The 72,089-nt window shown below is 29.5% G+C and overlaps 4 protein-coding genes, 1 long non-coding RNA gene and 1 pseudogene across 5 annotated transcripts; 5 read left to right on the top strand and 1 right to left on the bottom strand.

Annotated features, from left to right (window-relative positions):
- Window positions 1-6,428: 6,428 nt before the first annotated feature.
- On the bottom strand, window positions 6,429-18,505 carry LOC149056796 (uncharacterized; annotated as a pseudogene).
- On the top strand, window positions 12,136-13,199 carry LOC149056797 (uncharacterized). The gene is made up of 2 exons (XR_016191215.1): window positions 12,136-12,295; window positions 12,546-13,199. It is a non-coding gene; the product is annotated as an uncharacterized LOC149056797 (long non-coding RNA).
- Window positions 18,506-47,269: 28,764 nt separating the features above from the next.
- LOC107172093 (uncharacterized) lies at window positions 47,270-47,875 on the top strand. The gene has a single exon (XM_015522368.1). It carries the CDS (start codon window positions 47,270-47,272, stop codon window positions 47,873-47,875), a length of 606 nt encoding a protein of 201 aa, XP_015377854.1.
- A 307-nt stretch (window positions 47,876-48,182) lies between these two features.
- Window positions 48,183-48,662, top strand: LOC149056795 (uncharacterized). Its single transcript, XM_089223181.1, has one exon. It carries the CDS (start codon window positions 48,183-48,185, stop codon window positions 48,660-48,662), a length of 480 nt encoding a protein of 159 aa, XP_089079307.1.
- Window positions 48,663-48,674: 12 nt separating this feature from the next.
- Window positions 48,675-49,259, top strand: LOC107172094 (uncharacterized). Its single transcript, XM_015522369.2, has one exon. The coding sequence runs from the start codon at window positions 48,675-48,677 to the stop codon at window positions 49,257-49,259; it is 585 nt and encodes a 194-aa protein (XP_015377855.2).
- Window positions 49,260-49,314: 55 nt separating this feature from the next.
- Window positions 49,315-49,716, top strand: LOC149056794 (uncharacterized). The gene has a single exon (XM_089223180.1). The coding sequence runs from the start codon at window positions 49,315-49,317 to the stop codon at window positions 49,714-49,716; it is 402 nt and encodes a 133-aa protein (XP_089079306.1).
- Window positions 49,717-72,089: the final 22,373 nt, after the last annotated feature.

The raw sequence follows: 72,089 nt of genomic DNA, 5'->3' as shown, positions 1-72,089 counted from the left end.
ATATTGAACTGTTGATACCACTCTTTCCATTGTTCAGAAATGTTGTCGACAAAAGACATCTCTTTAGGTGGTCTAAACTCCATGATCTTATTAATATTATTACACTTACTGAAACAATTGGTGTCATTTATTATCCTCTTGACTGCGCCATGTTTTATTTGTTTTTATTATTCAGAGGTTATAACCCCCCCCCCCCCAAATGTCTTCCTTCATTACGAGCGTCTGTAGAGGGAGACAACCCACGAATAAATTTCTCATCAATTATTATGTCCTTATTTCTTATCAAATATATTATAAGATTTAAATAATATCATATTATTTTAATTTGATTTTGTTAGTGCTGATAAAGGATGCTGTCCGTTAGCAAATTATTTGATAAAAAATTTGCTAGTGGGCAGCCTGCGCCACAGATATAGATACTAATATACTATCCGTGGCAGCGCCCTTCTCTTTTCTATGACGTATTTCTATGGTCTAGACGCTCTTTTTTTGTTACCGGGTACGGGCACCTACAACCATGGTCTCAATTATAGTGTGATAACTAATAAGGATAACTGATAAGCAATAACGTGTTTTTGAATTGTGTGAATGTGAAATTTTATTAGTATTACAATTAATACAATTTACAATTAATATTAAATTTATTTCATGTTTAAGTTATTGACATTATGAGTGAAAAAAAGAAAAGAATTGCCCATGGTAATATTATGTCATTTTTTAACAAAAAATGTAAAAAAAATGATGAACAACCCTCAACTTCTGTTGATAATAAATTAAAAAATTATAATATAGACCATAAAATATATTAGATGTACAAATATAGGTCATACTATTTTGATACAACGTTTTATCATTTTTTAGCATAGGACTATACTATAGTAAATTATTAATAGAACAACCCCCCCCGAAAAAAAATCCTGTGTGCGCCACTGCGTGACAACACGGCAGATCGCACTGCGTACAACGGGCTGGCAATCACGAAAATGAAAATAATGGAAGTTGTAGCACGCACGGCCACAACCTCTCGACCTTGTGTGTGCCACGAACGACACAACACGGAGCGTGAGCACTATCGGCTCGGACGCTAAATACACGTTGACACGCATCACGGACTACTACACTGGACTGGAAACGAGACGTTTACCGCCGGGCCGCTTAGTGTCCGCAAGAGAGGTGTAGTAAGGGGAAATAGTACATGAGCTAATCTGGCGCCATCTATACTTCAATGATAAACCACTAACCAAATATTGAATTCCCGCCAAATAGACCTACATTTATACATAATATATATTATATTATATTATGAAAATCACTGACTAACATATTATTACACATCGTATATTATGTTACATCCGAACATTTCGAATTCTAAAGATAATGATAATTTATCAGTCATCACCATAAACAAATTATACTGACAAATTACCCTAATTTTTTAAAAATGTTGCCTTATTAATAATTAAGCTTTAAAATGCGTAAGTGTTCAGTTGCTGGGTGTAACAGCCAGAATCGCGATATTAAAGTGACACTTTTCAGTGTCACAAATGATAATAAATCATCTTGGGAAACGGCAATATGTAGTTCAATAAGTAATCAGGTAAAAGACCTGAAGTATGTTGGTTTAGAACATTTTTTACCTGAACATATTTGTACTACATATACTTTATAATACCTAACAGTAATTATTGGTGACAAATATTGTAAATATCGTTCAGAAAAATAAAAAAATATATTAAATGTATTCAATGACGTGTATGAAACTATTATTTTATAATATTAAAAATAAATAATAAATAATAATGCAGTTATTAATTAGTTATATATAAATAATAGTTTAATACGTTTGTCGTATCATTATTTATTTAATCTGTGGTCGTATCATTCTATATTATATATTCGTTTGAAAGTATAGTAAACCTGTGGTAAACCAGGTAGCGCTAGATTAGTTCACGTACTTATTCCTCTCTCTACACCTCTCTCGCGGACACTAAGCGTCCTGTTACCCCGTCACCCGCCTCCCATGACGTTTCCAGTCCAGTGTAGTAGTCCGTGACACGCATATAAGCATTCTGGGGTCTGTTTCAGCACCCGTGTTCATCCACGCACTCCCATTGGTCGATTTCAAATTCCCGCCAAGTTTAGTTACATAGAAAATATGTATAAAGATAGTTTATTAGATATGAGTGATAAGACAAATTATTACACATGATAATAGTACCTAATTTAAATACCCACACATTGACATTGTATTGTATTTGTTTTATATAATAATTTATAAGAAAGTAAAATGTTTGTAATTAGTAGGTATTAATTGCATAGATAGATTTGAACATAACTAATTTTATAATTTTTTTGTTTGGTATATGCTCTTTGTTATTAAGTAATACATTAATACCTACTATTTATTTATTCTACAACGCAAGATTTTATGAATAATTGTATTATTCTTATTTTATATTGCTTCAACTCCTAGTGGTGTGGTATTACTATTTTATTTGGTACCTAGCTATCTGCAATTATGTAGTATGATCATTTTATAGGCTATAGGCATCTTTTAAATGAATTGATCATTGAATAAATTAGTTTTATTATAAACAAGTAACAACTACCTATAATATATTGTATTTTCTATCGTTTTGTTTCCCTTGTTTTTTATTTTTTTTTACATAATATGTTTGATCTATTTTGTGAGTAAGTTATTTACATAATTGGAATAAACACATATTAGGTATGCTGTTTGATCCACAGATAAGCTAACAACAGTTAGTTACCTATCAAAATAAAATAAATAATAAATTAATGCCTATGTCAATTTTTAATAATAATTTATAGTATACATATAATAATATTTTAATAATTAATAATACAGCTTAATGACCTACCCCGTGTGATTTAGCATTTGGTATATTTTTTTCTACATTTTCTGCTAAATTTCTTCTTCTTTATTTCTTGGGGGGATCATTATTTTTTGGACGTCCCACAGACAGTCGTTTACTACCTCTCGTAACTCCAGATCTTCTTCGTGCCAAAGTTGTTGGCTGTACATGAATTGTTGCACGAGATCGATGTCTCAGAGTTATTTTGCTTCCAGCAGTACTTAAAAATGATTCCCACATTGCAGGAGACTTAACTTTTTTTAATCTATCAAAACATTTGCTGAGTACTGAAGTTGAAACTGTATTTTTATATTTATTTAAATTTGTTGTCAATAAACTTTGAATTTCTTTACTATAATCATGAGCAGAGGTATTTTCAAGATCATTGTTACAGTTATTTGTATCAGTTTGACTTATTGAGCAATGAGGTTGATCATTATTTTGATGATGTAAATCTTTTCCTTCTTCCAATGTTGTATCATTATTTTTAATGTTTGATTCTGATGTAAGTGGCATGTAAAATGATTTGTCACGCACATTTTCACCGAATGCTAATTTTGCTAATAAGTAACGTGATTCTGTATTAATAGCTGGTAAACTTGGCATACCTATTCATTTCATGGTGATGGTAAATAGCAGCTTGATGTTTGCAGAATGCTCCTAGTTTCCCTTTAGGGCAAGAGCAAAATCCATTTGTTACATCAACTTCATAAAAAGTATTTTCTGTTTCAGCCTGAACTCTATACATATTATGTTCAGATAATTTGTGTATAGATTCTTTTTGAATATTTGTTGCTCGTTTAAGTTGATCTTCAAATATATGTCGAGCTGTATCGTTTCTCCCATTGACAAAAGTCCTTAAACGCCTCAGATAATATTCTTCTAATTCAGTACAAATGAAATCTACCAGTGCAACTGCATCGTATGCTTTGTTCCTAGAAAGTACAATATCCTTAAAGATACAAGCATTTACTTCTGAAAAATTATTAGTTTGATGCCCATGAACAGAAGCATCTCGAAATACCAAACACCACAATTCTTTTCTTTTCCAATAATTATTAACATATTTAATCCATTTTTCATATTTTAAAGGTAGGTATTACAGTGTTATTAATACAACTGTATTCTGTAGAAATTTGACCGATTGCTGTCATATAAGCTTCTTCAGCACTATGTAAGCTTGTAGCAATCAAAATCCTATGAAATAGTTTAAACAAAATCTTCCTATCATCTTTTAGTACATCATGATTTGTATCCCACAACCATCTCCAGACAGATTGTAGTATGTGAAATCTACATAAATTAATTTTAGATTCAGGCCAAATTGATTGAAGTGCTTGCTTCTCTGCTTCACTATCATCAATAACAAATTGTTTGGGAAACCCTTGATCATTAAAACCATTAGGCATTGACTGCTTTAAAAGGGCAAAAGCTGCTTTATAGTCTTCAGTTGACTGTCCTTTTGTTATAAATATGCCTAAAGGAACTGCTCCAACACCACATGGTGCTAACATGAATGTTACTGAATGACTTTGAATGACACAGGATGAAGTGCTATCTACAAAAGCGATATCTTTTGCAAATGGTAGTTGGTGAGCTCTTTTCATTATTGAGGTGATGACTAAAACAGCAAATGGATTTTCAGAGTACTTAACAATAATTCCGTTACCTTCATAATATTTTTTCTTCTCTTCAAGTTTCTAAAATAAAAATTACTTATTTTAAAATTTGAAAACTTCAGAGGTGCGTATAAATTAATAACATAAAACTATCATATTCATATACATTGTAAAAAATGATGAGCAAATAGTTTATTTATTTATTTAATATAATTATTGCACAAATATCTATGCAGTCAAATTTTGAATAAAGTAAATGTTTATTTTTAATCATAGGTAAAAACAAAAACTACACATACTATATATATTATAATTTTTAAATATAATACCTATATAAATATATGTCTGTTACTTAATGTGTTCACTTTTCATCTTCTTATATTTTAAAATATTCAAATTTATGAAAATAGATTCTACGTTTTATTGATTTCTCTAGGTTGGTACTTACCAATGATATAATATTTATTTATTTATTTTATTTTCTATAATAACTATTTAATACTAACTTGTATATAGACACTTAGGTAAGGACACATTTGATAATTAAATACCTAATTATAATAGTTTATGATATACTGATCTTTTTTTCTTTTATAATCATAATTTTTATATAAAAAGGAAATATTAGAGTTCACAGTAAAAACACTTTTGAATTTTGTGTAATTACCTGTAAAACACTTATATCATTAGAAGATCCCAGATTGTTTTCTTTCCAAACATCATACCAATGGCGAACTGTCCTGTATTTTGGATTGATAGTGGAATTAGCAAATTCATCAGAGTTAATACCATGCTCTAACTCAGGAGTCGGCAAGTACCCACATAACAATTATTAGTGTTTAAACTTATTTAAATATTGGTTTTGAATTAAATTATTAATACTCAAAAGTAAACGTTTAATTTAACTTGGTTTTACATTATTTTATCTATATTTAAAACAGTTACATATTTTAATATTAAATTAACCTTAATTTATGATTGAAACATTAACGTTTATTGTACAACATTTATTTAAGACTATTGTATAGCTAAAATTTTAATATTTAAATTCAGTTAGTATATTAATATAAATAAAATATCGTTTTGTAAGTATTCCATCAATATTATGCTCTTAATATTTATAATACATTAGTTAATAGTTAAAAAAAATAGTATTAAAACCTAAATATTTACTAAACATATATTAATGTTTAAAAATTATATTATACCCACATAACATGTCAACATTGAATAAAAGTTTAATAAAGATACCTTTTTTAATATTGAACATTATTTAATGTTGATTTTAGATGAAATTAGAAGCATATAAGTCTTTACTGAATGCTCTATAAATGTGAAATGAAATCGAATCGTATATTCAAGAAGTGTTAAAACATAAATGCTGATTTAGCGTTAAAAATATAATGTTTATTAAATCTTTAATTAAACAATAATTAATATTTTTAATTATTGCATAAATCTTAATCTACACAAATCAAACCTTTATATAATCTTAAACAAACCCAATATATACTTTGGTACATTTAACAGGATGATGTGAAATAATATAGGATATATATATATTATAGTACCCTCTAGAAATTGGTTTTACTTTAAATTTTAGAATATTCCCCAAATCCTTACATTTTTTTTCTTCATAAATATTGGTCTTATTCATTTCATAACAAAAAAAAAAAAAGACTTGCAATATCTAATAAATTACCTGCAGTTTGAGTTACATCAAATTTGATATATTCCCAGACATCTTAAAACTAAGAGACGAGTGTGTATAAATAACAAATAAATAAACTCATTAGTATCTTCAAGTTTTTTTTTATTATTATTAGGTATGTAATTTGTATATTGTGTACTTTATGTATTAATTATTAACTTTCAATTAAGCAATGAAAAAAAAAATACATTTTTGCGAACATTTCAAAAAATATAATAAAAATTAATCCACAGTCGTAGTATTGGATATTTTTTTTTAAATATTGAATGGAGCCTGAATAAGAGCATTTTTAATATACTTTTCTACGTCATCAATGGCGTTATCGTACTTGAACTTGTTCAATAGCTTTATAGAACCTAAGAACAAAATAGAATAAACAAGATATTATTTAATATTTTTTTTAATAATAATATATAAAAATAATAAGTGTTGATTCATTTTTAATTAGGTATTTCCATTTATTTTATTTAAGGTCTTAAATACTAAAATATGTAATTATATGAGCAACTAAAGCAACTACAGCAGGTACTAGCCTATAATGATACTAGACAATTTTCAATGTGCCACTTCAAAAAAAAAATCATTTTCAATAAGTTTATACAAAATAATTTTCTTATCAATATTTGTAATTACTTGTAAGAGAAGAAATAATTTGGAAAAATGTACACTAAAAGCAATGGTCAATATAAAGTAAAAAGGCTGAAGGTTATTATAAAGTAAGTCTAAAAATATAATATAAAATAAAATGTTGTGAACGTTTATTATAAATTCATTCACTTAATGTACTACAGGAAAATTATTATCTGATTACACATGAGGTAAAAAAATAAGGTATAAAAATTGAATATTGGACTGGTGAAACTGTATATATGTATTCAAAGACATTATACTAAATAATTATACTAGATACATATTTAATGACTTTATGATGTAGAAATCATATCAAAATATTCAAGTTTAGTTCAGAAATTTAAAAGCTCAAATTAAATTATTTAAATATAATCAATAAATACAATTATAGTGTAACTTACCAAATATTAGTTTTGAAATTACTAGGCTAGAAAAACATTTTTTTTTTATTCCCTCGGCCATTAAATGAATATAATTTTAATAGTTCATCAGAGAACAAAAGCTGCATTACTCTTTTTATATATATTTGTACTGTTTTTCCACCAAGTCCAATAAGTTTATTTGTCTATAACAAAAATATATTTAAAACACGACTATAAGAAGAATTGTATAAAAAAAACTCACCAATGATTTATGATATTTTTTATCTGACACCAATTGCTCCTCAATATCATTAAGAGTACTTATGTCTTCAATTGGGAAAAGACAATTTAGGTTGGTGTAGTCTATAACATGACGAAATAACAAGGTATGATCACAACAAACTGAATTTCGTTCAGTCTACGCAGAATAGGGTGGGATTAATCCTCGTCATTTGATTGGCTTATACTTTACGCGCCTTTTATGAGTTTTTGATTGTATAATGCATTGTGTTATATTAATAATAAAATATTAAAATATTTTTTTTTTTTATACATTATACTGTATTTGGTACATTTTCATTTTTTCCTGTTAGTGTGTTTGTTTATAAATTGTTGTTCTTGGCTTTTTCACTATGCCAGTTTGTGCATTTATTGGTTGCTATAGTGGCAGTAAAAAAATAAAAAGTAGCAATACTAAAGTTCACATTTATAGATTTCCTAAAGACTCACATATGAGGGCTCAATGGTTTGAACAAATTCAAAAAGGTTCAAAGGAAACTGTGAATATTAATTTTGAAACAGGTATGTAATAACAATACATATAATTATATAAACAAGCAAACCAATAAAAAAATGAATCTATTAACGCTATAATATTTAAAATACTCTGTAATAAATCAGTAAGACATAATAAGTTAGTTTACTAGTTACTAGTTTATAAATAATAATTCAATGTTTGACGAGTTTAATTTTAGCTGCAGTATGTTCATTACATTTTCCACCTAGTTCATACGAGAACAAAACAAGGGCACAAAACATGTTAAATTACACACCCATCCGTGGCAGAAAACTAAAACCTGATGCAGTACCATTAAGGTTAAAGTCCCATCTATTTCTGATATTGAAGTTGGTTTAATACAAATAAAAAAATGTTATTTGCTTACTATAGTAATCGTGAATGTCTTGAAACAAGTATGCATGGTAAAAATAGTCCAGTTCAACAATCACCAAAAATTTGTACACCGTCTGGATCATTTTTAGTTACAAATCTAGCTGATGAACCAACCAGGTATCAATAAACCAATGTGCTGTTATTTTGTTTAAAAAATTAAACAAATTAATTATTTTCTATTTTTATAATACATTTAAACATTTTTTTTTCAGTATTGAACCAGCAATTAAAGTAAAAAAAGTTGTAAAATTAGTCTTTTTGATAGGTTGGAATCTGATACAAATTTTGGGGCAGAAGTTCTTGCAGAAGAATATAATGATTCTTGTTCGTATCAAAGGTAAATAATTAAATCTTCAAAATATAATAAATGTATTTCTTCTGTGACTATAATAACCAATATTATATTTTATATTTGCTTTTGTGTTTTGCATGACTAGTTGTAATCCATAGTTGATCAGTTACTTAGGAAGATAACCATTTGAAAATCATAAAAGTTAATCTCAATATAAATACTACTTCTTGGTTCGTGCGGGAGTATAGTTTTTATAATAACCTGACGGACCAAGAATTGTATTTAATATTGAAATATAATATGTTTTAGCAATTTTTTTTAAACATTTGTTACAAATGTATAAATCAATAGCATTAATTTATTTATACATCATAACTATTACAAATGTATAAATTATAATTATTACAAATATATAGATTATAATTGTTTTATTTAGCTACTTAAATATTGACAATAAATTATACATTATTACTTTATTACTTAACTAACATGTACTTATGTAAAATATTTTATAAATGTGCAACTCAACTAGTATTGTAAATCATATTTTATTCATGTTTTTCTTTTTTATAACAAACTATATTGTTTATTGGTTTGGTATTATTGTATTTTTTTTTACTACTAGAATTTATTGTTTATTCATTGTTATGCATGATGATCAAATAAATGTTAATTGTTTTTTTATTTATAAATACCTAAGTATTATTTATTTGAGTATAACACCATACTTTTAGATTGAAAAATGATTTTGAAAATTGTAAGAAGGATAAAGAAGTTCTTTTAATTGAAAATACTAAACTTCAAAATATTATAAAAGGGTTAAGTGCTCAAAATGAGTATTATAAAAATTTTGTTGATTTGGAAAATCAGAGATTTGAAACTCGTTTCAATGATTTGTTAAATAAATTATTCAGTCCAACCCAAATCAGTCAAATTCTTCATCCAACTAGAAAAGTATACAAGTGGTTGCCTGAAGATATATCCTCAGCAATCAATTTGCGCAGTATATCCCCTAAAGCTTATCGATATTTAAGAAATAAAAAGCAATATCCATTACCCGGTTAGTTTATATTTAATTTATAAAATGGGAACAGATTTTTTAAGAAAATGAAAATTAATATTCACAAATTAATCTGTTCCCAATAAATAGTAAGATCTACAACATATAAAAAAGAATAATAAATGGATACTATTATAACAACTAAACTATAAAATTTAATTTAAGGTTTATCTACATTAAGAAGATGGGCATCAACTTTTAAAGTTGAACCAGGAATATTGGAAGGTGTACTAACTCTAATGAAAGCCAAAGGTAAACAATACATTTTTTTGACAAACTAAACTCTATAAGTAAAAAAGGTAGTTTAATCAACGTTCTAAATAAATTGTTGTATACTTGTGTTATTTTTCCAAGGAACATTAATGACTAGTAGAGAAAAACTTACTGTAATTTGTTTTGATGAGACTTACGTGTCTAACAGATTATGTTATGACAAAAAGAACGAACAAGTAATTGGTCCACATAAATGTGTACAGACGGTTGTAGTTAGAGGTACCAAATATTATTTAAGTTTAACTGAAAATAATAATTCAACTTACTATTTCTTAATTAATTTTATTATTTAATAAAATGTAATCCAATAACAATTTAGGTCTTACAAGTAATTGGAAACAGCCAATTTTTTACAACTATGATACTAAAATGACTAAAGAATTATTATTTAACATAATTGAAGAGTTACACAAAATTGATTTCAATGTTATTGCTATGGTAAGCGACATGGGTCCTTCCAACATGGGTTTATGGCGAACCTTGAACATTTCAATTGAAAATACAACGTTTGAACATCCATCGACATCCAATAAAATACATGTTTTTGCAGATGTACCTCATCTTTTGAAATTAGCCAGGAATCACCTAATTGACAAGTTGAATATTGAAATAAAAAGAAATTTTAATTATATATTATAATAATAAATATTTTTTTTTTTTTAGTGGTTTTGTACTTCCAAATTCAAATTATGTAGGTAAATCAATTTTACAGACTCTATTAAAAATTGATTCAGGCGACTTAAAGTTAGCATATCGTTTGACCGAGAGACATCTGGACGTACAGGGTTGTGGAAGGATGAATGTTAAACTAGCTTCCCAAGTCTTTTCAGAAACTGTTGCTAAAGCCATAGCTTATTGTGGGGAAAAGAATTATTTAGATAAACTAAATTGGAAAGATGTAAGAAGCTTTTTAATTTATGTGCTATAAATAATAGACCTATGAATATATGTTTACTTGAAAAACAGGCCTCTGAAATGATTCTTCTGTTCAACAATTGGTTTGACATCTTCAACACTCAGCATAAGTTTGATGGCAGTACTCCAAGCTATGGTATAAATGTAGAGCATCAAGATGAACTTCTTGATAAAATGAGTACTTTTATACTGGAAATGCGAATATATGGAAAAAAAACCCTTGTTCCTTTCCAAAAAGGTTGTAATTTTATACTTTGTAATAAAACATGTATTGTTTTAATAATTATTTCTTGATTATTTTATCCTATTATTATAGGAATAGCAGTGTGTAATAAATCTTTAAAATCATTATTAAAATATTTAAAAGATGAACATGGCATGGAGTACATCATTGGTAGAAGGCTAAATCAAGATATAATAGAAAATCTATTTAGTTTTCTGAAAGGCATGACAGGTTCAGCGAGTAATTGTATAACACCTCTAGATTTCAAATACTGGTAAGTACTAAATTATGTATAAGTATATAACTAGTCATTTATAATTTACATAAATAGTCATAAAATAATTAAATATATTAAATAATATTTAAATAATTAAATTAAAAAAATTAAAATGTATAATTGAGGGGCGACATTCCAAAGTGTACTATTGCCAAAAATTGAATATATGTGTTATACATCAAAACATATAGTTTAAATGGCGGGGAATCGTTTGAAACCATCAAATTATGCCTAAACGTACTATTTCCTATCAATAAATTGATTACAAATACTAAGATTGCGTCAAAATGCACTACTGCCGATGGGGAGAATTTATCAGAATGTACTATGTGTACTGAATCTATCAATTTGGCCAAAATGTACTATTGCCCATGGTAATTTAAAAATCAGACCATAGAAATATTTCAAAAAGAACTATTTCCATGATTTTTTTCAAAATGTACTATATCCAGACTACGTCATAACGTACTATTGCCCATGATAAAAAGGAAATTTAGTACATCGGTTATATTCAAGATGCACTATTGCCATGTGTTACAAATGAAAAAGTTATTCCTTATTTAAATGTTGAGTTTATATTTATTCTAACTTCATGTTATCACTATAGCTGTGCGGATTTACATTTTCATATAGTGATTATAATAACCTAAAAGGTAAAACATAATAGAACGTTTCTAACTTCATCATTATACCATCAAATTCGCTCCAAAACTTGGCTGTTATCATTAATGAATACGTGATAGATAATAGTTTAAATTTTATTTTGCTTTTGAGGCTTAAAACAATTATTTTTACATGCCATTGCCTTATAAACACGTCTTCCTTAAACGTAAAGATGACTTCGAAAGGCCGCATAAGAAATTTAATGAAAAATGCAAGAGTAATGGTAAGATATTTAGTATTCATAATTTGTAGTAGTTAGTATGTACCTAAATTTATAATGCTTTAACAATAATAATATGTTTATACCTAAAACTAATATAGCTATAACTTATAAAGTCTTATAAAACTATTACATTTAGTGTATTAGGTATAAACAGTATGCAGTTTTGTATTCATTACTCATTATTATAATGTTAACATGACATTTTGTATGTATGAATTATATTTTATTAAAATTTAAAATGTTATAACAGGATACTACTGAAGACGGTAATACCTCAACAATACCCCATCTACCAGATATTGCTGTTGAAAATAATGTATCAAATAATGATAAGAATATTCATCAATGGCTACAGGAGGTAGATACAATCAAATGTGTACCTAGTATAATAATTAATAATTAATATTCTATAATAAAATTATAATATAAATACTATGTCTTCAAAAAACTAATGAGTTAAATATAAGTAAATAAAGTTTTGTATTCATAACTTATTATAATAAGCATGACATTTTTGTTAAGGTGTATGAATTCAATTTTTTTTTATTTAAAGAAAGTTGTGAATCAAACGTTGAAGATATTATAGATGAATATAATGAAGATCGAGACTGACTAATGATTGTATCATAACATTTTAAATAGGTATGGGTAATATCTAGTTGTTAATAATATTAATAAATTTATTATTTTATTTACTATTCTATTATTATAAATGAGGCAAAATTTATTTTTTTTTTTTTGTATTTTAATAAATTATATTCATTTTATTTGGTTAAAATACCTTAACCCGTACTTAGTATTTTAAATAGGTATAGGGTAATATATATTTGATATTGTTTATTTATTTTATTTTATTTGTTATACTTTATACTACATTACTATTATTAATGAGGCTAAATTGTTTTTATTTTTAACATTTTTAATGTATTGGTTTTATTTTATTTTAAACAGATAAAGATAATATCTAATATTGTTAAATTATTTTATTTGTTTTATTTTAGTAATTTCTCCTTTTACCTTTATTAATGAATTCATAGATTCTGATTCACAAGGAATATTGTAAAAAAAAAAAGTTTGTTTTATTATTAAGGTTATTATTTATTAGTTATTCGGTACCATGCTATCCAAAAGGCAAAAACTGTAAAATATTTGTATTGGCAATATGTTTGAAGACAAACTTTACAACTTAACTGTTTTCATCCATCATACTTTATTCAAAAAAGGCTACTTAATTTTGACCATTGGGTTTTATTTCATAAATACTATTCAACATCTGTAGGAAATTATGGAATAAGTACATTTTGGAAAAACTTGGTTCACTATTCTCTAAATTCTTAAGTAAGTCAAAGTGTACTATTGGATGGAAATAGTACCCTATGGCGCAACCAACATTTAAAATTATCAATTAAAATAATAAAATAATAATTTTAAGGTAATTTTGACTTGAGAAGTATAATAAGTATATTTTTCTGAATTTTTAACATATTTTACCTTTTTTCTACTGTTTAACAACAGTATACAATAGAAAATCGTGATTCCTGAACATTTTGAAAAGTGGCAATAGTACATTATGGAATGTCGCCCCTCAATTGTGAATAAAAAATGTTTAGCCTGAGATGGTACATTCTTGGAAAACATTCAGATTTTGTATTTACTGAGAATACAAACTCACAGCTTGATCTAGAAAACAGATTATTGACTGAAAATGAGTGTTTGACTGGTCAAATGTTGAATTCGAGTACGTTTGAAACAGATGACCCAACAGAAATAACCAACGTACAGTCAAATATTGGTAGTGAATGTACACCAATAATCAGTGAACAGTGCTTTGATCTTCTAAAAGAATTTGAAGTAAATAAAAAATATTTTAGCACATAACTAAATCATACAATCAAACATAGTAAATATTAATAATTAATGTGATTTAGATGGAAGAAAATAAACCTTTTAATGAGCTTGAAGAGGATAGTGCTCAATATGTAGCTGGCTATATTTGTAATCGGTTTGCCAGCAAATATCCAGAGTTGATAAAACAAACAGATGATAGTGATGTTGCAGAAGACTGTTGGACTAATTTCAAATCAAGAGGTGGTTTGAAATTACCATCAAACAATTTGTTGACAGCACTCAAATTTCTTGAAATTGAATTTAAATTAGTTAATGGTGATAATATTACAAAAAGTAAAGGAATAATGAAGAATATGGTTAACAGATTGACACCAACAATTCAATATTTGTCTATTCCACAAGAAGTTATTGACTGTCTAGTGAGAACAAGAACATTCATCAGAATGAATAATCTAAACAAGCAATTAATTTCAGATAAATATCAAAAAAAAAAAGTAGAAACACAAAAAAAAACAAAAATTTATTAAATAGTCATTACATTAATTTAATGTATATTACCTACCTATATTGTATATATCTTCAATTAATAGTTTTTTAATTAAAACATTTAAATTAACATTAAAATAGTATAATAATAATACTAAAAATAATTATTTACTTTACTGTGTTTATGCATAATATAATTATTATTTTTTTTTCAAATGCTAGTTAATAGTTATCATAGAGGGCCAGGGCCACATGTTTTATAAGCGTAATACCAAGGACCAATGAAAAGCCGAGGATAACTCCCACTCCTATTTCTGTTAATAGGGATATGATGCGTATCACAAAATTGTGATCATACCTTGTTATTTCGTCATGGTCTATAATATCATCATCATTTATATTTGTATTTTCTGAACTTCTTGAAGTTTTTTCAATCAACAAATCCATTTTTTCATCCAAATTTCTGATACTGTGTTTTAAAATAATTAAACTATGTAAAACCATGTCTTTGAACCGATCATCTGAAATAATCACAATATTAATGATATTAATCATGGATTAAGTACAATTTATAACTAATGCATTATAAATACATTATTTATTGATTATGAACAGTGATTTGATTAAAATAAAATATTAAAATAGTAAAAGGTGAATTAATTATATTATGTTCCTATATTAAAGGTAGTTAATAAAAGATCTAAACAAACAATAAAAGTTTAATGAAAATAATATGTAATGTAATTGGTTAGCAAGTATAAATATGATAAAATAACATGCATTTTTATTTACCCTTTCTTGACTACATTTTATGTATTTATTATGAGGATATCTCAAAAGTATTTAGTTTCCCAGTTAAGAATTAATTATTTTAATTGTATAATATACAATGGTTATATAACCATAAATAATAATGTATAACTATTATCTTTTGATCCAGATATCAATAAAAACCCCATGGCTGTTAAAAACTGAGTTATATATATATTTATTATTTTTTGTACACATAGTTATTTTCTTGTATATTATGCAGGTATAACAGTTTTATTACAAATGTATAAGAAGTTTTATTTTTAAACTTTTACTTTTTGATTTGTAAAATGATAATTATGAATTTCTAAAATCTTTATTTATCCAGTATTTACAGAATCTACGGTGGAAGTGTGAAACCTCAATAAGTTAACTTGACAATTACTTGAAAAAAATTGTTACATAGAAATACTGTTACAAAGAATGATAATAAATTGCTACCTACATGGCTATATAGTATAATAGTGTTATGTTAACTAGAGATTCTATTGTATGTAAGGTTTAACAAATTATTTGATTAATTAAATTCATATATATAACTTTCTGTATATTTATTAAAATATATATCATAGCTTAAAGCTTAAACATTTGAAATGCTCTCAAATAATAATGTGTCTTAGTTTTAAGACATAAAAACAAAATTGAAATAACAAGTATAATAAAAATATTTAAAAAACAATTAAATCATAATTACCTTTTTTTAAAATTGTGGAATTTGAATTAGTTGAAGACTTTCTATCTGCATTTTTTTTCACTGTTAATAGAATACTGATAAATATTAAAATCAAGATTATATATTTATAAATAATATTAACTAACCAGATGCTTTTGAAGTGCCATTAAAATTTGGAGTAATAGAATTTGAACCATTATGTACATCAGTATGCAAACTTATTTTTTCCAAACTTTTAACTGTTAAAACAAAATATGTTTATCTAGTTATTAAAATAACTACTAATTATTATTTATACTACAATTAACTAACCAGATAATATGTTTGTTGTAGAGCCATTAATTAAATCAGGAGACTTGGAATTTGGATGAAGATGTTCATAAAAATCAGAAAATAAACTTCTTTTTCCTGAACCTTTTACTGTTAACAAAATATAGAGCTGTTAAAATAGTTATTGATTAATTGTTAACACAATTTACTAACCAGATGATACTTTTGGAGAGTTATTATTGACGCCAGCAGAGTTAAAATTCAAATAATTATTTTTATCAGTATCAGAAAATAAACATCTTTTTACTCCTTAAAAATTGAATTTAAATATTATATGATGAAATAGTAAAAATACATTAATGATATACAATATACATACTATTTGATGGAGAGGATCTTGGCAAATTTATATCAGATAAACTTTGGTTATATGGAGATTTTTTTTCTATAATGAAACAAAATAAGTATTTAAATTATTTCTAAATAAAAAACATCACAACTAATTCATAAAAAAACTAAAATTACCAGAAAATAATGTTGTTTCATCTGCTGAGAGTTTCAAATCAATAAATTGTTTTTGTATTGCCCATGTGAATAGTTTCTTCTTTTTCTAAATAAAAATTAGACAAAGGAATCTTTACTGATTTAAGAAATAACAGTTTTAAAAATCTAACTAATTAGTCCTAAGGTACCTAGGTATAGTCAAAAATAAATATTTTATCAAGTAGGTACCTAGGTGTATTTCATATTAAATTTTCACCTGTTATATCAGTAATAGAGGTCTTTAATGGAGACCATCCATTAGGTCGACGTTCAATTCCAACAGTTTGACTTATTGTTTTGTTTTGGATTTGGTTTTTCTTTTTATGTTGGGGTCCCGAGTCTAACAAATAAATTTGTATTTATCATAATTATTCATACAAATATTTATAAAAACAAATAAATCATTTACCTGAATGATAACATGGAATGGCATTTTTGTTCATGTGTGTATCAGATTTTTCACCGTCTAAACAAAATAGATATTTGATAAACTATCATAAAGAAATAAATTAATATCAATAATAAAAAAAAAATGAAATACATAAATAAAACATTGTATTATAAAGATATCAGTATATAAACTAATTCAATAAAATTTTTAAAATATTTATATCTGAAAAATTATACGGTAATCTATGTTATATAAATACGAGTATAAATATTATATCATTAAAACATACCAGATTCCGAGCTTGAATAAGTTTTATATTTTCTTATGATGGTTCTTTTTTTTTTAATTTATCATCTTCCATTGAAGAAAGGTCAGATTTGCATTTAGCAATATTACATTTTTTTTGGGCTTTTTGAAAATTGTCTAAAAATATTTAAAATCAAAAATATATAGGTAATACATCACACAAAAGTACCTAGGTATATAATATATTATATAGTTTATCTCTGGTTGTCAGTGCCGGATTTACCTCTTCACAGTCGACGTGGCCAGGAAAGCGCTAATAAAAGAGTAAAATAATTTTTTGTCTGTTTATAGAGATGAAAAAAAAGAAAAAATTTGCCGCCCCTAAATTTTGCCGCCCTAGGCTATAGCCTAGTTAGCCTAATAGTAAATCCGGCACTGCTGGTTGTGAATAAGCCCTCCTAAATATCTACCAAGATATTAAATACCTATACAATGTAGATACCTATCATTTATTTTTACTGTACTGCACTCAGATCATATACACAATACTATAAATACAAATTTTAATTACCCAATGAAAAGGTTATTTTATTATATAATTTGAAATATACCGATAGAGATGATATTATAATATACATCTAAAAACATAAAATACCTAGGTATATTCATATATTATGTAGGTATAGGTAGAACTAACTATTTTATTATAGGTACAAAATATAAATATTTTAGAATAATGCTTACCGATATTACTAGTCAAACATCGTGCTTCATAATAAGAAAAATCGTGCTTATTTGGACGTGTTTTTAAAATAACAGCTTTTTTTATATCTTTGATATTGGATGTTTTCGGCCAAGCACAACTTCCCTCTTTCCGATACCATAACTCAGGAACGACTTCAACAGTATCGTCTGCGGTAAAATGTACCACACACCACACCATTTTATAATTATAGATGTAACTGATGTAAGGTACAACAGCGGGTAGATACTAAAAAAAAAGTACCTAGTACCAAATACTATAGATTCTATAGTTATTTGCTAGTACATATAAATGACGCACAACGTAAACGTAGACAAGAGACAGCAGACTAGTGCAATGAGACAGTCAGACAGTGAGTACAGAAAAAAAGGTTGTGGTCGTTGAGGAAGTGAATATCAAGAACTATTATAAATACGAAAATACTTATTATGTTATCGGCTTATCGCTATTTAACAATAAGTTGCTACAACCTTCCGTCCATCTCGGGGAAAACCGACAAATTTTAAGCGGGTCGCCAGATATTATATACTATAGTCTATAGGTATTTTATATTGTGATTATATAATAGATATATAAATATGTCCGATCATAATAATAGTAATAATACCACTGAATACCCGTCACGCGATAGCGATCGTTGACGACCAAATTTAAAAAAGATTCCCTTTTCGGCCAAAACAAACATTTATTTTATAATATATGTAAAAAAATAAAATAATTGCTGGTACTTATTTAACATTTTACAAGTTGCATAAAATGTTGTAAAATGATATACAGAAAATGTTTAAAATATATAAGAATATTAATATAATAACATTATTTTTATGTTAATATTTAACAATATGTATAGTATAATAAATTATGCACAATATTAATTTAGAGATGATGTGAGATAATTTTAAATCAGATTAGCTAATGAATTTCTAAGATGTTTTACTATATCGTACTATTTGTATTTGGACTAGTTGTAAAGCAAAATATTTTAAAAATAGTGGCCCGTGATCTAAATATTTTTCAATTTTCAATAGCTATTAGCTAATCTGAATCACGGGGACGTTTCGACTCCGTCAAAAAAACCAGTCCACGGATGTTTGTCCCCGGCAATTATTAAGACAGTGCGTTTCGTCTCGGAAAATAATATGTCTGGTTAGTTTTAAGGAAAAGAAATTACAATTATATTGTACACGGCTTAAATACAATGAGACATAAGTGATGGCGATAATAATATTTTATACTTTTAAAAAAAAAATTAATCAGTTGACCTACTAATAAAAGTATACCTACCTAACTTAACTTAGTATTATAGTAGGTATTTAATTTTAATTTGTTCATTTTTACGAAATTTTGTGTTGATTTAATATAATGTTGTATGTTGTTTATGTATTTGTATATTTTGTAGAAGATATTGTCATTTAAATATTAAATTGTTCATTAAAAAATAATGTAGGTACCAAATAAAATAGTAATACCACACCACTAGGAGTTGAAGCAATATAAAATAAGAATAATACAATTATTCATAAAATCTTGCGTTGTAGAATAAATAAATAGTAGGTATTAATGTATTACTTAATAACAAAGAACATATACCAAACAAAACAATTATAAAATTAGTTATGTTCAAATCTATCTATGCAATTAATACCTACTAATTACAAACATTTTACTTTCTTATAAATTATTATATAAAACAAATACAATACAATGTCAATGTGTGGGTATTTAAATTAGGTACTATTATCATGTGTAATAATTTGTCTTATCACTCATATCTAATAAACTATCTTTATACATATTTTGTATGTAACTAAACTTGGCGGGAATTTGAAATCGACCAATGGGAGTGCGTGGATGAACACGGGTGCTGAAACAGACCCCAGAATGCTTATATGCGGCCGGAGCTTGAATCGCTTAAACTGTCGTACGCGACGAGCTAATGAGCGGCGAGGCTCGGTTGCACGGAACAATAAAAATGGCGTATTGACGGCGGCGACGCACCGGGTCAAGACATGAAAAAGATGCACAACAAAAAACCTTGACGGCTTGAAAACGAGAGAGGATGGTGATGGGTCACGGGACTTGACCACGACGGTTCCGTCCCTTCCTTGAAGTACAAAGTTCACTAGTGCAGAATTCGGCGGCGGGTGCAACTAGGTGACAAACGTTGCGACGTATTCGTGTCGCATGCAACCGCGCCAAATTCAAATGTTGATTATATCCAACAAATAACAATACACAAGTCACAAACTGGATTAGGTATAATATAATAAAATTACATTATAAATTGTCTGTCTCTCCAATTAATATACTTACGAGCCTGCAGATTATCATCAGAATGTATTAATCAATATATATAAATGGGCACGAATAAAAATCATAAATAATTAGGTCTATATACACTTAATTTTTGTTATAATTTAAATTTTTTTATTTTTGTATACTTTATCATCGTGTGTGAATTGTATAATATATGCAGATAAAAAATATAAAGCAATCTATTGATGCCGATAAACGTATTTTAAAAATTGTTCAAAGTTAAAAAAATAGAAGTAAAATATCGTTTTTAAGCGGAATCGCTCAAAATATTTCTCTGCATTAAAATAATATCATTTTTTAGTACTATTATAACACACGATAGTTTTTAGTTAATATAAATTACTTAATAATTTTGACATGAAAAAGCAGAATGTTTTGGGGAGTTCTGGATATCCACCCCCTTAAATTTTACATTTAAAAACATAGGCAATCCGTAGTACAGGCACAGAATAGATGAAATCAGAATTGTCACTTCGGCCGCCCAAATAATAGTCCACCATATTGAATGCAAGCACCAGTTTGACCATAAACTCAATATTGATGTTTTTAAATTTTATGTTCATTATAGCGACACTGTTGTAACGATATTTACCTTTTGAACCGTCTCTTATCCGATTGATTAACTAGTTGCTTGCTACCGTCGTCGTGCGGTCGTGGTGTCGTGTGAAAATCACGTTTTTCTAAAATGTTATTGAAGTTTTAAAGTTTTGTAAACTTGCGCCTTAGGCCTTAGTGTTTATTTGTCAAATTTTAGTTGTTTTGCAATGGAATTTTCTGTAAATCAACGAGCCAAACAGTATTCAAAATGTTGCTTTACTAATTGTAAAAGCCACATTTTGAGTAAGGACTCTTTAAGTTTTTTCACTTTTCCAAAAGAAACTGCTAGGCAAGTAATATTTTTGCTAATTTGCACATACATTTTACTTTTGTTCACATTTTAAATACAGAAATGTATTACCCGTTAATACTTCATTCAGTTCAATTATTTTATAGTTACATACCTATCATTAATACAAATCTTAATAAAAATAATAAATTACACATTTTTAATCACAAACTTTTCAAGTACTAAATTAATTAATTAATTAATTATTGTTAGCATTAATTTAAGTCTAACAATGTATATTATGTATTTCCTTAGGTCTTAATGACATTTATTAAACTGTATTATTACATCCTAATGTCTTATTATTTGTTATTATTAATTATATTTATAATAATATTTTAGATGTGCTGTTTGGATTGAAAATTGCAAAAATCATCAATTGAAAACAATTAAAAACTTGGCTGTTAACACTAAGTATCGTTTTTGTTCATTGCATTTTGAAGCTGACATGTTTTCTAATTTTCAGAAAAATCGTTTGAAATCAGAAGCTATACCAACATTGTTTGATGCCATTGAAGTTGAGTGTGTGGATGAACCAGACAAAAATGATGATCCTGAATGTAGTACTTCAGACTTCATGCCATTGTCATGTTCAACGCCTGGTATGTCTTATACAATATACTTTTAATAATATACCTAATAAACTCTCGCTTGTACTCCATTGCCTCAACAACCTATTCCACAGTAATAGTATTCAACATTTTTTTTAAATCTTTTATTCATTGAATATTTTATCTTTGTTATAAGTTATTGTTTGTATAATGAATATTTGTGTTAGGGATAAGTAACTTGTATGTACTATAAAAAATAATTTTTACAGGTTCCTCTGCTCAATTACCAATGAACTCACCTTGTTTATCTGATGCATCAACTTCAATGGGTATTGAAACAAGTGTTGTGGGTGTACAAACTCCAAATTATTTATCATCTAGAACTCCCAGAAAATTTACTCTTCTGAAAAAACTCAAGGACAGTGAGCGGGCTCAGGCTGAGTTGAAACAAATTATTATAAATTTGAATCGACAACTAGCAAATGAACCTAAATATAAAATGGATATTTGCATGGAGGTATGTAAAGAAGAATTGTCACCTACCTTCTTCGTGATAGTCAAATCTTATATTCAAAACAAGGAAAGAAACTACCTAGGGTTCAGGTATTCTAACGAAGTTAATCAGCTTGCATTAAGTATCTATTTTTTAGGTCCAAGAGTTTACAATTTATTGCGCAATTCTCTATCCCTTCCCACTAGTCGAACATTAAGGAGAGTAACTTCTAAATTTGAAATAAATCCGGGTCTAAATGATTTTCTTTTTAATTTTGTATCATTTAAAATCAGTAATTTTAAACCAAATGCGCTAGATTGCATACTTTGTGCCGATGAAATGGCTTTAAAAACAAACTCATTTTATAATGTTTCAAAAGATAAAATTATAGGTTTTCACGAATCAAATTCGCGTAAAAAGTATGAACCTGCAAAATATGATTTAGTTCTTATGCTTCGAGGAATAAATGAAAAATGGAAGCAACCAATTGCTTATTTTCTGGTATCAAGTAGCTGCACTGGTACTGATCTGAAAGACATAATCATATCAACAATTTATCGCCTCCAAAGTATTAAAGCTTTTGTTACAGATCAGGGTGCAAATTTTGTAACTTTTTCTAAAAGCTTTTATGTTTCTCCTGACAAGCCTTATTTTGAAGTAGATGGAAAACAAATTTTTTACATATTCGACCCACCTCATCTTTTGAAATCTACTCGGAATATGTTTTTTAAACACAACTTTCTAATTGGTGATTCAATAGTAACTAAAGCACATCTTGATTCTTTTTATAATCATGACTCACAAAATAATCTTCGCTTAGCTCCTAAATTAAAACCTGCCCATATTAATCCGGGACCATTCGAAAAAATGAAAGTTTACTTGGCTGCCCAAATTTTCAGTAATAGTGTTGCTTCTGCAATGTCTACAACTTTGGAATCTGGTATTTTGCCACCTACTGCTCAATTTACAATTAATTTCATCAGTGATATGGACAAATTATTTGATGTATTCAATTCTTTTAAAGCTCCCAATCTTAAAGAATTCAATAGACTTTTTAAAAATACTGAATCACAGCTTAATCATTTAAATAAAATGGCTGAAGTTTTTAGGAACATAAAAGTTATAAATAAATTTAATGGATCAAATGTTACTAACAGGATGAATTTTATTAATGGTTGGTTGATTTCAATATCCTCACTAAAAATGCTCTGGTATGCCTTAAATCCAAGCAAAGATCTAAATTATGTGCTTTATACTAGGTGCCTAAATCAGGATTGTTTAGAAAATTTATTTTGTTATTTCCGCCAACAGAATGGAAACAATTTAAATCCTACACCCATTGAATTTTCTAGGTCATTAAAAAAAATTTTTTGTGCTAACTATTTTAAACATTCACCAAATGCAAATTGCATTGAAGACTTAAATTTGATTTTAGGTTCAGAGTTACCACCGCCTGAAAAAATTCTTAACTTTGAAGGAATAGATAAAAATCTTTTTAAATTCAAATGCATTAGTATTGGTACAGTTGATTATAGACAACTTGACATCCCAGAATGTAATGCATTAACATATGTATGTGGTTATTTTATGAGAAAATGCTTAGAAAAACATATTTGTCAAGTTTGTATAGATTATGCGTACTACCAAAAAGATTTAGAATCCTCATTTCTCTTAAGTTTCTTTAAAGCTTATCCTACTGGACACCCCTTTACATTTGGAAATTTGATAATGCCTCATGATGATTTTTACAATTTCATATTCGAATTAGAAAATATATTTATTGAAAACTTCCCTTCTATTTCCTATGAAGATGGTGTAGGTATCAAATTAAAACAACAAATGAATAATGTACCATTTAATCATCCATGTGAATCTTTTAATAAAATCTTTTTGATCAATTTATTTATACGCTTTAGAATTTTTTCAGCAATAAAATTTTTAAACAGAGCTTTAATTTCAGAAAAAAAATTAAAAGATAGGAAACTGACTATTCTAAAACATTTGTCATTTTAAGTGATATTTTTATATTCCTACAAATTTTTTAATACTAACAGGTGATCCATTATTTTTAAATAAAACAGTTCTTTTCAGAACTTTCCGTCATAAAATAAAACAGTTCTTTTCAGAACTTTCCGTCGTTAAATTAAACGGTTCTTTTCAGGACCACCAAATATCACATTTTTTTTTTTTATAATAAGCTTCAATAAAATATGTACATAACTTTTATTTAATGCATTTAATAATAAAGAAAAATATATTTTTACAAAAATTTTATTTTTTTTTAAATTTAAACCTTGTACTCTATTCCAATTCCTATTATCTATTTCATTAATTTTAATTTTAGATTTTGAATGGACCAAAAAGTACAAACATACCTATTATTTTGTTTATTAACAATTACAATGATTCAATTAGATTATTTATAATTATGGTGACCACACTGACTATTTTTCATATGACAGAACTTGTTTAATGCATGTCCTATTGTCTTTAACAATATTGTTAAGTACATGAAATTGTACACTTATTTTTTTGAAAATGTATTTGGTAATATACATGTCAATGATTTTTTATAACTTGCTATTAATTTATATTTGATGGTTCTACCTAATGAATTCTAATTAGTTGGTACATAGTTAATTGCATGTGTTCTCTGTTAAGCTAAGTTTTAAAATGTACTTTTTTTGAAAACAATTATAACTACCTACTCACCATTTAATTTATAATCTATGATTGAAATTAAATTCAGCTGAAATATTGTACCTTTTGTAAGAGGTAAATTAAAAATTTTTTTCGGGGCTGCACTGATGCTTGCATTCAATATGGCGGACTGTTTTATCAGCTTTCCATAAGAATAATGGAATTATTTAGGATGTGACCATTCTGATTTCATCTATTCTGTGGTACAGGTTCCTCCCAAACTTGTATTAAATACTCAATATAGGCAACCTGCAACCATTGAACTCTATATGATAACTGGAATGCTCACCAAGCAGTGTTACCCGAGCGGGAATGTTAGAAATAGATGGGGCATACTAATGGTGTTACTATCTTTGTCTTGCACATCGCGCATTCGCGCATATGATGCATCCAATATTCATTTACGATTTATTTCCCTCAATATTATTTTAGTTTATTTCTTAATATTTGTACCTCCTTATTTATTTTTTATAATCTTTTTGATTATTTTAATAGAATATAAATAATTTATAATATAACAAGTAATAAAACCACAGAATATAACAATTATTAATATAAACATACTTTTCTTGTGGACTTCTGCATTTTTCATATAAATCACTAAAAGTAAAGGAAGTTGCGGGAAATTGTATGTTGGGAATAAATTAACTAGTAAATTGAAAGTTAGAAGGTTTTAATTATAACTATAAGCATATAAAATAACAACAATTTTATTTTTTGTAAAATAATATTTATTAAAATAAATACATACTTAGTATTTTTAATATTATTCATAATTAAAAGAAAATTTACTTACACTACTTACCTGAAGCTGTATCTACTACTTACTTTAAATTGTACTTGACTTAATATTTTAGATTTATAATCTAGGAACGATTAATACTGGAAAGATCCAGTAAACAAAATCTTCAATACATTTTTGTTATACTTCTTGGCCAAAATGTCCTAAAATAAATAATTATTTAAAGATACTATAAGAAATTGTAGATACCTAAACTATAATCATGATCTTGAAGTTGTATAATCTGTTAAGTTAACTAGGTAACTTATGTTGAGTTGACTTCAGCTAGATATTTTTCTGTAATGATAATACAACTATAAGTAAGTAAAAATATTTATTAAAGCATAAAAAATAATCATACACCATAAATTAACAAAATTATATTATGATAAATAAGTTTTAAAAACAATAAGAGCATAAATAGGCAGTAGAGTTAAAATAAAAGCATACAATGAAAATAAATCAAGCTCAATTAAAATTTAAAAGTATTTAACATGCACAATTTCTAATGACAAGAGTGCTGAAGTCATATAGTATAAAAATATAAAAGTTTAATTAAATAATATAAACTGATTATTATAATACACAAAATAATTCAGATTAAACATGGTTAAATAAAATAAGTTTGTTTAATTTATGCCTAAGGGATGTCTTTGAACCTTGTTTTTGTTGTGTCAATTGTTTACACTGTGCATGCACTCTTAAAGTACAATAATATGAAGATATAAATTTTACAATTTTCATTTCGTGTAATTCTAAAGTGCATGTATCAATGACTGGGTGTATAGGATTTACATTTTTTACTCGATCCAAAAATTGTCTTTGAACTTTTAATATAATATATTTTTTGAAGTTGTTATTTTTTTATGTTTGAAGAATATTCTTGATAACATTTTTCAGTGAATAATATTATATCAAAAATAAACATTGAAACAAATTTCAATTTGCCTCGATTTTTAAAATTTGTGAAACAAACATAATCTGTTACTGGTATTAATGAATAGTTATGATCCTTACTGAAAATATCTGTATTTAAAATTTTAAAGTTATATCTTCACAAAATGAACATGGAAACTTTTCAATAAATTTATAAGCTGCGTTGCGTGCAATATAATAAAGAATATTTTTCTAGTAATGACTAAATGTATTGTCATCTAGATATGAAAATGACAATACTTCTTCATTGATTAATTATTCTGCAATAACTTCTTTATCAACAAAAATACGTAATAATATAAAAATATATTTGTATGTAAATTTACTTACAAATATTATAATAATACTAATTAATATAATACTTCTCGTTGCAGAATTCTTCTTTCTTTAATTTTTGGCAATAAATGATTTGGAAAATCAAATATAGTTGGTACAACAGTTTTTTTTAACATTTGTTTCCCACTTACAATGACTGAATAAAAATCAGTTTTTTTTTAAATGTAAGCTACATAATGTAGAGCTAGATGTAGGTTTAAAATCCTTTCTTCTGACAGCATGTACCCATTTTTGCAGATTTTCCTTATCTTTAAGGGGGAATCTTAAAAATTAAAATCATTTACATTTATTTTAAATGATCAATGTGTAAATTCAAAATACTATAAAAACTAAAAAAATGTATGCTAACTTATGAAATGATAGATCTTTCCTAATATCACTAGAGCTGGTACAATTGAAAGCACTAGAAAAATGTACCATTTTGAATTACTTTTTGTCGTATTTCTTTTAATTAAGCTAAAATTTAAAAAAGTACGAAAAAATTTGAAATCAAACGAATATTATTATATTTAACGTTGAGAAATCATAACATATGATGTATGATAGAAAAAGATAGCAACACCATTCTTATCTGTTATCCTTTTCTAACAGTCTAGCTCGGTTATATTTACATTGGTCTTATGGCTGGTAAGCATTTCAGTTATCATATAGAGTTCAACGCCTGCAACACACATAAACCTAAATCAGTGGCGCCAAAATATATATTTACCTATGACAGCTGTCATAGATGATTTTAGTAGGTAGGAGGGTTACGTTTGTCATTTTAAATATATTACGATATGGATAATTGCATGTATTAGATATTACTGTCAATTGTAAACTAAAAGTTGATAATATTTCATAAAAACTATAAGGTAAGGTAATTATAAGAAATAGGTGGGTGTCAAAATTTTATGTGGAGGTGTCTGATGTCATAGGTAAAATTTTGGACTTTGACGCCACTGACCTAAATTGATCACTACCATCGCGTACGTGCATGACATATATTTTACCACTTCCCCGTAAAATACATACCCCTATTATTTCCCCTTTTTGAAAAAAAAAAATACATAATATAATATTCTAATGTACCCTACATTTTTATCGGCTAAATCAGACACTTGGCTACCACATATTTTTCCCCTTCCAATCAAACACACACACACACACAAGCGTACAAAATATATTATATAATGTGATTATGTGATATGTCACGCATATTATTATACAATTTACATTTATACTTTGTAACGAATTTCAAGTCTTGTATTTTTGCTTGGTAAGACGTTAACTTTATTTCTTATATTCTTATATTTCAGTTTACATATATTTATTTCACAATGTTTTCTTTTAACTTTCGACTTAGTTTCGTTTTAAATACAATAAAAATATTTTGAGGGGTTACAATCATATGGGGGGAAAAATGATGATTGATGATGACTCACGAAATACAGGGTGATGTCACTCGATCTGTATGATGGCTATTTGGAATTGTCGTTGGCTGGGCGGTGACTCTGTGGTTTCTAGCTGGTGGACTCGTTGTTGGCTGGGCGGTGGTTCTTCGGCGACGTGTTTAGCACAATTTAACACTGGGTATATATATATATATATATATATATATATATATCGTATATTCTACCTTATCATCTATTACTATGATGTAATGTAATGATAGAATGTACGATATCATGCCCCGTCCAACCGAGTGTTGTTCCCTTCTTGAAGTAAACCTCAAGAGGGCACCACGGTTCATCGTGACTAAATTACTAGGTAGCTATATGGTTTTATGAACACCGTATGAAGGTCGTTTGTTACCTTCCGGGGATCACACTACCAGCTACGGAAAGACAAGGGGAAATGCAAGGTGGTCCGGTTTTGCTTTGCTTTACTTTGTTGGGGTAGCTATGCCGTTAACTATACCAGACTTGTGCCTTTACTAGTGGATGGAATTTGGATGGAAAATAGTTTTATTTATTGATCCACATAAATGGGTATGGTTTGGGTTTTCCTTTGATAGTTGGAGGGGTATGGATTTTTCCTAGAAGTCGAATATGGTCGTGATCTGAGAAGAAACTTTCGTAAAACATTGATTTGGATTGATACTGAATAGAGGTTTGGATGGATTTGAAGTTGGCAGATATGGGAAGAACCGAATTTTTAACGATAGTGGGCATACCTGTTATTGTACGTAAACCAATAGTTTTGATGGATTCAATACGCTTCCAGTGAGAGGGACAGATGAAAGGTGCTCAGCAGGAGCCAGCATAGGTAAGAACGGGGGAGATGTATAGTTTAAGTATCTTAAGTTTGGTTGTTAGTGGAATGGGAATCACGTCGCCTACAGGTATCAGTAGTCAAGGATGATGTTTGGAAGGTGACTCTTGAGTTAATTTAAACAACGTGGAATTCTTCTTAGTTAAATTATTTGATTATTTATTTTGACAAAACATATACAGTAGAGTCCCGCTAATTCGGACTAGATGGGACCGGACTCTCTCCGGATTATCGAAAATCCGGATTAAACGAAATGACGTTTTTTTTTAACTTACTCATTAATAAACACTATAAATAATAACACAATAAATATACTGTCAAAAAACACCTCATGTATTTATACGAATTCAAAATTTATTGATTTACAATTTTACATTAGGTAACATTATTATTTTTATTATGTATGTACAAGTAGTAAGTGGGGCACTTGAGGACACTTTTGCTAAAAATATCAGTAAAAGATCACAAGATTGATTTTCATCAGAAAATCATCAGAAAATGTAAACTTTATCAGAAACGCTCGCTTTATCAGAAATAGAACACAAAATGAAATAAATCATAAAAAGATCAGTAAAATGTAATTAAACATAAAAAGATTAGTAAACTGTAATTAATCATAAAAAGATCAGTAAAATGTAATTAAACATAAAAAGATCAGTAAACTGTAATTAAACATAAAAAGATCAGTAAACTGTAATTAATCATAAAAAGATCAGTAAACAGTAATTAAACATAAAAAGATCAGTAAAATAACTTTATTCATAAAAAGATTACAAAATGAAATAAAATCCTCAAATGCAAAATCTTTCAAAAGAAATAAATTGAATATCTTATTAAAAAAAAAAAAAAAAATTATAATAAACAATGGAACAAATAAATTCTATAAGAATATTAGAAAATATGAAAGTCTCTGAGCTTAAGTCAATAGCAAAAGAGAATAAACTTAAGGGATATAGTACCCTTAAAAAAATTGATCTTATATCAAAAATTAGGAAAGGTCGTACAATTCGTGATTTAAAAATCTCTGAGCTTAAGTCATTAGTAAGAGATTATGATATAAGATCAATTTACAAACTTAATAAAGAAAATTTAATAACAAACATCGTAAATAAAAGAAAGCAACAACCTTTTCGTAAATTTAAAGGAGATATTTTCAAGACTGATAATAGTTCATTAAACAATAATCCGTTTCAGAAGTTAGAAAAAACATTTTTCACTGAAGAAAATTATTTTAATAGTTCATTAGAAAAAACACCAGAGGTTTTTGAGTTGATAGAAGTAATTCAATTGAATAAACAAGTGCAGAAGAAATTTAAGATACATAATGCTGAATATAAAATTTCTTTTAGAGAAACTTTAATAAAAGATCTTAAACTAAGTAATACAAAATACAAAATTGATTATACACATAAAGCTCTAGAGGAGATGTTAAAACTTGTCCAAAAAAATTCAAATTACGAAAAAGGTGATCAAATAAATATTATAGTAATGAATCCAAATTTAAATAATACTATATCTACTGGAATGAAATCTGAAAATTTTTTATCAAACTTAAAACAATCAATTGGTAAAATATTAACTTCAGATGAAACAATTGATATTACAGAAACTACTTTTCAAGTTCAATTAGTAAAAATACCAAGAGGTTCAAATCGAACTAAAATAATAAATTTATCAGAAAATATAAAAACGAAAAATAGTATTATTCAGATTAAGAACAATGATAATTTATGTTGTCCCAGAGCTATTGTTGTTGCATTATCTACTCAAACAAATAATATTTTAGGACATGAATTAAAACCCAATGATATTATATACTTGAGAAAAGGTAGAAAAATTCAAAAAGATTTAGCATTAGAATTATGTAATATGTTAACAGAATATAACGAAGAAGGTTTTACATTAAATGATATTAAGAATGTGGAAGTTGCACTAAATATACAAATAAATGTTATTTGTGCTGAAAATTTAAATACTTTAATTTATAAGGGCGATGATAAAGAAACTAAAATTTATTTGTATAAAAATGGTAATCATTTTGATGTTATTACATCAGCTAAAGGATTCTACGGATCGTCTTATTATTGTGAAAAGTGTGATAAACCATATCAAAATAAAGATAAACATAAATGTGTTAAAAAATACAATGTATGTAAATTATGTACAGATTTTGGTACGAGATTTGAACATTTAAGTAGTACGAAAAATAGAATATATTGTGAAAAATGTAATAGATATTGTTTTAATCAAGAATGTTTAGATAATCATAATTATATATGTGAATATGTATACAAATGTATTGAATGTAATAAAATAGCGTTAAGAAATAAGGATCATCATTGTGGATATAGTGAATGTAGAAATTGTAAAAAAGAAGTGAAAATAAATGAACACCAATGTTATATGCTATCTAGAGAAGCAAAAGGAGGTAAATGTACTACAACTTACACAGAAAAATATATGTTTTTTGATTATGAAGCTCAACAAGAAACAGGAACTCATATCGCAAATAAAATAATTGCACATGATTTTGATGGAAATAAAATTATGTTTGATACAAACGAAGAATTTTGTAATCATATAATATCAGATGAATATAAGGGTTATACATTCATAGCTCATTACGCAAAAGGATACGATTCACAATTTATATTAAAATACTTGGTTGATAACACTCTAAAACCATTTACAATTTATAGTGGTACAAAACTAATGTTATTAGAAATTGAATATTTAAATATAAAAATAAAAGACAGTAGTAATTTTATTCAAGCTCCACTTAGTAGTTTTCCCAAAACTTTTGGTCTTAAAGAGTTGAAAAAAGGTTACTTCCCACATTTCTTTAATACAGTGGAAAATAAAGATTATATAGGCGTATTACCTGATGAAGAATATTACGGATACAAGACAATGAAAACAGAGAATAAACAAGAATTTGAAAAATGGTATGATAGTAAAATTAAGGAAAATTATATATTTAATTTTAAAGAAGAATTAGAGTCTTACTGTAATTCAGATGTAGATATTTTACGAAGAAGTTGTTTAGAATTCAGAAAACAGTTTTTGGAAATAGCTAATATAGATCCTTTTCAATATACGACTATAGCAGGTGTTTGTATGTCTATTTATAAATCAAAATATTTGTTACAAGATACTATAGCTGTTTTTGATAAAGAAAAAAATGAAAAATATTCAAAACAATCGATAACGTGGTTAAAACATTTTAATAATAAAAATATCTTACATGCATTAAATGGCGGTGAAAAAAAAATAGCAGGAGCTAAAGTAGACGGATTTGATAATAAATCAAAAACAGTTTATCAATATCATGGATGTTTTTGGCACGGTTGTACTAAATGTTATAAAGATAGAGAAACTATAAATAATATAAATCATGCAACAATGGAAGATTTGTATGAAAAAACAATTGAAAAGTACATCAATAAAAAAAGCAGTTTATAATCTTGTTGAACAATGGGAATGTGATTGGATAAATAGTAATATATACAAAAAAATGGAAAAAGCTGATATAGCTGAACCTATTAATCCAAGAGACGCTTTCTTTGGAGGTAGAACAAATGCTACAAAATTAAAAGTAAAAAATACAAAAATGCGTTATATTGATGTGTGTAGTTTATATCCAACTGTGAATTATTATGATTATTATCCTGTTGGACATCCTGAAAAAATATTGAAACCAAAAGTATATGATAAAAATTGGTTTGGATTAATTAAATGTAAAATTTTACCTCCAAAAAATCTTTATCACCCTGTACTTCCAGTAAAAATAAAAATGGAAAAAAATGAAAAATTATTATTTCCATTATGTTATAAATGTTCTGTAGATCAAAATCAAAAATGTAATCATTCTCAAAATGAAAGGCAATTTATAGGAACATGGACAACAGACGAAGTTAATAAAGCTTTGGAAAAAGGTTACATTATAACAAAAATTTATGAAGTATGGAATTTTGAAGAAAAAACAACAGATTTATTTAAAGAGTATGTTGATAATTTTATGAAAATAAAATTAGAAAGTTCAAAACATAATTATAGTTCTAATGATGAGTATATAAAAGCAATTTTCGATAAAATGGGTATTTTATTAGATAAAGATAAGTTAGGTGATAATCCTGGTAGACGAGCTGTAGCAAAACTGTGTTTAAATAGTTTATGGGGAAAATTTGGACAAAGACAAAATATGAAAAAAACTGAGTTTGTTACAGACCCACAACAATTCTATAAGATATTATTAGACGATAGATTAGAAAATATAAATATAAAATTGTTAAACGACAATATGATACAAATGTGTTATAATTATAAAGATTATTACGTTGAAAATTTTCATAATACAAATATTTTAATAGCTTTATTTACAACCTCTAGTGCGAGATTAAGATTATATGAAATGTTAGATAAATTAGGTAGAGCTGAAGTTTATTTTGATACAGATTCTATTTTCTATATTGATAACGGTTATAATAAAGTTACAACAGGAACAATGTTGGGAGAATGGACTGATGAATTAGGTGAAAATGTATATATAACAGATTGGGCATCGACGGGTCCTAAAAGTTATTATTATAAAACAAACAATAATAAATTTAAAACAGTTGTAAAGGGGTTTACTTTGAATTATCAAAATTTGTTAAAACTTAACGGTGAATCAATGATAAAATTAATTGAACAAAAAAATAAAGATAATAATATAGAACTAGAATATAATCAAATAACACGTGATACACTTACTAAAACTATAGTTAATAAAAAAGTTACAAAAAAATTCTCGTTTGGTTATGATAAAAGAATAATATTAACAGATTATGATACAATACCATACGGTTACAATTAAACGAAATTATTGTTTTTATTTATGATTTTTGAAATCATAAATAAATGATTAATTTTTTTTAATAGAATAATTTCGATTAGAAAGAACTAAAGATTTATTATTATATGAAAAGCTGCCGTGCAGATCTGCACGGCAGATTTTCTACAATTCAAACATTAAAATATTGATTTTTGCATCTCTTCGTTATAAAAACTCCCTTCAACCTCTTCATTGTTTAAATCTATAATTTTATAGGTTATAGGATTTGTGTTTAAAATTTCATTAACTATAAATATTTCTCTTGTCCAATTATTACTATATTTATTACCAAATGTTTTTTTATAAGCTTTTATTCTTACTCTATCACCCACACTAAATTTTATTTTTGATTTAGGTTTGTTTTTTGTAGAAAATAATTTGTGTAGAACAAGGTCTTCGTTAGATTTATTTACTTCACAAGGTTTCATACCAATAGATCTATGTATATCATCAAAATTATATTTATCTATTAAAGATTGTAAAATTTTAATCCATTTTTTAGATTTTTGAACTTCAAAATATATTCTCATTTTTCCGTTTAATGTTCTATTAAATCGTTCAATAATTGAAGATTTTTCTTCGTTTTGTGTATGATACATATGAATATTATATTTGTCCAAAGTTTGTTTAAAATGTTTATTTACAAACTCCAAACCTTTATTAACGTGTAGTAATTTTGGCGGTTGATGTTTTTGTGATTTAGCTTGATTTAGCTTGTATTTTTCATTCTTAAAATCTAGATCTTGAGTTTCTTCAGGATAACGTTTTCCATTTATTACAAATCTAAAATTTTTCACATTACAATGATCAAATTCACAAGGATCATGTTCTTGAGTATTTAACTTGTTTGTTTGAAATACCACACCGGCAAACAAAGGACTATTAAGACTTCGATATTGAGTTGTTAAATCGATTTTTATAGTTTTTCCTGATATATTTCGTTCTTCGATACATTGCCATGATTTAAAATTAAAAATATATTTTTTTTCTTGAGAAATTGTTTTTAAATCATTTAACAATAAAACTTTATACATAGGATTGTATTCTAAAATTGGAATTTTAATTGTAAATTCATCAATAATAATTTTTCCATCTTCTGTACCTGTAACAACTTTTTTTATTAACGCATCATCATCTGTATTTCTCGTAAAACTTATTTCCATATCACCTTGGAAAACAGGATATATTTGGTCTTTAAACCATCCTAATCCGAATTGTGATAACTTACCCATTACATTAAAACGACCTCCACCTTTATATTTGCTTGAAAATCCTGAGTTTATAATTGGTCCGTTTGGATCCACAGAAAAATCTAACACACCTTTAATTGTACTAGCAACTCCTGGATTTTCGATTTCATCCAAGACTTTACCATGTTTTTTAACTTCAATTCTAGTAAATAAAAATGCAGGAAAATTATCAATTAGTTGTATTTTTGAATCTTTAGGATAATCTTTTCCATCTTTTTGCAAATATCTACCATACATATAAAACTTTGTATCTTTAATGTTCAGAAAATCATCCATACTATCTATTCTAAAAGTTGTAGTTTTATTAGGTGTATTAAGTTGTGAATTATTCACAGGTAAAAAAGTTTTATATTGAGATCTTTCAATATATTGATCGTATTTTTTAAAAATATTATACATTATTATTATTTATAATAGTAAATATATATATTTTTTTTATATAAATGGATAAATTAATGGTAAAAAAATATATTGAAGATGATAGTAAAGAAAAATCTTTATTTGAAATACCTTCACGAGTTTTAGTGGTAGGAGCATCTGGCTGTGGTAAAACAACTTTGTTGTATAATATGATTATAAGTTATTGGATTCCATATAAAAATCTATATATTTTTACAAAAAATATTGATCAGCCAGTTTATAAAAAATTAAAAAAAATATTTGATGGAATATCTTCTATAAACATTCATTTTTCTGATGGTGATATAATATCTGTTGATGATTGTGAACCTAATAGTGTAGTGGTTATTGATGATTTTCTTTTAGAAGATCAAAAGTTGATAATGGAATATTTTATAAGATCGAGATCAAAGAATATTAGTGTTATTTATTTAACACAAAGTTATACTTCAGTAGATATAAAAACAATAAGAAATAATTTAACTGTTTTAATTGTTTTTAATCAATCAAATTATTATATTAAAAAAATATGGTCCGATTTTATTAGTAAAATTATACCATTAGACAAATTTAAAGACATTTTTAGAACTTATTGTAAAACATATGATAAAAAAAATAAAATAAAAACATATGGTTTCATAACAATAGACATAATAAAAAATGTTATCTATGACAATAAAGGTAATGATATTTTAAGTATTGATGAACGATGAAAATTTTTTTTTTTATTTAATAAATGGATATCAAACAAATTCAAAATGAATTAAAAATAAAATTAAAAAAAATATAACATTTGAAGACCAAAACAATTCCAAGGTCGGAAATAACTTAGAAAACGAAACAGAAAAAATGAAACAATTAATTCATCTTAGACAAAATTTACAAAAAACTTTTAAAAAATCAGATTTAGAACAATCCGAAAAAAATTTAAATTTTATAAAAAAAGATGAAGATGAAGGTGACCATAATAATGCGTCCCCTATTCAGGGACACGTTGAATATACACCAAAAAAAATACAAAAAATAATTAATCTTAAAAAAAATTTACAAAATAACTATAGAAAAACAGTTTTAAACGATAAATATACATCAGAAGAAAAAGTAAAACATTATGCACCAATATTAAAAGCTTTATCAAATGTTGAATCATCTGTTAATGATGTTAAAGAGGTTGCTATTAAAACCGATAATGATATTCAAAAGATGATAATACCACCTTATAAACCTAAAAATCCAGAATTACAACGATTAATGAGTACAGAAGAGACTTTTGAAACTCCAAAAAATTCTCGTAAAAAATCAATAGCTAATTCTCCAATGCCTGCAAATATTATAAAATTAGGTCCTATTGCAACAAAATATCTACCAACAGTAGAACCCAATAATTGTTTTGGAATATATTATATAAAAGATTCTAAAAATGATTTTAAAGATCATATGATCGGGAAATGTATAGTAACATTTGAAAATGATGATATATTTTTAAATGGTAAAAAATATACAGGAACTATAGGTTTGTGGAGATTATTAACTCATTTAGATGTTACCAAACCTGAATATTATACAGATGATGACTTTAAAATATATAAAGAAATATTAATTGAAACTTATTCTATATATCAAAACAATGATAAATCAACAGGAAGAGCTAAATCAAGTGGTGGTGCAAAATATGTATCAATGATTAGCAATATTTGGAAAGAAATGAATGAAAATAAAAGGTTAATAACAAAACAAACAACAAAACCAATAGGAGAGGGTTTAAGACAATACACAAATGATCGTATTGAATATCGTTATATTGATAATATGAAACAATTAACAGACAGATTACAACTTATTTCTGCAGAAGAAAGAGCTGGAAATAACAATTATCATAACGAAAAACTTGGTATTCTACATTTATGTAAAACAAGTATGGAAAAAATTATTGATACTCCTAAAGGTATTGAATATTTATTATTATATGTAACAAACTTACCAAAAGAAGTTGTAAAAATATCAAAAGATTCCATAATAAAAAATATATATTTTATATCAAATGAAGAAAGAAAAGGAAATAATATTTATCATAATGAAAAACTTAATATACTTAATTTTTGTATTAGAGAAATGGAAAAATTAATTGATATTCCTAATAATGGTGCATATTATTTATATTCATATGTTTCATGTTTACCAAAGAAAATTATAAAAGGTTCAGGATTTATTAATAATTTTTTGAATTGTGAATTTTTACCTGAATTGCATTGGCCTGGTTATAATTATTTAGGACCGGGAACAAAATTAGAAAAAAATAAAAAACCTATAAACAAATTAGACGAAGCTGCAAGAGATCATGATTATTTTTATAAAGATCATAAAGATACTAAAACTAGACATGAAGCTGATAAAATTTTAGAACAAAAAGCAATGGAAAGATTTAATACTCCTGATACGGATATGTATGAAAAAATTCCAGCTCTTCTAACTGCATATACAATGAAAACAAAAAGACATTTAGGAATGAACTTAGTATTTGAATAATTTTTTTAATATTTTGTATAATAAAATGCATTTTAAATTAACTGAAAACCAGAAAAAAAAGTTGGCTGATGCTTATAAAAATAATACAAATGCAATAATTCAAATTGCTAGTGATAAAATATATAAAGGAGAAAATAAATATTATTTAGATCAAAATCAAATAGATAAATTAAAGAACAGTAAGGAAAAAAAATCTGGTGTACGGTTAGAGATTACTCTGAAGCAGATTAAAAAAAAAGAAGGGGGATTTTTACCTTTAATTTTACCTTTTCTAGAAGGTGCAATAGCAGCTACTCCAGCTATAGTTGCATTGTATGATAGTTATAAAGATAATAAACATAAGAAAAAAATGGAAGAAGAAACAATTAGACATAATAAAGAAATGGAAAAAAATAAAGGTTCAGGATTGAAGAAAAATCAAAAAAAAAAATCGAAGAAATGAATAGTTTTGATATAAAAAAATTTAGAAAAAATATTAAAGTTTTTAAAGGAGTTTACACACATTTTTGGATCAAAAAAAAAAATATAAATATTGAACCTTTAAGTAACTTTGATATAAATCAATTTGGAAATAATATAAACAATTTTAGAGGGTGTTTCATGCGAAATGAATTAACTATGAAACCATGGGTAAATGAATGTGGAATTTTTAATTTAAATGATTCTACTCAAAATGGATCTCATTGGGTTGCATGGAAAAAAATATATTTTGATTCTTTTGGATTGCCTTCTCCTCCTAAGGAACTAGTAAGTTATTTAGGCAAACATAATCTATGGTATACTGATACAAAATTTCAAGATTATAATGATCCTCCTATATGTGGTCATTTGTGTTTAGAATTTATTGAAAATTATAAAAAATTTATTTAAATATTTTTAATAGAAATATTTCTATTAAAAATGACGATTATTTAGTTATATTCTAAGCATTTTGGTTTTAGTGTGTGTACCTCCCATGCCAAGGACACATATTTTAATATTTCCTAAATCTTGAACAACACAAATATCATGAAGATATTTGTAAAAAAAAGTACCTGTTGTAATTATTAAATCATTAGCAATCTTACAAATTTCTAACCATGTTGGTGATTCTAGTATTTTAGAAGCATAAGGCTTTCCATTTCCAGAAATATTGTTTCCATGATCGACAATTACAATATTTCCTTTAATAGGAATTGTATTTAGATTATATTTAATTAATCCACTATCCTCATAGTATTCGTGATTACAAAAGTTCACATAGATTTCATCATTTAATATAGAGTTTCTTATTTCATTTTGCATTTCATTTTCTTGTAGCTTATTAAATTTGTCTACACAGTTTCTCATTTCTTATTTATTTATTTAAATGTTTTATAGAATTTATGTTTGCCATTGTTTATTATAATTTTTATTTTTTTTTTTTAAATAAGATATTCAATTTCTTTTGAAAGATTTTGCATTTGAGGATTTTATTTCATTTTGTGATCTTTTTATGAATAAAGTTATTTTACTGATCTTTTTATGTTTAATTACAGTGTACTGATCTTTTTATGTTTAATTACAGTGTACTGATCTTTTTATGTTTAATCACAGTTTACTGATCTTTTTATGTTTAATTACAGTGTACTGATCTTTTTATGTTTAATTACAGTTTACTGATCTTTTTATGATTTATTACAGTTTACTGATCTTTTTATGAAAAAAGTTATTTTACTGATCTTTTTATGATTTATTACAGTTTACTGATCTTTTTATGTTTAATTACATTTTATTGTTCTTTTTATGTTTAATTACATTTTACTGATCTTTTTATGTTTAATTACATTTTACTGATCTTTTTATGATTTATTTCATTTTGTGTTCTATTTCTGATAAAGCGAGCGTTTCTGATAAAGTTTACATTTTGTGATGATTTTCTGATGAAAATCAATCTTGTGATCTTTTACTGATATTTTTAGCAAAAGTGTCCTCAAGTGCCCCACTTACTACTTGTACATATGTATTAAGACTTGAAAAACTCCGTGATATTTTTTTGTTTTAATGAAGATTGACGTAATTTCGCTGTGCGATGTCTTAGACGCCTTAAGGTCAGTAGCTCAGCAGAAGATGTTTCACTTTGTTTCTCGAAGTAAGTCATCAACTGCTCCAGCATTGCAGTTGCTTCACCATGTGTTGGGCCCGTTGATTGATCTGTACCATCATCTTCATCTTCTGAACTGTCAACTTCTATTTCTATGTTTTCAATACATGCACCTAACCGAAGTTGTCATTTTATGTTGTTTTTATAATAAGCAGAGGAAAAAATAAACGGAACGGTCTACACTGGTACACAATCACCACTAAACGAAATAATATCACAATACATATGTACCTAATCGAAACGATAAGTTTAAACCATATCTTAATTATGGGTATTCCCGAATATATATATTATACATGAAATAATATCACAATACATATGTACCTAATCGAAACGATAAGTTTAAACCATATCTTAATTATGGGTATTCCCGAATATATATATTATACATGAAATAATATCAGAATACATATGTACCTAATCGAAACGATAAGTTTAAACCATATCTTAATTATGGGTATTCCCGAATATATATATATTATACATGAGTACTAAATACGAAACATAAATTGTCCGGATGTCCGGATTAGCGATGACCGGATTAGCGGGACTCTACTGTATATTTATTTAAAACATGAAAGCTGAATTTATTTAAATGTTTAAGTATTCTGAATAACTAGAATAAATTCAGTTTGACTCGAATATTTTCTAAGTTCAATTTAATTAATTTAAAGAACAGACTGGCGAGAAAGTGCTCTGGCTAGTCTGGTCAAGTCGCGTCTGAATACAGGCCGTTTCGGGGTCCCTTATATAGTGCAACCCTCTACTCCCCATAGTCTACTTGCTCTTGCCGCTGTTCTCACGGATGTGGTATAGTTATCTAGACTGACGGGAAATGTTACTCGCCCACATACAAGTCAAAAGGTGCATCCCGTGCAGCTGCAGACCTCGATAATTTATATTATTATTATGTAAAACTATATATTATGATATTACATTATAACATTGGTTCTTGGAACTTTTGTATTGATGTATAACCCCACACCTTGTGTACCCCTATCAATGATCTTTTATAGTCGTATGACCTCATGATTTCGTGTTTCCCTAATATTAATGATTTCCATGAAATACTGTCTCTCCTACATTTACAAAGTTCGTCGCACCCTTCCCTAGATCGGTGCGGCTGGTACCTAGTTGACTGTGAACTATACAATGCGGGACGCTAGTCCATAGCAAGTATACCACGGGTGCGAGTGGCTTTTTTGATGATATTTTGGACGTGCTGACCGAAGCTTAGTTTGCGCCCAATTTTAACGCCTAGGTATTTTGCTTGTATGGACCAGTTAACAGCGTGATTGTCAAGTAGTAGAGGTGGTACGTTATTTGTATTAGAGCGACCAAATATTATTCCTACAGTTTTGGTTGGATTTATTTTAATACGCCATCGGTGGAACCAGGTAGTTGCTAGATTGAGTTGGTGCTGTAATTGTATAGCCGCACGCCTGGGATTTTTGTTAGAGGTGAAGAACATAGTATCATCGGCGAAGAGTGAGAGGTAGGCTTTTGGAGTTGTTGGTATGTCGTTGATGTAGGACAGATATAGAGTGGGGGATAGACAGGAGCCTTGAGGAACTCCTGCGAGGATATTTCTGGAGGATGAGAATGAATCTTCGATTTTGGCAGTGAAAGTGCGATCAGTAAGAAAGGATTTGATTATTTTAACGATTTCAGTCGGAATTTTGATTTGAGAGAGCTTGTAAAGTAGACCTTGGTGCCAGACTCGATCAAAAACTTTCTCAACATCAAGGAAGATGGCTGCGGTGTTTAGGTTGTTGTTACAGTTCTGACTGAGTTGATAGGTAAGTTTGGTTAGTTGTAGAGTAGTTGAGTGTTCAGGTCTGAAGGCAAATTGTTCTGGGCGGATATTGTCACGGAGATTGTTTTGGAGGTGGGCGAGGATGAGACGTTGGTAGATTTTAGATAATGAGGATAGCAGCGCAATAGGTCGGTCATTTTCGGGAAGTTTGTGGTCTTTGCCTGATTTGGGAATGGAAATGATAACTGCTTTTTTCCAGGCAAGCGGAAAGTAGCAGATTCTGAAAGAGCTATTGATGATTTTCGTCAGGAATAATAACATTTTGTTCGGTAGGAATTTAAGAGCCATGTTGATGATGAGATCGTCACCAGGGGCTTTCATTTTGCGAAGATTGCTGATGAGATTTTGTATGGTGCCTGGGGTAGTGAATAGGTTAGAGTTAGTTATGTCAAGGTTTTGTACAGAGTGGTAGTAATGTGTTACTTCTGGTAAGTCGGGGCCAGGGCCGTCACGAACTAAGATTCATGGGGTGGTGTATACCTATCAATTTGCCGACTCAAACATTTTTTTATCGCTTCGCTCGATTGAAAGTCAATACATTATTATCAATTTATATTATCATTTTTTTCTTATCATATCATACTTCATGTTTTTGAATTTTATTTATAAATATATAATAAATAACCAGATATAAGATTTTATTATGAAACAAGGTATGTATATTATATTCATAATGGGTAGGTATTCAAATACTAATATTTTAACACATATTAAATATTATAATATGTAAATTAAAATGTTAAAATAATTAAAATTAACCTTGTAAAAAAAAATCATAATAATATAAAACTATATTAAAATAACAATTAATTTAAAAAAAATTAACTGTTAAATTTGTATTCTACGCTCTTTTAAATTTGACCATTGTTGTGCTAATTTGTTAATATTCAATTGGTCTACAATATCTTTTTTTATTCCTAATATTACTAAGGAATTTAACCGGTCATCACAGTAATATTATAATAAAATAATTTGCAATTTAAATGTCGTCGTTGTCATGACTCATCATTCATTGTTGATCTAAGAAATGTCTTCACTAATTTTAATTTACTAAATGTCCTTTCATTTGAGGCAACAGTCACTAGATAAGTTAACGCCAAACGACATAATAAATTAGCACATGGTAAAATATGTTTGACTTCCTCAGACTTTTCCATTAAGGATTCAAAATTTTTTGAATCATCTTGTAACATGTTAAATAATATCTCTAGTTGAGTTTGGACTAGATCTAGATCTTTTAGATTAGAGCCTGTATAAGTACTATCTACTGGAAATAAAAAGAGGGAATTTGTAATATTTTATTGTATATCAAATAATATATGAAAAACGTTACTTTAGTTTTTTTTTTTTTTGTGCATAATGTTCAATGTATTTTAATGTCTTACCTCACCTAATACAGATTCTGTTATTCCTTCACGTTTAGCTTCAGTTTGGATACGCTACATATTGTTTGAGTTGAACTTGACTAAATTAAAAATTGTACATATTATATAGTAGGTAGTAGGTACTTATAGTGAAATCAGAATAAAAACATTTCTATATTTTAAAATTTATTTAGCACTATATCTGTATGTCTGTATATTAAATGTTATATGAAAATTCTATTTTTTACCATACATAATGTATCAAGAACTAATATAATAAATGTGAAATTTAAAATTGGATTCAATTACGGTGTATAACAATTAAAAAATATAAAAGCTTACCGGAATCATATTATGCAGTTTTATCTGTTTGGATAAAAGTTTTGAAGTTTTGACCGCTCTTTCGAACGGGTTTTTAGGAGCGCCAACATGTTTCACATTTATCCGTTTACCATTATGTAACTTCTCTTCGTGCTTTTTCTTAAAATCATCGTCAAATGTATTTCCACATTCTAAGCACTCGACTTTAACACGTTTTCTCTTACATTTAACATTAATTGTGGCACTCATTATTATAAAAGTAAAAATATAAAATTATTGAGACTGAAAAACTTTTGCAAAATGTTAAGCTTAGTTTAGAAAATAACAGCTTATTATTAACTGTTTAGTCTATCATGTACACTATGTAGTGATATTGTATAGCGATACGGGTGACAATACAGAGTACAGACAGTTGATTTGACGATTTTTACTTTGTACATCAGATCTATTTTTAACATATTGACATATTGTTATCGAGAATCGAGCATATTCGGATGGAACGACAATATTTCATTGTCATTTTATTATTATTTTACTTATCACTTATCAGTTATCACTGTTAATAGTTATTATTAATTATGATATTCTTATTGAATTATAAATAAAGTAGTTATATAAATTTCATAGGAAAATATTTGAACTCATAATTTGACTGTGCAATATAAAATATTTTTTCAAATACTTGAAATATTATTATAATATTATAATTATTGAATATTGTTAAAATTGCCGACTCAACAGATCGTTGAACTATGTGCCGACTGGGCCCCACTAGATGAGTCGTGGGGGGTGCCCCCCCCCCCCCCCTCGGGACGGCCCTGGTCGGGGCCTGGGTTAGTTTGGAATTGGCTTTCGAGAGAATCGGCTACCATATGTCTACCGACATTTGTATTTTAAATCTTGGTTTTTTGTGTTTTGATATCTTGAATAATGACTTTTACGTGTCCGGACTATTTTTGTATTAATTTTCTTCGTGTTGTTAACTTGCGATACAAATTAAGTGTTTTTATGTAAATTAATTTTGGTTGGAATAAAAAAAATAAATAACTGATTACAAACTGGTTTGCAATGACGGCGGCGGGGTGCGCGCCATCTATATTATGTTTATTTTACGTGTGAGTGGCCGTCGGTGCGTTTGCGATAATTGTTCGCTAATATACGGTACAAGAGGGCGGCACTAGTGTAGTGCGCGATCTTGTCCCGTTACAACTTACATAGCAATAAGATAGATCGTTGGAGCTACATATAGTTTTACCTAAACACATAAATATCATGACCATTACTTTACAGGCAACAAACAGATGCATATGCACGATACCATATAGTACACATTAGTTTTCCATTTAGTACATTATAGGTAGTTAATCAGTCCTTTGTTCGTTCATGGCACACACACACACAAATTCTCACATAGTTACAAGTACCTACACATATTCCATTCTATCTATACCACCCTTTCTCACGCCTTTACCTCATTAACCGTCTGTACGACTACACACCTGTAGAGAGATGTCAGAATATTGTTGGTCATTACTAGCAAGAAATTAGTGCATTAAGCAAAAAGAAATGGTATCACTCTGTTAACTACCGTTTAAGTGTCAAGTCGTGTTTATTCAGAGTTCTTAAATGTTTTTAAAGTGTATACAAATATTTTTACAAATAATATTATAAAAATCAAATTATTTATTTTACTTTAATGAACACTGTACTTCATTTTTCCATAGCTAGTTCTGTAACACGCGTTAATGATTCGCTAATATAAAACTATTTCACATGTCAAGTCACACGATGTATCTAATACGATTTCATGCAGTTTATGCTCAGAAATATCCACACCAAGAGATAACCTCATAAGACATAACAAAGAAAAACATAGTAAGTAATTTTTAATTACATACGGATTTATAAGATAAACTATTATATATATATATATATATACACCTAATCAAGTATACATATATCATTATGATATTAAAATATATTATGTGATATCTAAAGGTAATATATTATAAATATATAATAAAGGTGTTTAAAAAAAAGTGTAATTTATTCAATGAATAATTTTTTTGAAGTATCTAATTTATAATGATACTATTTTCAGGTTCAAGTATTGTAATACAACAACAACCAACCATAACCAAACGAGAAATTCAAGATTGTTTTAAACCAGTTGAACACATTTACGATTATAATGGTAGATAATATCTTATTCATACGTTTATTCACCTCCTATGATATAACAATAATATAAATATACATTATGAATACCCCTCATATATACATATTTACTAGTACCTACTATTATTTCATGGTATACAAAAGTATGTATATATGTAAATAAGGAGCTGGCGGCGAGTTTCTATGACGCTGGCATACAAAAACTTCCAATGCGCCTTGAAAAATGCATCCAAGTAAATGGCGATTATGTGAAAAAATAATTCATAAGTACTGTACATATAACCATGTAAATAATATTTTGGATAAAGCTTATTTCAATTATTATAATTATGGAGACCTTACTTTTGGGACACGCTTCGTATAATGTTTATCGATACAATAGTAAATTATTTATTTTATTTCAGTTCCTTCGGCTTCAAATCGCAATGGTCTTAAGCGTGTACACGCGGAAAATTCGAACGAAGCAGTAAATGCAAAAAAAAAAACACGCATGACCATCGTTAAAACCCCCGGTTTTGTTAAGACTGGTTCATCGCTCTCTAATAAAATCGGTAATACCTGGTGACGAGCCAAAATCCCGAAGAAAATCCCGTATTTCTGCCGAAATACCAGATCCAGAAACAGATCCTGAGCTGCATTCTGTTGTGACCACGAACATGATACATGGCCCTTGCGGAACTCAGAATCATGGGTAACCGTGCATGCAAAACGGAAACTTCATTAAGCGTTTTTCGCGTCCGTTTGTGGCTTACACAATCAGTGGAATCGACGGATATCCATTGTATCGGTGTCGTTCTCCAGATGACAACGGCAGATCAATCATAATGAAAGTCAAGGGAAAAGATGTCGTCGTCGATAATCGCTGGATCGTTCCATATCGTTCCATATTGTCCACTTAAGTCGAAAACGTTCTCAAATCACTGCAATGTTGAGTATTGCAACTCCATAAAATCTATCAAATATGTTTGCAAATATGTGAACAAAGGGAGTGTCATGGCTGTGTTTGGCATTGCTGATCCAAATGCAAACGATGAGGTGATGAAATTTCAACTTGGACGTTACGTGAGTTGTAATGAGGCAATTTGGCGGCTGTTTTCATTTACAATTCATGAATGTCATCCGACTTCCGTTCATTTGGCAGTTCACTTAGAGAACGGCCAGTGTGTATACTTTACGGAAGCGAACGCAGCGCAAAGAGCAGAACGACCACCAGCGACGACATTGACAAATTTTTTTTCGACATGCGAAAGCGATCCGTTCGCGAGGACTTTACTATATTCGGAAATTCCACGTTATTATACATGGAATGCTACATCAAAGAAGTTTCAACGCAGGAAGAAAGGTGATGCTGTTGCTGGCTTCGCTTCTATTCGACTGATTCCCTCGGACGAATATACACAGTTAATCCACGCCAAGACGAATGCTTCTATCTTCGCTTACTTTTGGTGAACGTTAGGGGCCCGAAATCCTTCAATTCCCTGCGTACTGTCGATGGTGTACTGTGCACAACTTTTCGGGAAGCTTGCCAATGCTTGAATTTGCTCGAAAACGATTCACACTGGGACTTACCACTCGCCGATCCAACAGTTTCTGCGCCAGCAAATCAAATTCGTACATTGTTTGCGATCATCATAGCCACATGTCATCCATTGAACCCGTATGCATTGTGGGAGAAATACAAGGACGAGATGGTTGATGACATTTTGCACAGAGTTCGAACGACAAATTTTAACGAAGCATTATTCTGATCGAAGACATGTGCGTGCTCATGTGCGGCAGTCTGTTGTCAACTTTGGGAATGCCAGCGCCTAATCGTTCGAGGCACGCTGCATTCAATCTTGAATTACAGCGGGAGAAAAACTATGATCTAGATGAGCAGGCTGAAAGAGTCCGAAAAAATGTGCCGCTGTTGAATGCCGAGCAGAAGAATGTATACGATTCGCTGATGAAGGTTGTTGATGATGGAACGGGAGGCATTTACTTTCTCGATGCTCCTGGAGGGACAGGCAAAACATTCGTAATTTCGTTATTTCTGGCAACAATTCGGTCAAGATCACAAATTGCGTTGGCTGTCGCATCCTCTGGCATTGCTGTCACATTGTTGGAAGGCGGTCGAACTGCACATTCAGCTTTGAAGCTGCCAATGAATCTTCTTATGGTTGACAAGCCTACGTGCACAACGACCAAGAATTCAGCGACAGCGAAATTGATGCGAGAATGCAAAATCATAATTTGAGATGAATGCACGATGGCACATAAACTAGCTTTGGAGGCAGTTGACCGAACGATGAAAGATTTACGAGGTAATTCGAAACGATTTGGTGGGGCAATGATATTGCTCTCCGAAGATTTTCGTCAAACACTTCCCGTCATTTCGAAATCTACTGCTGCCAATGAAAATAATGCATGCCTAAAATCGTCGTTTTTGTGGCAGCATGTCAAGAAGTTGAAATTGACCATGAACATGAGAGTTGCGTTGCAAAACGACCCATCGGCTGCTGAATTCTCGAGACAACTGCTGGCGCTTAGTAATGGACACATTCCGATTGATGTTTTGACTGGATTAATATCGTTTCCGGCAAATTTTTTCGAGTTCACATCGTCGAAGGAAGAACTCATTACAAAAGTGTACCCAAGCATTGAGGTCAATTATAACAATCTTGATTGGATGAGTGAACGGGCAATACTAGCAGCGAGGAATAAGGACGTCGATAGCTTGAATTTTACAATTCAGAGTAAAATTGCTGGAGAACTGCGTTCATACAAATCCGTTGACAGTGAGACCGACGAAAACGAAGCGGTCAACTATCCGACAGAATTTTTGCTCACTTGATGTGCCAGGAACTCCACCACATAATTTGCAGGTAAAAGTGGGATCGATCATAATTATGTTGCGGAATCTAAATCCTTCTAAATTGTGTAATGGTACACGATTGTCCGTCAAGAAACTGATGAACAATGTAATACAATCAACGATCATCAAGGGCAATTTCAAAGAGGAGGAAGTCCTCATCCCACGAATTCCGATCATTCCAACAGATCTTCCATTTCAGTTTAAGCGGATTCAGTTTCCCGTTAGATTGGCTTTTGCGATGACAATCAATAAATCGCAAGGCCAATCGTTGGAAGTCTGTGGGATCAATTTGGAATTTCCATGTTTTTCGCACGACAGCTGTACGTTGCCAGTTCGCGTGTTGGAAAACCGTCATCGTTGTTTATTTTTGCACCAGAAAACAAAACGAAAAACATTGTTTATCAAAATGCAATATATTGATTTCTGTGACCATTAATTACAATGGAATACTTGAATTTTATTATCAATCTAGACACGTTGTTTACGAAATAGGAGTAGGGAGTAGTATCGATAATGTTCTGGTTATCTATATCTACATTATTATATAAAATTGTAAGGGTTTTTCTTAGACCGCGCTAACCGAGAAAATTAGTGAGCCGATTTGGCTGAAATTTTTTTTGGCTGAAACCCGACACTCTGCTGAAGGTTTTAGTATCACTTTTGTCAATAAAAAAAAAAAGTATGAAGTTCATAAAAAAAATCAAAAACAGAATCACAGTAGTGGCGCCCAATTTCGGCCAAAAAATATACTAAATATTTTTAGTAACGGATTTCTGTCTGATTGTTACTCCTTTATGAATTCCAAAACGACTGAACCGATTTCGACGAAATTTGGTACAGAGATATATTAGACCTGTAGGCAGAATATGGAACAAGTTAAAACGTGATAGGCTCAACCTCGGAAGGTGCTCAAACAGACATTTTGAGATTTAGGATGGAAATTTTTGTTTATTTATAAATAGTTGCGATTATAGCATATATCCCTGAATTTATTATTGCTAACTGTGCACTTCATAGTCTGTATAATATTTTGCCTCTTAAATTACGCCTCCCAAAAAAGATCGATCAGTAGTTGTACGCCTCAAGCACGAATGAAAATGGCAACACAAGCTTCAGAAACAATCGAGAATAGGCATGTAATATTGGAATCCGCCAGAGAACGCCAAGCTCGATTCCGTTCATCTGAAACAACTTATCAACGAGATGCAAGATTGGAAACCGACAGACAACTTCATGCTCGATAAGGACGAATCACATACAATTTAAGAGGAAATTTGAATTAAGTCTCAATAGAGTAATATTATCGAGACCGTGTATTCAATGTATTGTATAGAAATACTAACATAAACATATTTATGAAAATTTAAAGTATTTAGTGGATATTCAACGTTTTGATAAAAATCAGTTTTTTCGAAAACAATTTTTTTCTATGCCTTATGTTCTCCTAGGCCACGTCTACAATGTAGATTGTACATATTCTGTTAAAGGTAACAACGGACACATAGTGGCATATTTAATTTGCAATACCTATTGTTTAAACAGTTGATATTGTATTAATATATTGTTTTTCAGTTGTTGATTTTATTCTTAAAAACATTTTAAAATATTCAAACCTATACTAAATTTTTATTATGAGATCTTCTTGAAATAATTGTAATGACATAATTATCCATCTATATTGCGTTTTGCTTGATCAAAAGTTGTGAAAACATAATACAAGATCTTGCAATTCTTATAATATAAAATCAAAATATTAAAAATAAATTTATAATTCTCACAAATTTGGAGAAGTAATGATTTGCAGTAGGTATCTTTTTTTGTATTGCTATACAAACTACAAAACTTAACGTAAAACAAAAATGTTCTTTTACTTATAGTACCTTTAATCTAATTTTTTTTCGGTTGTTAATATTTTTGTTCAGGTACCTGTGTTTATACTTTTTCGTTCTGAATTAAATATATGTTTGGTAACAAATCGTTACCAACCACAATATGCTAAACAACTTTTCAAATCTTAGAATTAAAAAGAAAAACTTTTATGAATTTCTATCTAAGATAATTTGAACATTGCCGTAATTTTTACGCATTTAGTCAAAATTTCAACTTTAAATGCTTATAAAAAAAAAATCGTGCCTACGAATTTTTAATATTTTTTAACTGCTATTGTTACAATATGTTAGAAGCCTTGTATTAATTTTTCAAGCCTTTCTAACGAACAAATAAATTTTTATCGATATTTATAGAAAAAAAAAAACTAAAAAAGGTGAAAAATTAAAATGTCAGTAAACAGCTCAAAACAAATCTAAATATTTTGAAAATTGTATCAAATATATGAAATGCCCATATAAACATTCAGTGAAAATTTCATGTATCTGCGATCATTTGTTTTAGAGTTACACCAAAATAAGGAAATCACTAAAAGTGAAAATCCAATGTTGTAAAAATTTAAATTTCAAATGCTCATAAAAATTTAATTTGAATTTCCGGTGGAATTTTTATTAGTGATAAAGATTGAAAAACTTGTAAGGAATTTTGTATTAAATTTTGAAATCTTAGATTTAAAAAAAAAAATTTTTATGAATTTCTAGCTTAAAATAATTTGTGAATTTTCATGATTTTTACGTATTTTGTCAAAATTCAAACATTGAATGTTTATAAAAAAAAATTGTGACTATAAATTTATTTTATTTTTCAACTGCTATTGTAACAATATGTTAAGAGCCTTGTATTAAAGTTTCAAGCTTTTCTACCAAACAAATAATTTTTTATCAATATTAATTTTAAAAAAAACTAATAATGATCGAAAATTTCAAATGCCTATGAATAGTTCAACATAAGTCGAAAATTTTTGAAAATTGCATGGTGGATAGAATATACTTATATAAACATTCGGTGAAAATGACATGTATTTATGGCCATTTGTTTCCAAATTACATCAAAAATCAAAATCGATTTTGTCGAAAAATGAGTGTGCGTAAAATTTCCCGTTTTTCCCTTAATTTTTAGTTTTTATTTCTCGATTATTTAAAAAAGTATTAAGAATCGTTTCATTTTGACCCTCCAAAGTACCAACTAGATTCACTTTCTGATCGAACGAGGTACTGAAGTAAAAAATCTAAGCATTTTCACTGCCCCAAAACGTGATGACAGACAAAAAAAAAACACACATCATGGTAAAATCAATACATTCATCGTTCCGCTCAGAATCTAAAATTAAGTTGTAATTTCGAGTTTTTTTTTTTATTTATGACAGTTCAAAAATATTAAAAATGCATAGTAATTTTTTTTTGCCCTCGGGTCATCACGCGGTGCGGCTCATAGGTCACGGCAAGAGTGTTCCGCTTTTGTCGTTGGTGTTTTACGGAGCCCTAAAAAGCTCCGGATTCTCACATCGTATTCACCGGTGACCGTCAGCCTTCACATTAGCCTTTCACAGTAACACTGTGGCAGTGATGGGCATTGGGCAAATAATATTGTCATGAGGAGAGATGAGACTGATTTTTTAATAAGTATGCCCTTTGATCGTATATTACATTTATTATCATTCACACATTTTAAGACCATGGATTGACCACTGACCAAAAATTTGTTGTTAGATCACAACACAATTATACCAAAATTAGTAAATCAACTTTTTTTTACCGATTTATCTAATACTTCACTCGAGATTATATTTACAACCCCACAATGCCACGCCAGTAGAACATGCCACTTCGAAGTTTATATTTATTAAACTTTTAAATTAATGTGTTTAAACCAGGGCTTAAATCAAAAAAAATAATACCGTTTACCGTTATATGGATATTAAACGTTATGATCGAGTGACTGTTTAACGTTATAAAGAATTTAAACTTTATTCAACTTATGCGTTTAAACGTTATTTAAATTTGAACTTTATTCGAAACATTTATTGCTATTTAAAACTTCCTTTTACATTTATTTTTATTGATTAGGTAGGTGATGCGTGTACGCGTGTGCGTGCGCTGTCGGTGGCCTACACATAGCGCGTCGTGTGTGATTATTCACGCCACGGATGACCTGTCGATAACCCTGTAGGAGGAGGAGAGTGGACTGAATATTTAAGAGTATAGATTCAAGCATTTGAGAGTTAAAGTGTGTGTGATGATGAGTGAAAAGCTAAACGACAAGAACAATGTTTAAGGTATGAAAAGGTACGGAATAATTTATTATAACTCATTAGTATAACTAACTAATATAATTTGTTTTAGATATATTTTTAATTTTTACATTTTCTATTTTTATATATATAAAATATAATATATTTACATTTTCTATTTTTATATATATAAAATATAATATATTTACATTTTCTATTTTCATATATATAAAATATAATATAATTACATTTAAGTATTTTATATTCGAGGTTGACGTATTTTAATAGATATAAATAACTTATTAATTTTATAAACTAATTTAAAATTTTTCTTTTTTTAGTCCAATATTGTCAACACGTCCATTTGTTCTAGATCGCTTAAATTGCATCTTTAAATGCAAGTATTTTCTGATGTATAGACAAATGATATAAACTATTACAAATGGTTATGTGAAAGAGCCATATTTTCCACTCAAAATAATAGAGCAGAAGAAGTTAATCAAAATATATTACACTCATTTTTGAGGAAGAGGAAACATATAAATCGATTGAAACTGTATGTTATCTCGACGATGCAATACACTACCCCATAGAATTATTAATTAATTGACAGTATCAGTTTATCTCACATAATACAGCACCTATTATGATTTAAAGAAATACTATTCCACCATAGCATTATGTAATGGAACACTGTTATATGTGAAATTTTTAAATGATGTCATAGAAGCTAAAATATCGACTGAAAATGGGTGTATAATATTATACTATCATATAATATTATTATTATAATAATATAATAATACAATAATCATTTATCATCGGCGTGCATCCTAGTTCCAACAGCTCTTTGGTGAAACACGAGTGGAACTCATTGACATATATACATCAGTTCATCATGCTCTATTTTTTGGTCCATGCCTCAACCAAAATTAAAGTTGGTTAGGTTGGATGTGCAATACTGTATATTGAGTATAGATATAATCATGTAGATTAGAAACTAGAAAGTTTGAAGAAATAGAGACTAATAACCAATAAAAACTGTATATTATATATAAATATACACAGTTGAGTGCAGAACATATTTTTCGGGTTAAGTCCCAGCGACATTTTTTATTTATAAATATAATATAATATATATATATGTATATATAGTTGTAGCTTTTAGAAATTTGTAGTACAAAAATTGGAAGTACGCATTGTGTTATACTTAAATTGGGACAAAAACAATTATGATGGACTTTAAAATAAATTCACTTTTCAAGATATAATTGACATTAGAAGTATAACTTAAAAATTTAAATAAATAATATACATTATTTTAAAACCCAATATATTCATTAATCGTTATAGAATTTGAAAATTATAAAATAGTTGTACTTTATTAAACATTTTAAATGTAAAATTTGTTTTTATTATATAAATTGATAGATTGAATTTTATAAATTTTATTTTAAATTATTTAATTTAAGAAATATTTTAAAGATTAATATAGATATAGGTTAAGACCTGGACATAAATGATAATTATTAGGAAAAAATAAAACAGTTTTTCTCCCTCGTTAAAATGTATATATTTTGTTGTAAAACATTGTGGATCAAAAAAAATCCATTGTATTGTAATTATTAAAATTCAAAATATTAATGCTATACCTAAACGTGTAAATTAATTTTAGACATAACTTAAAATACATCCATTGGGAGTTTACAAAAACTTAACAATATAACAAGAATCAAGTTTAAATATTTCTTAATTGTTTTAATTTATATTTATAATAATATATTAAGTTAATCGTTAAATAAGTTTTAAGGATTTAATATTTTTCTAAAAAAAGATTTGAAATCTTCACTGGTAACCATCTGTTCACAGAAGTATGTAACTGGTTTAACTTGACGGGATGCTGAAACATAAATTTATATTACATTTTGTGATTGAGTGTATTAGGTTCAACACACTGATTGTTATTATTTTAGAAATTACAATATTGACATTTTTAACAATCATAAACCAACAAATGATATTTAAAAATGTATTTGGTACTTTTAGATTATAGAATAAAATACAATTTATAGGTATGGATACTACTAAATTTCTCGATTTTGATAAATTTTACGAAAACACACGATGCTCAATACAATATCATGATACCCCGGACTCTACCAGAGGGTGATAACCCCCCCCCCCCCCCCCAATATATGTTTGAAAATCTTATTATTTTTTTTTTTTGAACTTATTAGGGTTAAATACTTAAATTATAAGTGAGACCGGAGTGACGTAGTAGTTACCTACTCACGCAGTTGATTGTGACTCACACAGTCATCGATTCGATTCATAATAAAGTTTAAAAAAATTGCGTGGTTTAAGCGATCACAAATTTCCCACGATGCCGTCCGTTTGCGTCATCCAGTTTCCAACTAGGTCCCACTCCACTAGGAGTAAAGACCGCATATATTATTTCTTGGAGTTAGGGGGTAGTATCATTTATATAGTGATATATACATATATAAATAGATCACATAATCTCCTTACTATCCACTTAAGATACGCACTGACAAAGACCTTAAGGCCGTTTTAAACAAGATTACTGATTAAAGTCGGCGACACGAAAAGGGTCCACTGGCCGAATCTAGCGCCAGTTCTCTGTGGGGGTTAGTAATGTTACCTATACATTGCAAAAGAAGAAATGAAAAACTTATTTATAATGTCAACAAATACACCTTATCAAGTTTTTGCGGAAGTAGTCAATAATTTGCCAAAAGAAGCTCTGAAAATCATGCCAAAAGCAAACACCGTAAAAAGAACGTTGCGTAATTGTAAAGTTCGAATGTATCCAAAAAAACTTCAAACTCTATCAGAGCTAAGTATAACTGGAGATCGGACATTATATAAAAATGAACGCTTTTTATTGTACGATAGTGGACCTGATTCTGATGAACGAGTAATTATTTTTTCTTTGGATGATGGTTTACGATATATCACTGATGAAAATAATTGGTTTTGTGGTGGAAACTTTTCTTTAAGTCATGAAAATTTTTTAAAACTATATGTTATAAGAGTAAAAAAAAGAGACGTATTTGTGACCGCTGTTTATTGTTTATTAGAAAGAAAAACAAAAAGTACTTACATAAAAATGTTTAGTATTTTATACTAGAAATGTGCTGAACTTAATTTTTTTCCTGATTCAAAAGTATTACATATTTATTTAATTTATGAAGGTATGAACTATTAAAAAACTGTTGTTCCGCCAGAAGCTAATGAGTTACTGGAGTACTTTGATTGTTCATACGTCACGTGCACGTACAAAAAAGTTGGTTCGGGAGAACTTAAAAAACTACGTCGAATTAAAGCGTTATATTCTCCATAGATATGGAACGTGCACGAATCGACATTAAATGGGAAACATCGAACAAAGATATTTGCGAGAGCTGGAATAATAGATTCAAACATTTGGTGGGGCATAACCATCCTACGATATGGAAGCTAATTGATAAAATGCGATAGGAAATATGTGTCGATATCGCAAAAATTGAATTTAATAATATCGGGCTAACATCTAAAAGGAATGAATATACTTTGGAATACCGTCTTCAAATATTATGTCAATGATCTGCAGATAACGAACCAGTAGAACTGATATTACAAAATATATCACACTGTTTACGAAAAAGGAGTTGGGAGTAGTATCAATAATGGTCTGGTTATCTATATCTATACTATTATATAAAATTGTAATGGTTTTTCTTAGACCGCGCTAACCGAGAAATTACTGAACCAATTTAGCTGAAACCCGACACTCTGCTGATGATTTTAGTACCACTTTTGTCAATAAAAAAAAATTATAAAGTTCATAAAAAATCAATCACAGTAGTGCCGCCATCTTTTGGCCAAAAAATATACTAAATATTTTTAGTTGTTATGGTTCTATAGGTTTCAGATCCAAAGAGGATGAGTTGTTCTTATATAAAATGGAAACATATGGTAAACTTATTGTATGACATATAGTTACTATTGGTTACTGATTTTTAGAAATCGAATACTATTATATAAACGGATTTCTGTCTGTTTGTTACTCCTTTATGAATTCCAAAACGACTGAACCGATCGCGATGAAATTTGGTACAGAGATATAATATTAGACCTGTAAGCAGAAGGTAGAATAAGTTAAAAAGTGATAGGCTCAACCCCGGAAGGTGCTCAAACAGACATTCTGACATTTAGGATGGACATTTTTAGTTTATTTATAAATGGTTGCTATTAGTGATTGTTGCTATTATAGCATATAATCCTGAATTTATTATTGCTAACTGTGCACTTCATAGTCCGTAAAAAGTTGTACCTCTTGAATTACGCCTCCCAAAAAAGATCGATCAGTAGTTGTACGCCTCAAGCACGAAAGAAAATGGCAACACGAGCTTCAGAAGCAATCGGGCAAAGACATATAATATTGGAATCCGCCAGAGAACTTCAAGCTCGATTCCGTTCATCTGAAACAACTTATCAACGAGATGTAAAATTGGAAACCGACAGACAACTTCATGCTCGATACGGACGAATCACTCACACAGATTTGAATCTCAATGCATTCCATTACGATGTTATTTATAATTACAGCATTAATCCAAATGTAATTATTGGAAAATGGATAAATTATGCATATATTGTAGATCATTCAAATTTAAGAATGAGGTACCAGGTATATGCTGTGCTGGTGGAAATGTAAAATTACCAGAATTACATCAACCACCCGAACCATTATCAACGTTGCTATCAGGCGGCACGAGCAAATCGAAACATTTCTTAGCAAACCTCCACAAATACAATTCATGTTTCCAAATGACATCATTCGGGGCTACGAATATAGTGTGCGACAATTACATGTTAACATTCAAAGTGCAAGTTAAAATTCATCACCATGCTGGATCGTTACTACAAATGCCAAATACGGAAGGTGCTCTAAGTGCTCAAACTGAAATTTTAAGATTTACGATGAAATTTTTTTTAAAATTTTATTTATTAACTTACGTGTCAGAAAAATGTATACGTGTACCTACACACCATGTAGAACAAAAAATATTGTGTTTCCAAATGCACCTTAATAAATTCCATTCAATTGAATAATCGAATTGCCAGACTTTTCTCGATAAATCGAATAAAATTACATAATGGTAAACTAAATTGAATATCGTTGTAAAATTATTACTTAGTATTGTAGGGCCACGCATAGACGGCCGTTACTACAAACTTGACACGATTATATATATATATATATATATATATATTTTATATTTTAATAATATTAACATTTACATAACAATGAATAAGTAAACAGTAGTTATAAACAACGTAATAATATATTATAAGACAAAAACTAATTAGTGCCCGTGAGCGTGTGCAGTCCGGACACTCCGCTGACACACGCACACGACACAAGACGGCACAAGACTGACTAATCAGTCTATAGTGACTAATCACTAATAACTAATCGTCGCCTCGGCGGCACGAGCAGGCAGGGCTATCACTTATCACACTACAGCTCGGCCATCCTGACGTTCGGATCGTCCTCGATCCGTATAACACAACATAATAATTTAAAAAAAAATAACAGATCAAGTATAATATCATGTATACAATGAAAATAAAATAAGAACAATAAAAATTAAATAATAATAATAATAAGCGAACACTCACTGATAGTACCTAGTAGGTAATACTTAAAAAAATTTTAACATACAAAATCAAAAAAAAAAAAAAAAATTAATACTGTTTAACCCAATGTTTTATGTCTCTCGCGGCCACGACTGTATTCAAAGGTATTTGGGTCACCTGGTGCCCTTCAATATCAGAAACAATATATCGGTCATTGGGAAGGACCTTATCTATCTTATATGGACCTTTGAATTTAGGCAATAATTTTTTACAAATATTTGGGGTAGTGTCAACATTTTTAATCATGACATACTCGCCGACAGAGTACTGCATGGCCGGTCGTTTAGTCGAATCATAGTAAGCCTTATTATTTAGTTGTCCTATGCGTATGTTTTCCTGAGCATTTTGCCTAATTTTATCAAAATTACGTTGATCATTTTCAGTTTCATTAAGCGCTTGTAAGTATAATCTAACATAATCTGTTGGCTCTCCTATTTGATCAATACCAAATAATAATTTACTAGGTGTATTTTGTATCGATCTATTAAAAGTATTATTTACAGCAAACTGTATTTGATACAAATATTCATTCCAATTTTGACTATGCTCGTGCATAAGTTTTGATAACATAACCGTTAACCCTCTGTTGTATCGTTCTACCTGTCCGTTTGCCGACGGCGTACCTACTGCTGTTTTTATATGTTTAATATCATATCGCTCGCAAAACTCTTTAAACACGTCAGAACGAAAACATGACCCACGGTCCGATATTATTTTGATCGGTTTACTATAGTGTAAAAAGTATTGTGTTAATCGTAAACATGATTCTTTAGCGGCAACTGTGCGGACTGGATACAAATTTAAAAACTTACTAAATGCGTCCACCACAACCAAAATGTGTCTGAAACGACCAAAATTTTGGTTTAACGGACCATAATGGTCAATATGAATTGTCTGAAATGGTTTGTCTCCCTTGTCGATTAAATTTAATAACCCTTCGTCCTTACCGTTTTTAGGCGAAAATATAATACATTTGAGACAGTTGCTAATATATGTCTTAACGTGATCACTTAATTTCGGAAACCAGTAAATTTGTTTAATTAACTCAATAGTTTTATTTGTTCCTACGTGACACATGTCGTCATGACAGGAACGGATTACTTGGTCACGCATGCTAGTCGGTACGTAAAATAGTAATCTATCATTATTTTTTCGATATACTAACCCGTTACGTAATTCAAACTGTGGGTGTTCTGAGCGTTCTAGTTCTCTGGAAATAGAACTAATTTCGGGGTCAGTTTGTTGTTTAATAGCAAGGGCCTGATTAAATGTACAACCTTCTATTACTAAAATATGCTTACAACGACTTAACGCGTCAACGTGCTGCATTTGCGACCCGGACCTATGCTCTATCTCATACAAAAAATTTTGCAAAAACATGGCCCACCTAGCGATTCGAGGGTTTATATCTTTTTTTTTTAGCGTCAGTGCAACACTATTACAATCGGTTACTATCTTAAATTTTATACCTTGTAAATATACGCGGAAACGCTTAATAGAATTTATAATAGCTAACATTTCTAGCTCATAACTATGGTAACGCGATTCGGACTCAGTAGTCCTATGACTATAATAAAAAATCGGATGGAAATGATTATCGGGTTGCTTCTGAAACAAAATTGAACCATATCCATGGCTACTAGCATCACAGTGAAGCTCTGTTATTGCATTGGGATTATAAATGGCTAATAACGGTTGTTCCCCGAGTTTTGATTTAATAGAATCGAACGACCTCATTTGCTCCTCTCCAAACTCGTATGGAATATCTTTTTTGAGCAAGCTATAAAGTGGTTTAGCAATAATTGCAAAATTCGGAATGAATCGTCGAAAATAAGACGATAAACCAATGAAACTTTGGAGTTCTTTATTATTTTGTGGTACAGGGTAGTTTTCAATTATTGAGACGTTTTTAGGATTCGGTTGAATACCGTACTGATTTACACAATAACCTAAGTAAATTACCTCACATTTCAAAAATTGACTTTTGTCTAGACGGATCTCTAACTGTTTATTTTTCATTACTTTTAATACTCTAGACAGGAGCTCTAAATGCCCTTCAATAGTTTCTGTGGCTAGCATAATATCGTCAAAATATACGATCACCTCATTTTTACGAATAAATTCGTCGAAAACATTTTGAATAAACCGGCTAAAACACGAAGGCCCATTAGCTAACCCAAACGGCATTTTTAAAAACTCGAACTGCCCTAATGGTGTCGTAAAAGATGTAAACTTAATCGAATCGTCTGCAACATATATATGATGAAACCCATCCTTTAGGTCCAAGCATGTAAAATATTTTTTTCCGCGTAATAAATCTAAATTATCGTCTATTAACGGCAGCGGGTATCGGTCTTTCACAACATATTTATTTAACTCGCGGTAATCAACACACATCCTAAAATCTCCATTCTTTTTCTTAACCAGTACTATGGGGCTACTGTATTCGGAACTACTACGTTGAATAATCCCTTTGGTCAACATGTTATCTAACATTTTTTGTAGGCAGTCTTTTTCGAAAAAAGACAAACGCCGGGGGCGAAAATAAAACTGTTTATCATTTTTTAATATGATGCGTATCTCAGGACGATAGTCATCAGCTGTACTAATGACACTTTCATGGTTAACATAGGACTCTACATATATTTTTTTAACTTTTTGTTTAATATCATCCGGCAGAGTATCCTCAACATTCAAATTAATATCAGCATCATCTCTTTTATAATCAGTGTAATTAACAGATAAAATTTCGGCAAACGATATATTATTATCAACTTTTTTAAAGCTTACTTCAAAATGACCATCTGACACGTTTAAATTTACTCTAGGGTGAGATAAAAAATTACGACCCAATAGGCAATCATTTCTCATGGCATTGCCGGGCACCACGTGAAAACATAAATTAATCGGGACATCAAGTTCACTATGAAAAATATTCGCATCAAACTGGTCTACTATATTTAGTTTAGAACCATTAATACCTACTAAATCCGATTTTGGAGGCACGACCCCAGACACGTATGGGACAACAGTCGATTTAATTAGACTAACAGGACTACCCGTATCTACTAATGCTTGTACATCGATAGACTCACTATTGGGAAACTTAATGCTAACATTTAACATATATGGGGGTACAATATGTGTGGGGGACCGTTCCAAAACAGAGACATGCTCACCACCGTTGTTGTCTTGACGCTCACCTTGGCGACCTGGACAGTTCCGCGCCGAATGACCCGTTGAATGACAGCTATGACAGGTTCTCGTTGGACACGAAGACGCCAGATGCCCGATCTTTCCACAGCTATAGCACTTGACACTCGACGTATCCCTTGACGGCTTCATTCTTGTATCAATAGTGGATCGTTGTACCGTATTCCGATCTCTATCGCGGTTGTCAGAACTGGCTTTTCGATTGCCGGTATAACTTTGAGTTGTTTTAGCAGGCTCGGTCGATCGGATTCGATTGATCCTGGCATTTTTCAGATTATTGTAAGAATTAATATCAGCTAATAATTCGTCTTCACTTAAATGTGTGCGCGCTATCAAATAGTTACATAAATCGTGAGAATAAACACCTTCAACTATCTGTTGTTTAGTTTCGTTAAACGGTAACGAGATTTCACGGCAGAGGCGTGCTTTGTGGTGAAAATACTCTATGACGCACTCGCCCTTGGTTTGAACGCGGTTCGACATAATTCTTACGCGATCAACTGTGCACAACTCGTTTCCCACAAATGTATTATTAAACTGGTCAACAAAACTACCCCAACTTGAAAATGTACGACCAACGTACCAATTTTTTGACGGACCATCCAATTTTGTACGTACTATTTCTAGTTTGAAACTATCTGGCCAATTATGCAATTTTGCCACACCTTCAACGGATTTCAACCATGCTCTCGCATCCGTATTAGATTCACGTCCAGAAAAAGTACTAATCGAATTATTAAAGTCTGGCATGACGTAGTAACCGTTATTAGAAGTTGACGGCGAACGTGTTGACTGCGCACGTATGTTATCATTGTTATTGTCTTCATTACGCAATATCCGTGATAACAACAATCGGTTCTGCTCTATTAGCGCTGTCAATGCATCTCGCATTCCACTATCACTGGTAGTGGTTACACTCCCGGACGACTGGTTAGTATTTGGTGGTAACATGTTTGTTATTGACTGCGAACAAAGCTGCTCCATAGACACTTGGGGCTGCAATGGTGGCTGCACTGTAGCCTGCTGCGACCCGCTTCGTAAACGGCTAGACGACCAAACCTCGTGGTTTTCGACGTCCTTCTGACCCGTTTGACCGTCATCCATTTTGAATCAATAGAAGTTACTAAGTTAGGCAAAACAAAATATGCGACACAAACCGAACGACTCGACGACTAATTTCGCGATAATGACAATACACAATTACTTTGAGGGCGTTAGGTTAGGTTAATCTCACTTCTGAACTGTAGGGCCACGCATAGACGGCCGTTACTACAAACTTGACACGATTATATATATATATATATATATATATATTTTATATTTTAATAATATTAACATTTACATAACAATGAATAAGTAAACAGTAGTAATAAACAACGTAATAATATATTATAAGACAAAAACTAATTAGTGCCCGTGAGCGTGTGCAGTCCGGACACTCCGCTGACACACGCACACGACATAAGACGGCACAAGACTGACTAATCAGTCTATAGTGACTAATCACTAATAACTAATCGTCGCCTCGGCGGCACGAGCAGGCAGGGCTATCACTTATCACACTACAGTATATTTTAACATTTAACTGTTATGTATCTATATGTATAAAAATGTATTGCTTGCATAATAACAGGTAAGGAATTTAACACACAGTTTGAGAAATATAAGATAGGATTTTTAACGACTACGAAGTGCAAGAGTTCAGCTTGTAATAATAATAAATATTTTTTTGATAATTTTTCTCAAGCTATTCGCGCTGGCGGTAGCGTCATAAAAGTCCGTCCACACCGTCGCACACTCACACACACACATTTTAATATCTTTGTTTTATTGTTTTATTTTTGTTTAATTGTATCAGCTGTGTATTGTGAGTTAAATACTTATATAATATTATGCAGATTATCCGCGAACCGATATCGATTGCCGCCGTCTCGCTGGAACGGTATTAGTTAGCACGGCCGCCCAACCAAACGAGTCGTATCTCTCGCACAACCGATGCATAGCGGTGTCGTATAATTAATATTATAATAATTTTAAGATTTTGTAGGCACATATTGCCACAATTATTAATATTTATTGTGGGCGCGAATCGCCACTTATTTGTTGTATTTGAGTACGGGTGCAAATCGCCAAATTTATATTATTTTGTGCGGCGCTAATCACCACCCTCTTTTTTTTGTTTTACTTATTTATTTGTTGTAAGGCGCATATCGCCAATGCATATTATTTTATTATTATTATTATTATTACCATCGATATAGTGTGTGTTATTATCATTAGCTCCAACTACGATAGGTAGCAGCTGGCCAGCCGAGTACCGTCAGATCTGTGAGTATTTTATTATTATTGGTATTATATTTTTTGTTTTATACCTAAATTATTATCGTGCCATAAAGGCCATATAATTATTATATTTATAAATTGTACCAGCTCATATAGCAGCACTTATTATACTTTGTTGGACCAGGAGGGCCACTTATAAGTTATTATCGTATTATAAATTTATACTATTGAGCTAACTATATTATTTGTATATATATTATATTCGGCCGGGCCAGAAGGACCGCAACCTTTATATTTATTATATTTTTATATGTTGGGCCAGTAGGGCCGTAGATTTCATATTATTCTGTTGGGCCAAGAGGGCCATATTACTATAATTTTATAACCTTTGGTTGCTGTGATTTTTTATATTATTTATGAATTATGAAATTTGTGTACAATACAGCAACTGATTTTTACCAACAATCGTGTTACCATTTTATTATTAGTTTAAGTATCCACACACATACATACACACCTACACACACCACCTTCACACTAGCACTCACAGGATTTGCTCGGTGACCCTGTCCACCTTCTGTTGAGTGTTATACATACACATAATATTAATATACATAGGTCGGTCGGTGTGTAGCGTACGAAGTAACATAGTGACCGGGCGCACGGACTATTATTGATACGTTCCCGGCGCGAACACAAGCAATGTAATTAAATTTATATAATTATGTCAATTTAATATATAAGTATTTTTAAAATTATGATGATAGTTAATGCATAATTATTAATAATTATGTATACTAATTTAATAAATAATATTATTTTTAAATAATTTTTTTTGGGACTTTTTTTCCTAATATCTAGATATTAAAAAAGTCCGAGGAAAAAAATGTCCAAAAAAAAGTCCGAATAAACGGAAAAAAATCGCAGACTGGTAGGGTAGCAGTAGTGGGTCGTGGTAAAGAGGGGTTACTTTTAGTGTCACCAACAGCCGGCAGAGGGAGCATTGCCTTCCTTAAACCCAATCGTTGCCCACTCTAAAAATATTAAAATATTAGAAAGGCTTTTAGGTAGGTATATGTATTTTATTACTTATATTATTTTATATAATGCCCTCTTGTAACGTTACCCCAGCCACACCCGGGGGAAAATCAAATTTCCGGGAAATTGATCAGACTAGGAATAAGTATTCTATCATCTAATTCTCATGTAGAGAGGGTTTTTTCGATGATGAAACTAAAATAGACAAATGTTAGAAATCGTTGTTTAATGGGCTTAATAAAAAACGAATTAATGATAATACTAAATTTATTGCCTTCCACAAATAGTTCCTGTACTGATTTTGTGAACTTAGTGTATGATGATGCAGCTTTTTTGAATTCCATGGAGATCCAGAAAAAATACAATAGAAAAATGAATAATTTAAAATGTATAATACTTTTTTTATTATTAAAAATTCCGTCTAAAATATTATATTATTATGCACTTATATCTTATATTATAATATGTTATGCCAGAAATGATTGCCTTTATAATATATTAAAACATGAAAAAAATGTTCTCTTGTTGGAAAAAAGTCCCGATTTTTTTTAACTGGATAGTTGGCAACAGTTGCGTAGCCAAGATTTTTTTTAGAGGGGGGGGGATTTGTAATAAAATTTAACTTGTGGATGTTTTCACACTTCCTGAAATGTACTCATAAATTGTTTAAATAAATTAAAATAAACGTTTAGTTTTTAAATATGATAATGATTATTATCATCAGTGCAGTCGATAACGTAAATTAAACAATATGATGGCGTAGTGTAAATATTATCTGCACGAGTGCAGTAATACGACACTGTATGCACTATTTAAGATAAAGTTTATTTTAAACCGTGGTGGTGTGTGAATACGGCATAACAGAATACATTTTACCACGACCAAATGATTGTACCTATTCCTATATTATAAACATTATATTTTTTATATAAATACGGATGAAGGGGAGGGTTATAACACCCAAAACCCCCTGGCTAAGCCACTGGTTGGCAACTCTGTCTAGGACTAAATTTTCCTACTAGTCAACATTTGCAGTAATCACTGCGCTGGCTCGCTTGCCTAAGCCTGGTCAACGCAACCGTAGCCATATGGTAATACCAAAAATACTTGTTTATTATTCTTTACACGGGACATTAGGCTGGTTTATTATAAAACATAGCCTAATAGGAATAGATGAAAAATTTGGCCCGAGGACCGTGGGGTGTGGTATGAGTATGACGAAAATTGATATTAGACATGTTAGGCAGTTTAAAGGATAAAGAAATTATTAAAAATTTAATATTACACTGAAGACTGACATTAAATAATATAACTTAAATTGTATTCATATTCTATTATAGAAATTAAATACTATTACTGAACAGTAATTTAAAATGTAACTTAATTACTTATTGTAAGGGCCGTGGGCACGATAAATGAAATCATAAAAATGATTGTCAATATAATGTATTTTTATTTTTATTTATTTTGGTGGCATTTTATATTTAGGTATTATAACAGGTTTGGTAATTAATTCTCATAATATATTTTGAAAATAGTCATACTACGTTCATTGGAAATATTTTCATAATTTATATAAAACATGAACACCCCCATGGCTGATCATGATGCCAATCTTGGTGGTTTTTTAATCGTACCCACTGTAAAGAAGTACCTATCATTTAATCCTTGTGTACTCCTGCCACTTGCAATATTTAGGTATAACTACACATTTCTGGACTCGAGAATATTCACTCTGACACATTAATGTTAACTATGTTAGGTTTCTTAAGATTGTATGTATCACCACCTATTATTTTCATAACGGAAAACTTTGTAGGTATAAATATACACATTATGCCCTTCGCTCAAATTGTAAACTCCTCTAAAAATGTAATACATTTTCGTTTATACTTTGAAACAGTTGCTCTTAAGCCTGTATCGTATTTTGAAACGATAATATTGACTTTCTGGTAATCATTTCATTTGTTTATCTCTGTAGACGTTTTCATTTAAGTACAATGTGTGGTGAGTACACTAGGATCGACAGGGAGGCCGGAAGGTGAACTGTAGCGTTCGGCGTAATTCCACAACGGGCCAAAGGCACCGTCCCATTTACAAAGTAAGTTAAAATATAGTTCGAGAGATTAACAGTTGAGGGAACGGGGTCGATCACAGGCAGAGTCTAGCTGTCAATAGGGACTGCTGCCGTGAGTTGGAACCGGGAACGGTCGGCTCTCAAAAGTGACTGAGGTGGGTTACGTTGATCGAGAATCCGACACGGTGACTGACGTCTCTCAAAATTCGATTGCTTTATCAGGAATAAAAGACTAGAATTGTTTGGACACACTTGGAGAGCGGATGGTCAACTAATAAAATAAGTACTCGTGGAGAAAATGGACAAAAAAAGACCCCTAAGAACATCCAGGACCCGGTGGATCGATGTAGTTGCCAAGGATTTGAAAGTCAGAATGTGACATATGAGTCGACTTACAATATAGAGAGATGGAGAGACCTATTGAAGGCATCAATGGTCCTTAATGTACCGTTAAGCTGAGAAGAAAAATAACAAACTGATGTTCACTTAATGCTACAGCCGTCAGAGATTGACTTAGGAAAATTTGAAAATTCTTTTAAAAAAAAAATGTGAATCATTCGATACGATTAAAAAGAAAACTAACCTATAGGTTAGTCATTTATAGTCGTTTAATTATTAGATAAATTATTTAAAATCAAATATTTACGCTGACATTTAAGCACTCGAATTAAATTTAAAAAAATAAGACACAGATTAAATAGGGTTTTGGAATTTTTCAAAATTATTTTATTATTCTGTTATATTCTTTGGAATAATGTATTTATGATTCAGATCACTTACATCTACACGTTTAATATTTAATATTAATTATTAAACCATATAACTATATAAGAAATATCTAATAGTATATTACACTAAAATATTTTTCAAATTATACTATTAGTCCAACCCACTCCAGCAAAATTTGTTTTTAGTTGCGTTTGATGGAAGCCCGATGCTCACTTAGATGTTAATAATGTTAGTTCCTTGGATCTTGTAATGGATACCTACTGATACACTTCTTATAATGTAACATTTTTTAAGAATAAAAATCATAAAACAAACAACATACATTTCACAAAATAAAATAAATAAATAATACGTACCAGCATTATCTAAAAAAATGTAATTATTAATAATTATAAAATATATTTTATGACCTGATTTTGTTAAATCCTGTCAACACATTTTATCAAGACAGATTTATTTTATGAAAAAACAATTGAAAAAAGAAAAAAATATATTATGCATATCATATAACACTTTGGATTTGGTAATCAGTATATTATATCCCACTGGGTAACCTGTTAAATTTAATACATTTAATTGAGCTGTAAAAACTGAGAAGATTTTTCTCTTTTTTTTTCTTTTATGTTAAAACATTACACTTTTATTTCAATAATTGCAAGGTATGGCCCATCCCGGCACAGTTTTTACTGGATTGACGCTTTCTATTGATAACTTGAACTAAACTTATCAAAATTTGTTATTACTTTTTTATTTAATTTTTTTTTTTTAAGGGGGGGGGGGGGTTGAGTCTTTGAAAGCAAGAGTCATTAGAATGTGGAACTGTTGGTTTGGAACTCGTGAATGTTTTTGGCAGAATTTCAAATGGGCAACCGTAGGTTTCTGCAATGCCCGGATTGGGGACGTTAGCCTCTTTTTCCAGACAGCGTGAACTGTCTGGAAAACGATGCCGCCCATGACCGGGATTCGAATCGGCGACGGTGCGCATTGCAACCGACGCCTTAATCCGCCCGGCCACTACACTCCCATACTTCTTTATATATTATCGTGTATATACTATATATTGTATTATATAAGAAAAATTAAAACATCATTCTAACACCAGATTATTATTTCACAAATGGTACATACTTTTTATAAACTTAAGGTATTCATTTCCTAGATCTGTAATAATAAAAATTGTGACAATTTCCAATTCTACATAATATACATCAGTAACTATTTAGAATTTAATATATTCAATAAATTTAACAATTTATTCATCATTTATGAAACATTCTAGTTAAATCTCCATATCTATTTGAATCCTACAGAGCTTATTTTAATAAGCTGAGTATATTTTCTTAATATTCAAGTATAAATAAGATGCTAATGAACAAGGTAGATACTAGTCCTACTCATAGACGGAGCATGATGGTAGTTCTTACGGGGAAAATAGGGTGCATTGCACATACGGCTGCACTTGCATATACCCTCAGAATCCCCGGGAAGACCATGTCTTCAATGTCAAGGGGATTGGGTGTATTATAAGCGCTTTATATGGACGCGCTATTCACAGTCAAGTGCGAAGAAGCAGTTTCACGCGGGGTTCACCCCGAAATGGTTAGGTCCGGTTAAGTTGGGTAAACCACTAGGAAACGGAGTGTTCTTGACGGAGGGTAAACACCCTACTAAGTTTCATGTCTCAGCGATGAAGCGAACTGAAGGACCGTCAGAGAACACTAACTAATCATATAGCTTGTTTCAGATGGCAGAACGCGCTAGACCTCCGGGGAGGGTGCCATCCCGCCGAGATGCCGGCGTACCAACGCCATGATGTGCGGGACAGACGGGGACGGTTCCAGCCGCAAACCACCAGCTCCGCACCCAGAGCCAGCAGAGCCACCGGTGCAGCAGCCGACCCCGCCGGCAGCCACGCTGCATCCGGTAACTCCACCAGGCACCTCCCAGTAGCGACAGCTGGCCGTGGTGGAGCGATGGATCGGGGCCATGGAGGTGACGGCTTTGGCCCCACAGTCCGACCCGGAATAGGCCAGTAGCTTGGATGCGTCTCGCGAACTCGGGGGGGAGTATTTCGTTAGGTTAGGTTAGGTTATCGCAACGACCGGGGCGTCTCCATCAACGTCCGCGAGATCGCGACTGACAACCGGTCTGCCCGCCGCCGGCGGCACGAGCCACCGGCCCGGCCAGCAACGGCGACCGACGACAGCAGCTTTTGCCTGACCGTCGTCAATGCCACACGTGTAAAAATTAATTAAATAAAGTGTGTTATCGTTCTAAACGTGTAGTGTTTCTTTATCTATTCCGCTCAACACCTATAATCTATAAAAAAGAAAAAAAGAATTATTTGTTATTTATGGGATATTATTAGTTGACCTACCGTAATATCTTAGATACGGATTGATTAAAACATATAAACGCTTTTAAAATATAAAGTTAATTGATTTATTTGAAATCAAACTAAACATAGTTTTTTTATAGTTAATGAATCCAGAGTAAAAAATTGTTAATAAGATGAATAACCTAACTGAATGGGTTCATAACTACTGTAGTATACAACAAGTAAATAAACATTTGAGGGTGGTAATCTTTACAAAAGTTATGAGACACCAATCACATAAATTGAATTTCAGAATTAAAATTTAAAAAAAATACCACAATATTCACTTACAATCTACTTCATCTTGAGGTTCTAGAAAGAAAATAATAAACATATTATTTTATAAATCATAATACAGGTAGCTTATGATTCACAATCTACCAAGAAATATATTATATGGATGACCTAATATAACCATCTAAAAAACATTTAATTTCGTAGAATTTTACAACGATCAAACGATGGAAGTCAAGCAAACGCAAGATTTAAATTTAGGTTTACGGTATACGTATATCGTATACGCCGATCACCGAAGTACACTAATAAACGAACAAATTAATTATAAGCACTTTTATTAAACACTTTGACGTCCAGTGGCAAACGAGTCTGGTGGTCAGTGGTAATCGAGTCATAATCAAATATGAACAAATTTAAAATACTTAGTTCATAATAGTATTTGTTTTACTAAAACTCATATTCAATTAGAAGATAAACATCAATGGCCACTATAACATATAGAGATATGGGTTCTTTTCCATACCTGACTGTAACAGTAACAGATTTCAACAGCTGTAGTACCGGTTGGTTGCACTTAGTTTACAAAATAATAATTTAAAAAAAATGCAATTTCCTAATATCCCACCTCTAAAATAAAAATTCTAACTACTTAAGATTTCGATGGTGCTGATATGTGTTCATTGATCATATTTTATGTTACAACTCCTAATAAACTACAAGGAATCTTTATTGGGGGAGCCAGCAAAACGACTCAAAATGAGTCATTCTTTAATAATTTACTACTGACATTCTAACCTAACCAAACCTACTTATTTTTCGATGTTTGTGCTTATTATAATAAGGAGGTCTCCTTAATTATGTAGGCATTTCATGCATAATTACACTTATACGCAAGGAATTCAAGTTTTTAGGTAGAATATAAATTTCAAAACATAATTATTAGGGATAAAAAATAATTTGAACTTAATTAGAAATAGAGTTCATAGTTAAAACATATTCATAATTATATGTTTACTACAGGCCATAAATAGA

Source organism: Diuraphis noxia, unplaced genomic scaffold (genome assembly GCF_037042655.1).
Source record: "Diuraphis noxia isolate RWA-SAM2 unplaced genomic scaffold, SU_Dnox_SAM2 contig0003, whole genome shotgun sequence".
Lineage (NCBI taxonomy): Eukaryota > Metazoa > Arthropoda > Insecta > Hemiptera > Aphididae > Diuraphis > Diuraphis noxia.
Note: the sequence above shows the minus strand (reverse complement) of the source record. Positions and strands in the feature narration are given on the sequence as shown.

Excerpts from the sequence above, each read along its gene's own strand:
- LOC149056794 (XM_089223180.1), top strand. The coding sequence starts at position 49,315 with ATGTTGCGGAATCTAAATCCTTCTAAATTGTGTAATGGTACACGATTG.
- LOC107172093 (XM_015522368.1), top strand. The coding sequence starts at position 47,270 with ATGTCGTCGTCGATAATCGCTGGATCGTTCCATATCGTTCCATATTGT.
- LOC107172094 (XM_015522369.2), top strand. The coding sequence starts at position 48,675 with ATGGCACATAAACTAGCTTTGGAGGCAGTTGACCGAACGATGAAAGAT.
- LOC149056795 (XM_089223181.1), top strand. The coding sequence starts at position 48,183 with ATGTGCGTGCTCATGTGCGGCAGTCTGTTGTCAACTTTGGGAATGCCA.